The sequence below is a fragment of the Marmota flaviventris genome, chromosome 15 (assembly GCF_047511675.1).
Source record: "Marmota flaviventris isolate mMarFla1 chromosome 15, mMarFla1.hap1, whole genome shotgun sequence".
NCBI lineage: Eukaryota > Metazoa > Chordata > Mammalia > Rodentia > Sciuridae > Marmota > Marmota flaviventris.
The window spans coordinates 48,623,179-48,695,267 of record NC_092512.1 but is presented as its reverse complement, the minus strand read 5'-3'; the positions used below and the strand labels follow the sequence as shown (position 1 = coordinate 48,695,267).

Here is a 72,089-nt window from a genome sequence, read left to right as displayed (position 1 = left end):
AGCAAACCTATTTATAAATCAGGAGTATTGAAATGAAACCTGGAGCAAACCTGATTTTTCCAAAAAGGTATGGGATACAGGGAAGTCAATTGAACCTTTACCAAAAATGACATAATTTGCAAGTCTATAAACACTAATTATTTTGCATTGTAGGTGTTTGAGTGGTAAACTCCCCCCCAAAAAATATATCCATGTCATAATTCCTAGACTCTGTGAATGTTAACTTATTTGGGAAAAGGTTCTTGGCTGACATATGAAGTAAAGGGTTTTGAGATGAAGGGTCATTCTGGATTGTTAGGGTGGCCCTAAATTCAATGACAAGATTCTTACAAGAGACTCCTGGGGGAGATATGGCAGACAGAGTGGAAGAGGCAGTGTAACTGTGGGCCAAGCAGGAAGAGGCAAGTAAAGAAATCTCCCCCGGAGCCTCAGAAGAAGTGAGTTCCTACTGATAGATCAATTTCAGACACCTGAATTCCAGAAATATGAAGGAATAAATTTCTGTTGCATTATGCAAAGTTACAACAGTCTCAGTAAACTAATAAATATGGCTATCAATAACCTACAATTCATAGAGTTGCAAAATAGTTCCCACAAAACTAAATAACCAGAAGAGGTTTTCTCTAGGCAATGCATAGTTCAAATGAAGTACAATTTTCTCCTACATTCCTTATCCTGAAACAGTTTTCCCCATGCCTCCTTTACCTAACCAAACCCTATTTATTCTTCAAAGTTAAGTTCAAATACCACCATGTATCTATTAATTTCTATTATATATTTATTGATGCCTCCAACTAAAATGGACCTCTCTGCCAATAACTCCTGTTGGCTTATATAAATACCCTCAAAAGTATTTCCCAGGATGCCATCGTCTCCTAGCAAGGTACAATATACATAGGAGATCATTACATGTTTGAGAAAATGTAGTTGAGGTAGAGAGAACTTCAGTCTATAATGACTGAGGGGCCTACAATGAATATTCTTTCTCCATGACTGGTATCTCCAAGCTTAATGTTATAAAGGGGGTGTCATATCCAAGAAATCTGGCTCTTTAGTAGTGTATGTGGCACATTTTTTAGCACAGGGGCCGGTCCTTTAAGAAAATCAACATCTCGGGTTCACATCTAAGGCAGTGGTTTGGAGGAGTGAGTTAAGAATAACTTTTCATGTATTTTTCTGAGGAATCATTTAAAGTAGATTCTAATTAGCCTAAATTCACAATATTTTTTCCTGACATAAATGTCAGATGTTTTATATATTATCAGCTTGGGAAAAAAATCTTTGGAATCTTAATGCAAATTCCTTATAGTTTGTACATATACTCAACCCAACCAATTTCTAGGTGTTCATATCCAAGCAGCAGTCCCTCAGCAGATTCACTACCTTTTTGTTCCAAAGGAATCCATTGATTCTAATGGAAAAGCAGTGATTAACTTATATTGTTGCCATTTATTAAACTAGTGTTCACACTTATGTGAGCATTATCTACTGAGCTCCCTAAAAGTAATGAGAATATCTTCTCATCTCCCTACACTGTGGACACCAAGCATATTATAAGTGTATTAGTATCAGTATCTCTGCCCATCAACTGTATCACCTTCTCTATAATTCTGGGATTTCTGGGAACTGCTGAGGGGTGTCTTATAAGTTTCTTCAAATCATTTTAAACTGGGGTTCACCTCTCATTACTGCCGATCAGTGCTTTATTCCCATTAACTACCATGATCCTAGCAATACTGCATTCAGGCTGTCATCTTTGTTTGATGTTAGTCTGAGGCAAAGTTCACCTGCTACAATAAGACTGCTTCTGTTGTCACCATGGGTCCAGCCAACCTCTGGGATTACTTAGAAATTGGTTGCAAATGAAAAGCTAAAGTTCTTCATCTCCTGCAATGAAAAGCTAAAGTTCTTCATCTCCTCATTACATGTCATAAAAGAAGTCCCACAACAGGACTTTAAGGATCTAAAGAATTACATTTAGACCATTCTTTCCAACAAATACTTCCTCGTCCCCAAGTAACATTAGATAATAGCATCCATGTGGTACCAAGTATGTCCATTAATGCTCAGGTCTTCTTAATGGCATGTCTAAATTATCTTTCCATAGGATGATTTCTGTCTTTTTGGTACCTCTTGGAATTTCAATGCTATCTTTCCACCACAGCCCTCTTATTTCTCCAGATCGGGTTGTGTAGGCTTAAAACTCATGTGTAGATACAATTTCTTTCCTTTTCCCGGGAAATATTTTAGCTGTTGTATACAATGGTGTTGTAAATAGAAACCTGTGACAGAGATCTTGTCTGAACCTACCAACAATTGTTCCCAAATCTTAGTGTCTTCCCACCAGAGACAGCCACACCCATATACATTCTCACACAGAAAATTAAACTCTCCTCTTGGGGCATTTATGATAGTTAAGATTTTGTGATATCTGGCAAGTTATTCCCAAATATTTCTTTCAACTAAGTGAAAACAAACCTCTAAATTTGAATTACTATGCAAATTTGATACACTTCTATTTGATCTCAAATACTAAGTATAGAGAACTCTTATTTCCACTGAAGCACGCTTTTATTTTTAATCTCCTAAGAATCCTATTTGGACCAAAATTAAATGTTTTATCTCTATTTTAACCTGAAGAAAACAGGCTCAGTCCATATGTGTGGCAGCCTCTTCGGCTGTACTACTACTTCTACAAAGGCAGGTTGTTGCAGTGGAACCCAGGGCCTCACGAATGCAATGTAAGCATTCTTCTGCCACTGAGCCACATCCCCAGTCCTAAAGGTGTTATGCCAGATTCGTGGGACCCCAATAGACCTCCAGGAGCCCAATCCGATGCAATCACACAAGAGTCTTTATTGCAAGCTCGAGCCAGGACTAACAACCGTTCCCGATGCAGCCATCCCAGGGAGTGAGTCCAGTCCTTTGTCCAGTGAGATTTTATAGGTTTTGGGGGGATACTCTATGCATCATAACATCACACAGCAAATCATTCCACATCGTGGGAAAATCAAACAACAACTCTTAACATTGATTAGCACATTCACTGGCGGGAACAAGTTGGGTAGGGGTGATTGTTAGTACAAGAGGGGGGTTCGTTTGAACTGATTGGTTTAGGCCATGAGGGGTGTACGTGCTAAACTACATGGTTTCCCAGCATGTTATCAACCACCATAAACTACTTGGGGGTCATCTGGCATCCCAGATATTTTCCCTGTCTCATGCTGATTGGAGGTTGCTAGGGGTTTGCTATGGGTCCTCACCTAGCCTAACTGAGTCAGGGACACCTGGCGCCCCAGATCTCTCCTGTTATTTACAGACAAACAACTCAGCAGGGTGCGTATGTGCTTAGGAGTGTTCTGTGGGTTTTTCCAAAGACAAGGGTCACGCCCCCTTCCTTAGGACAGGCCTTGAGGTAGAAACTGCTGTTATTTATTTATTTTTTAAAAATGGAGTCACATCAGTTTCTCAAAGGCAGATAGTTAAATCTCTATTTCTGGATCCCTCTATAGGGCAAGCCACATAGGTGGTGTTCAAACAAAAGTTGCAGAATTGAACTAAAAGAAGATGCGTGATTTGTCTAAAATCACAGCCGGAAAACAGCACAGCTGGGACTGGAACACAGTTCTGGATCCAGGCTCCCTTCATGTATCTACAACAAGCATGTCTGTAATTTCACAGTCTATGCTTTTGTTAGGATGCTTATTTTTGTCAGACCAGGGACCATAATTTTCTCCCCTGACGTTTAGATCAAACATCAGCAGTCCTGCTGCTTCTAACACCATTCTCTCTTTTTCCTTAGCTGACAGTTTGTTTTTTTCAAAGACTTATAATTTCTTCAACTTAAATGAATACCATCCCTTATTAGATCCTCAATTTTTCACATTGCTTTTCATTTCTGTGTGTCTTTTTATGCATATGTATGAAATCAATGAGCTCACCAGCTTGTTTCCTTTCCTTTCCTATTCATCTCAAGCCTTGCAGCTAACTTCCACCACCTGAAGATCTTCAAGGTCAACTGAATGATACCAAGTGTTCCTGTACTCTGGTCTATCAAAATCCCTTCCATGTTGAGCGATTCCTGTCATTTCTCTATGCCTCACCCATAACCCATGTGGATTATCAATCCAATGGACAGAGAATATGTCTAATTCTGTGTCCACCCCAGAATCCAGTATTAAATTCAACAAGTACTCTCAGAAGGAGCTATAGCCACAATAGCATTCAGAATTTTAATTAACTTGAAGACAATTGCTAGTACAGTCCTATTAAAATTCTCTTCTCTTAGAACATGTTTAACTCATTTTCATCATTGTTGAAGTAATGGGCACCAATGAAAAGCTAATGCAATGGTTATGGCCTCAGGGAAAATTCTCTGAAGCAATTTTCAAGGTGATCTTATGCCCTGGGAACACATAATCTCTATTGTTGCTAAATCATTTCTATTCTGGAAGTAACTGCTATTAAGCAACCAATGCAATATTTCACACATAGTATCATGATTTAAAGACCATGTATTAGTGGGTAAATATGCAGGCTGATGTGCAGGGAATTCAACACAGAAATTATATTGTTAGTAATGAGAACGATGTCCTTCCCTCTCTGACACTGAAAATCTACATCTAAAAACCTAATTATGACTTACTGTCTTTTCTTTGTAGGAAATAATAATACAATCATTAAAGGCTCATAAGCCTTTGATTTTTCACCAAGAAAGGCATGTACAATGTCACAAATGTCACCAGACAGATTGTGTGCTGCAGCTAATGCTAATGGAGAACAAGAGGCAATGGGCGAGGTATCCTTGAATTACCTCTGAAAATGACACTGTTCTCTTTTGTGTAAGAACACTTCTCTATCTGAAAAGCAACTTTCCTTGTATATCAAGATTTTATATGTAGATCAATGCTATATTGTTTGGCTAGCATGTACAAGGCCCCCAGGTTCAATCCCCAGCACCCCCAAAAAAGAATTTATATAAATGGATCATTTCTGATGGTACTCCATGAATACTTCTTATTTGAATTTTCTGTACAATAAATCCTGATGTGCCAAATTAATTTTTAATGAATTTATAACAGTGGAATTAAGTCAGAGTTTATAAATTATTATTGTTAAATAATTTTGAGTCATCCATTTTATTTAAAAAGCTAAACTTTTTTTTTAACTCAATTCTGTAACATTTTCTTGAGTGCTTATGCTAGCCACTGGGATTAGCACACTCAGTGGGCCAAGTGTGGTGGCCTTTGGCTTCTTGGAGTTTAAAGTTGATCAAGGAAAACACATTAAATACATATTTATGAGACTGTTGAATGCTATAAATAGGGAAGGATTAATTTAAGCACATATGATTTAACTTTAACAGGAGGACCATCACCTCATGACCTAGACAATGTTCCACTGTGGCTGATAAGCTTTCCACTAAGCAGTGCCAGCACTACTTCCCAAATGAGCTGATTCATTAGTGCAAAGGGCAACTTAGTTAACTCTTTTAGTCAGATTCAGGAGTTCTGAAGGCAAGTGTTTAATTCCACTTTGTATAGCTTGGTTCCCCTCATATGGAAGAATCTCTTCTTTTTCTTCCCCTTACCCTGGTGGGTTGCCCACATTTCTAGCAAAATGCATGAACTAGAAAACTGGGTATGAGAAAATGAACAGCACAACATGTTCTCCTCAGTAGGTCCATTTGCATGTGACTAGGAAACCTATTATTATTCAGAAACAGCTTGAAAATATTAAATGTAAAAGAGAAGTTGAGATTTTAGTGAGTTTGTTTATTAAAATGTTCTTTAAACATATGGAGTAAAGGGAAAAGTGAAATTTCATGGAGTCTAGACAGAATTAACAACCTTAAAAGACATAATTTTCAGACCACCATGCTATCTAAGCAGTGAGATGGAGGTAGGGATATTTTCATTAAAACTTTAAAAACTGGGCAAGCACAGTATTTCCTCACACATAATAGATAATCAAAAATATTTGTTGAGCTGAATTACAGGATTCAGGTCCTTGCCCTGTCGAGTGTCTTCTTTCGGGAGCACAAGAACCAAATCTGCCTCCTAACAGGCTACACAAGACCTAATGGTGTTGGCAAGATGGCATCTTTCTCCATTTTCCTCTTGACAACCTCTTTCCAGTGGTTGTTTCAGTTTTAATTTCCTTTTGAGAAGAAAGTCAAAGCATGACAGGATAATTTCCAGACCATCTTCCCAGTCTTTGGTGAGATAAGCAAGCACACAGCAACCCTGACTCTGTATATCATGGCATGAAAAGCAATTCTTCCTGTGACATCCTGGATCCCTCTCAAAAGATGCAATGCAGATGGAGGAGAAGAGGAACTAGAAAATAAAGAAGGAATAGGGGGGGTGCTTATTCTGATTCACACTGCCTTCCTGGATCCAGCTGGGGTTGCATGTTGTGTTCAGTGAATCAGACAGTGCCATCTCCCCCAAGATTTGATCTTAAATCCTCAATAAACCCTGAAGCATCTTGACAAGTGGTTATAGTCCACTTACTTTCAATCTTCATGAATGGTTGCAGAAAATGGCCATGTGTAACTTTACCCAGAAATGAGATGTTCACATTGTAGAGAACTATGGAGATGATCCCAAAGAAAGAACTGCCAAGAGATGAAGAGATGGAGATTGCTACAAGGAAAGTAGGTATTCATCATATGACACTGTTTTACTAACACTTTCATTAGTGACCATAACAATTTGACATCATGTTATTCCTCCCAAAGAGAATTATTTCCAAAACCACTTACACGGCTGATAATAACCTCTTTAAAACTTCTCCAGGGACAAAATCAATCAAGCATGCAGTCATACTCTTCAATAGATTTTTTTTTTGCTCTGTGACCAACATGTGCATGCTTCATAATGAAACAACACCTGTGAGCACCTGACAAGTACCAGATACCTCGATGTTATCATTGTATTTCAAAGAAATTGGCCTTTGTGACTCTCACAACTTTGACAATACACCAGCATAATTAAATTTGACATAGCTGATACCAGTATAGCTTCTGATAAAATGTTAACTCGAAACCAGAATTGCATATACAAATGGGGAAACAATACAGAATATCTCACAGTTAAGGAGCATAAATAAGAAGCATATGGCTTTGAGCAGTGGTTTCCTTAAATAAAAATTTAAATATCAGGTATAGGGCTGGGGCAGAGGAATGAGGCCCTAAGTTCAGCCTTCAGCACCAGATATATATATAGATGTATAGATTAGGAAGACATCATCTATGGCTATAGACAAATAGATAACAGGTATAATTGCTAATATTTTGAAATATTAATATTTAAAAATATCTCACCACCTTTATTCTCTTAACAACCTTATCCTTTCTTCCTCAATTATCCACCACCTTATATGGTAACTGTGTATTATATGGAATTTCAGGTCTGGGATGGCAGATAAAATCACTGAGAAATAAAAGGAAAAGATTTTTTTTAACAACAATTTCTGTGATATTTCTGGACCCTGTTAAAAGTTTTCACGTGTATTTCTGGGATGTGAGAATCATATCACTTTGCCAGAGATTTGACAAATGTAATTTTTCAACCCACTGAATGAATTTGGTCCATCTCACAAGAAATGACAAAATTTAGGACTAGGTTTATAAATGTTTTAATCAATTTGAACTCTGCTTCTACAATGCTTGATAAAAATTCAAATATATGTTCGTATGAAGCAAAACCATAATGTTATTTTATCACCTACAAAATAACATTAAAATATTACAGAATAATAATACTATTGAAGTTAAAATCACCTCAAATGTCAGTCCTACTTAATCCTAAGTGACTTTCTTCTCTTCCTAGGATTACCCTTCCTGACAATTCCAGATCTTCTGCCTGGATACTTGTATATCATTTCTTGAGGCTCTTTCCAACAGTTTGAGCTGGAATTCAAGTGTTGCCCCTTAAGGTCTGGGATCCTCAATATCCAGCCTGCTACTTACCCTCACTTCCCTTGTAGCACATGTCTTAGAGTTCTTGGGGCGTTATCTGGTTCTTTTCTGGACAGCATGGGTACGAAGATTGAACCCAGGGACACTCTATAGTCACTAAGCTACATCCTCAGCCCTATTTACTCTTCACTTTGAGAAAGGATCTCTGTGGGAGGCCGCCCCTGAGCTATAGAGTATCTTCTCTCAGCCTTGAGCCAAGGAGGTTTTGGTTTGGTATTGCACTGTTTTGTGGTCCCTCCCACTTGATGGAGCCCGCAATGCCCATGGCCTCTACCTTCGCTGGGCCCAGAAATCTGCTTTCTCCTAGCTCTGGTCCTGGCTGTTACCCATTGGGGGTTGGACAGCCCACCCACTGCCTTATTTGGTGAAGAACATTCTATTGAAAATCCTTTATTAATCCCCCTATAAATTAAAGAAACGTGGGTTCTCCTACTCTCTCTTCTTCCCAGTGTGGAAGCTTGTTTCAAAGGTCAAAGAGCGGTGCCCCCACTTCTTCCCCCCAACCCTCTTTGGAAAACATTACTGTGTGGTGTGGTCTTTTCGCTGCCAGCCTACCTCACAAAGGGGGACTCTGTTTCCACTGCCTGCACGGAAAGTCTCACTAAGTTGCTGAGGCTGACCATGAACTTGTGATCCTCCTGCCTCAGCCTCCTGAGTTGGGGCACTGCAGGTGTGCACCTCAGCACCCAGCTAGGTTCTCATACTTTTAAGAGTAGTTTAGTGAGATGACGGTCAGGATTCTCCCACTCGACATGTCAACTGTGAAGAACAAAACAAAAGGAGGCATATGCTTTTGACACACATTCATGTCCAGAGTTAGATACCCTCCAGACCCAACCTAGAATAACCAGGACTCACTATTGTCTTCTTTTCCATGGAATGTCACAGAAAGATCACAGTTAGACTATATGCAACAGGTCACAGTTTGCCCTGCCTTTGATGTATGTGGAGTAACCACCAGCGAGAACTGTTTACTGCGTTGGATAGAAAAGCCACATGGTCACCTCTAGGTCCTGGGCTCTGGGCTCCTTTTGTATCAGGATTCCCCATCCACTCTTCTCCTGCATACATCTGTCCCCACAGCTAACTTGTAATAAGTATATTTTTACATTATGCAAATTTCTCAATCAGCCTGTCTTGTTTAGATTGTATACATCATTATATCTGAGATTCTCATATAACTACTGTGTGATCAATTAAGATTCCTATATTACTGTTTTTTTAAAAACAAATACCATGCTGAAAAGGTTGCCTCTAGTTATAGAATCTTCTTTTTTTTTTTTTTTTGGTGGAGGTTTCAACTAAACTTTATTTTTTTGATTTTTATGTATTCTAATTTGTTCAATATAATATCAGAATGCATTTCAATACATAGTTCACAATTTTTCATGTCTCTGGTTGTACACAAAATAGAGTCACACCATTCTTGTCTTCATACATGTACTTGGGGTCATTATGTCCATCTCATTCCACCATCTTAGTTATAGAATCTTTGAAACATGGATGTTTTAATGCACTAAGTAAACAAAGGCATAACTAAAACTGTCCAAAAAATGTCCTATTATACCTTCTCTAGGATATTAAGTGCCTCTTTGCTTTGTAAATGAATAACTTAAATCTGGCAGGAAACAAGAAGGTAGCTTGCCATCTCAATGCTCTTCAATATTCAAATAAGAACAAGAAAAAAATCCTTAAATATAATTATGAAATTTGAATTTTACCAGTTTTCTCAGGTTTTATGCATTAAGATGTTCTTAAAATATTTGGAACAAGTAAAGAAGTGGTTTTTCATGGAGCCCAGGTCAGAGTCATATAAAAAAAAAAAAAGGCAAGTAACATTTTAAAATGCCATCTGCCTGGCAAAGAAGAAAACCAAGTTCAGAAATATTTCTCTAAAGCCTTGGAAATTAGGCAATGGCATTTTCTCAACCATGGTAGGCATGCAGGAAGCATTTGTTGTTTGAAGAATGAATGCAGAAATCCATGTTAAGAGGCAAAAGAGCTAAATCAGTCAGCCAGACCCTTGCCACTGAGAGAGGTTTGCCTCTGTCTTCAATTCAATCCATCTGTGCAGTTCCAGTCCCAGAAGAATGACATTTTTTTCTTTCTCTCTCTCAGCATTCCGCCTGCTGTGGTCATTTCAGCTTCCAGTCCTCCCCAGAAAAGTGGCATAAAATGTCAGGACGTTCCTACTCACTTCCCTTTAAGTTTTGAGAGAACACCAGCTTGCAGTAAAGCCCATAACAGCCATGGTCACAACTCTCTGGGCAGGAAGCAGCAGCTACTTCAGATAAGATGCCTGGCTCCCTCCTGACCCACCCAGTGTGAAAAAAGGATAGGTAGGACCAGGAGGAGAGTTGGAAGGAGCAGAGAGTAGAGAAGGAAGGAATTGTTCATTCTATCTCCTTTGTTGCTGGGGTCACGTGTTCTTGGTTCAGAGAATCTGGATGTACCATTCCCCAAGACTTGATTCTTGTTCCCAACAGACACTGAAGTATCCTGGCAAATGAGACTGGATTCTTTTGCAGTCTGGATAGATGTCCACAGAAAATGCTAATGTGCAATTTTGCCTGGAGAAGAGGTGCTATTGGTAAGTTGTAGAGTTGATTTTCAAACATGGAAAAGGAAGGTGTTGTGAAAGGCTAGATAATGGTCCCTCGAGGCTATTTCTGTGGTGCTTGTATAAATAGCCACATCTTGTCCTTCTAGTTTTATTTTTCAAGAGAGTTGTTTTTAAAGATGCTTGATTTTCTCAATAATGCCCTCTTCAGAATTCCCCCTGGAAAACAGAAAGGCCCATGCCTTGCTCATCTCAATCATAGGAGACATTTATGTCTAATCACCATGGGTGTGCTTGCCTTGTAATGAGGATGGCACTTGTGAATGCCAGCTAAATTATAGATACCTTGATGTTATCATTACATATCCAAGAAATCAGCTTTCATAAGTCACACAAATTTGGTAATACAGTCACACATTTAAATTAATGATAGCAATTTTCACATTGAAAAATGTTCATCTGAATTCAGGGTTGGAATGTATAAATAAAGGAAGTAGCTACTATTCAGAATATCTCCAGGGTTGTGGATAGAAATAAGTAGCATATGGCTCTCTTCGTGGCTTTTCTCAATAAAATTATAATGTCAGGTGTGACTGCCAGTTATTATCAACTTTCTAACTGCCTCACCACATCCATTGTCTTAATACCCTCATTCCTACATCGTCATATTTAATCTCTTGCAATTATTATTAAAACAGAATGTGTGACTTGACTAATAATACCAAGGAGAAAAGAAACAATGTTTTACTTTTCTACTTGTTCAATGCCAAAATACCAAGAAATTCCAGTTTCAAGGTCTTAATTGGCTTTAATTCAGAATTCTAGAATCAGGCATCCCTCCCAACCAGAACAGGTTCAAAGAACTCTGAGGCTGCAGCATGATCAGACAATATCTATGGACAGATAAAAGAAGTGAGATAGAGACAATTTGACTGATTACAGCTTGGTGGTTGCCATATTTGATCATGATTTGAACTATTGGCTGCCTGCTATTGACTAAAGCTTGGCTGTTGTGATTAGCTGTTACAAAAATATTCTCCTTAATTAGATTTTCCATTAGTTTACACACTAAGTTTCAGTTCATTATGTAAGGACTCATACACAGGTGTCTTCAGGCCAAATTTAGTTTAATTTAGCACCATGAGCTCTGTGATGTTACAGTATTTTCTGTGTGTTGGGGTCAGAATATACGTACACATACTGGTCAGTCAATTCTTTGAGACAATGAAATTTTAATTTCTGCTGTATCAACTTAATGATTATTTCACCAAAAGTACTACATTAGATCACTGTCGTTTAAAATGTTTCAGTTAATTATGTACCGTGTAACTAAAACACTCACAAGCCTATATATTTTACTTATTGATAATGTGTACCAGATTTACTAAGGAACAGAAAATATATTTCTTTCTTTTATTTTCTTTTATTTTTTTTTCTTTGCTGTGAAGATGAAAGATGTGGTCCCTGCTGACCTAGTCACAGTCTGTCGGATCGCATATATACAAGGATAATAAAGTCTTTCCCTACCAGTCAGCTGTGGTCAACCCATGACACTGCTAGTCTGAAAACACAATCTGACTGTTCCCTTCACAGACCTAGTCACAGACTCTCCTTGTGGGTCAGAAGAGGTTTCCATCTCCTAGCATAGGCTATACCTGGGACTTGTCTCATCCCTTGAACTTGTGTTCAGGTTTGTGCATGTGTGAGAAAATTCAGGAATATTGAAAGGTAAAATGATAAGACTGTGAGACTGTAACCTAATCAGTGGATAAATTCACTTGCTGGATTAATAATTTGAAAGGACTACTATACAGGGTGGTGACTATAGACAGGTAGGTTATGTCTGGAGGAAGTAGTTTACTAGAGATGTGCCTTTGTCCATTACAAGGGGGCTATACTTTCTGGCTGTCATGAACCAAGCAACTTTCCTCTTTCACACCGTTCTTCCAGAGCTTTGGAGTCAGCTGACAATGGATTGAACCTCTGAAAGCATAAAGCCAAAATAAATGTTTTCTCCTCTAAGTCAGGTATATTGGTCACAGCAATGAAAAGTTGATTAATACACCTTGACATTAAACTTATGTAACAGTCTTCTCTTTTCTTCATGACCAGTACCACTTAGGGAAAGATACTTGAGGTATTCTGACAAGTGAGCTCAACAAGGGCCTTTTATAATCTAGAAGAAAGTGTCTGATAGCATTGATTCTCAAAGGAGGAGGAAACGTATTCTGAATTTTGGTCATCCTGGAAGACTAAATATCCCCTTAAAGTTTCCTACTCCTCAGTGAGCTGCATCCCACTTTCTCAAACCCAGGAATGGCTAAGGATTCTGTAACAAATGAATAATCTTTCTCCATCATGCACCTCACCTAGGGTAATATTTGTGTGGTGTTTTTTTTAAAATGTAGGGTCATAACTGAAAGTATCTAAATGAATCTTCCCAGAGCACAGCCAGTCTGCCCCTGGGTGACTTGCTGTCTTCTCCAACTAGGCCAAATATTCACTGTAAGTAACCTTTATATGGCAAGATTCTTGGGCAAAAATGTAAAAAAGACCAAAAAAATTTTTTAGAACTGATTGCTTGGCATCCTATACACAATGTGATATTTCAAACCCCCTCTTGATTCACTGCACATGTCAAACTGAATCTGCTTAATTTCTTTTCTTTATATAGAATATGAAACTATATGGAACTGTGTCCTTTTCTTTATCTCCTTTTCATTAGTTCTGTCTTTATTGTGTCTCCACTCCAAAGTCCCACTTCTGTTACTCCTGCTAAACCTTTCTGTTACTCTCGCATTTACTGAATATTCAAATGCTTGGAGATAGGATAGTGAAAAACTAGAATTTGATATTATTATCATTAGCAAATAGTAATCATCTCAAGAGTATTTGGGTTTTTTTAATATTAAATAATATTTTAAAATTTTATTTTTTAAATATTAAATATTAATATTAAATGTAAACTATAATCTACCCAAGATCACACCTTCTCTTGTGCATTTACTCCTATTAAAGTCAGAAAAAAATGACAGAATAAAAGAAAAACTGTGAGTATACTATAACATCTAAACTTCTGGTAGGTGAGCAAACTCACAGCAAAAATAACAACCCCTGTCTAAAACCTCAAGATCTATCTGATTCAGAGCAGAACTGATCAATAAGTATACATAAGTACATCTTCCTATTTTTATTTCTAGATGTCCTAGCATCATCAAAAATTTAATTTTAAACATTCAATATCATGGTAAATTGCTATCATCTAACACATTTTTATTAATGAGTACAATTGTACTTCAATTAATTTACATTCCATTTTTCTAATAATTTAGAAAAGTGATTATTGCCAAACAAACTTGGTTTCAAAAAAGAAAAACACAGCATTATCTTTAGAAAGATTAACAAGAGCCAAATTACTGAGTGTTCACTTCCTAGTTTTTATCTTGATGATAAATTCTAGTTAGCAGCAAACTTCTTACTAGACAATGTAATGAGACTCAAAGAGAAGAAAATGAAATCATTTACACCAAATGGCCTTTCAATAGTAAAACAAAGCTTATTTTATAAGCTCTTCATTTAAAATGTATCTGTAACAGGCCCAAGCTCTTGTTCATATTGCCAACTTGGCACTTTAAACAATAGGTTTGCCTCTGTGACACGATAATTAAAATTTTTTCTGCAGTCCAAATGACTTATTAGAGGTCTTCAGCAGAACTCGGAGACATGACATATTTTGCCATTGAAAAACATATTTATAGAGTTAAATGAGTATTCATTGTGTTCAGAGTAACTCTCTTGACCTCAGGCTTTGGAGAGATAAATGTTAACTTCATGATATTATGAAATAACTGCCATTTATTGAATACTTACTATATATATTTATGTGTTTGAGTACATATACATGTATATAATTTAATTTTTCCAACAGCCCTATTGTATAGGAAATAAAAATCATCCTAATTAACTGTGAGGGAACTAAGACTCACTCGGTTAATATCTGTTCTAGCTGAGAATAAGTCCCAGCTAGGTGAACTTTAGTGTTTAGGTTGCTTCATTTTCCTTCAGTGTTTCCTGATATCCTTGTTAAAGGCCCGGCAGTCTCTAGGATCTATAGATTTTAAAAGGTATGATGAAAGCCATTTCTTGAACAAAGCTTAAAATTTGTTTTGATAAATGTATCAAATTTATAATAGAGAATTATAATGATAGCTAAAAGCCTATGAGTTCTTCATGACAGATACTGTTCTAAATTCTGTGCACAAAATTGGCTCATTTAATTCTTACAGCAACCAAGTGAGTGGTAATTATGCCGTTCTAGAGATGAAGGTCAGACAGCTGTTAAGCAGCCAAGCTGGAACCCAAGTAGTCTGACTCCAAGCCCATCCTCTTACACACTATGGCCAGAAAGGGCTTTGCAGGGCAGAATGGGAAAAAGAAGATCTAATGGGTCAGAAAAGGGTTCTATGGCCAGCACAGGAGAGGATGATCATGGTAAGAATTAATTCCTATCCCTGATCCCTACAGTATTGGCTGGAACTTGGGGGACATCGGTGCATCACGGAATGATTCAGCGGAGAAAATAATGGTACTGGTTCTTTTCTTCCTAGAAGCCAGATGTTGCCTCAGGCATAAAGTTTTCTTATCTACCTCTAAGATTTGGTATATGCAGTGCAGTCTCAAGAAAGTTAGAAGGTTGGAGATGTGAGCAAAAAACCCAAAGTTCACACACCAGCTGGGGAAATAATAAAGGTTTCTATAAATGGAGTTTGAGAATAGTTTCTATCCAGAAGTACAGGGGCTACTTACTTGGATCCTTATGAGCATTAAAAGAACTGTGACTTGCAAAGAGCTTAGAATGAGACCTGACACACAATGAACTCTGTGTCAGCAATTGTTAAATAAAATAAATCAGTAACATATTTATTGAACAGTATCAATATCTCAAGTCCTTTATATCTTTCCCCTTCCCACACTCACTATCTTATGTAACCTTCATATTTCTTGGGTGCATCACTAAAGCAACTTCTCTCTGACTCTATAGGCTGGATTTGAGAGGAGTTACCATAAATAAATTATCATAAATTTAAAAAAGACTTGAAAAGCATTTCTAAATCGAAATAACAAGGCAATGAACAAATCCAAGTCATCAAGTGGATCTGACAAATAATAAGCATTCTACGAGAGGACAGTGAAAGCTCTGGGGACAGAGTTGTCATAAATCCATCGAGGACAGAGGAGAGAATTGAATAAGCCGTGGAGATGATGTAAGGGAGACGTTTAAGAAGACTGAAACCATGATAGAGAAGATGTGGGAGCTGAAGACACCAAGTCCAGGAATCACGGTGTCCCCAAGTTTTCTACCTCCTAAAACTGTTGTTTCTTACACGGTTAGTTCAGTTCAAAAAGTGTGTATTATTTGCCAATGACAGGACTACATTTATTTCCTAAAAGTTGCCATTTTCCACAGTCTTAAATTCAGCCTTCTCTAATTTCCTATTAAAATAATTCATTGGTTTATCAAAAATAAATCTTAATTTAATTTTTTTAAGAAAGTTCTATGGCTCTACTAGGAAAGGAGAAGCAAGGGGACTCCTGTACCAGAGGCTGTGATTCTGCCTGTCAGGGAGAACAGAGGGTTTTGGTTTTTTTTTTGGTTGTTGTTGATGTTGGGTTTTTGTAGTTGGACAGAAATGCCTTTATTTTATCTGTTTACTTTTATGTGGTGCTAAAGATTGAACCTAGTACCTCACATGTGCTAGGCAAGTGCTTTGCCATGAGAATCAGTCCCAGCTCCTCAATTCAATATTTTTTAAACACTTTTTTGTAGTTGTAAATGGACAGATTCCTTTATTTGCTTATTTTCATGTGGTGCTAAGGATCAAACCCAGTGCCTCATACATGCTAAGCAAGCCCTCTGCCACTGAGCTACAGCCCCAGCCCTAGCCCCAGCCCCCTCAATTCAATTTTTTTATTCTAATTTGTTATATATGACAGCAGAATGCATTACAATTCATATGACACTTATAGAGCACAATTTTTCATATCTCTGGTTGTATACAAAGTATATTCACACCATTTGTGTCTTCATACATGTACTTACGGTAATGATGTCCATCTCATTCCACCATCTATCTTTTTTACCCCCATGCTCCCTTCCTCCCCACTCCTTTACCCTATCTAGAGTCACTCTAATCCTCCCATGCTCCCCCTCCCAACCCCACTATGAATCAGTATCCTTATATAAGAGAAAACATTTGGCATTTGGGTTTTTGGGGATTGGCTAACTTCACTTAGCATTATATTCTCCAACTCCATCCATTTACCTGCAAATACCGTGATTTTATTCTCTTTTATTGCTGAGTAATATTCCATTGTGTTTATATGCCACATTTTCTTTATCCATTCATCTACTGAAGGGCATCTAGGCTGGTTCCACAGTTTAGCTATTGTGAATCGTGCTGCTATAAACATTGATGTGGCTGTGTCTTTGCAGTATGCTGTTTTTAAGTCCTTTGGGTATAGACTGAGGAGTGGGATAGCTGGGTCAAATGGTGGTTCCATTCCCAGATTTCCAAGGAATCTCCATACTGCTTTCCATTCAATTCAATTTTTATATGAATATTTCTTATTCTTTTGGTCTCTTAGAATTTCCATTCCATGTTTGCAGCTTTTAGGATAAGTAAATTATATAATTAGTAAAATTATATTCTGAGACACTCATACCTTTCACCACAGGCAATCAATGACCCTGGGGGAGTTTTCTTTTGGCTTCTTTGCAGATCCTAACTCATTCAGTGTAAATGTCACTTGCACACGAGTTGTCACTGGTTAATTTGGCTTCTCTTGTTCCTTCACAGTGTTTTAAATTGTCCTGTTTCTGCTATGGTCTGTTTTAAGTCTACAGAATTTTAACATTTTAAAATTCTGTGTGTCTCTCCAAAAAAATATGAACTGAGAAGAATGAAATTATGGCATTTGCAGTAAAAATGGATGGAGCTTGAGAACATTATGTTAAGCAAAATAAGCCAACTCAGAAAGTCAAGGATCATATGTTTTCTCTCATGTGGACACTAGAGAGGAAAAAGAAAAAAAAAAGATGTGTGTGTGTGGCGGGTATCTCATGAAAATGAAAAGGAGATCAGTATAGTAGAAAAAGACAAAGAGGATAGGAGGGGAAGGGGAAGTACTGGGGAATGATATTGACCAAATCATACTGTTATATCATGTGCCTATATGAATATGTATAATGAATCCTACTATTATGTATAATCATAGCTCAGCAATAAAAATACAGAAAACAATAGAAACTGGTCTTGTTCTCTCTCCACACCAGCAGTTTTCATGGACCAATGTTAGTTTCACTCCATCAGGCCAATGATGCAATAAAGGGCTGTGTATCTGTCCTCATCCTTGGGGAAGTGGCTCCACCTTGAACTTGGTAGGAAAAGAAATGCAGTTGGTCCTCCTTGCTCTTTGTTCTTCTTAGTCTTTCTCCCTTCTCACCTCCAAATAAAGAATGTCTCATCATGATTATGGTGGTCTTGGAGATCAGGAATGGGTCCTTGTTTCCCCCTTGTGGTAATTGGACCTGTTTGTTATCAGAGTCCTAGGCCACAGGCTGAGTTGGGCAGGGGAGGGAGTCCCCAAAAACAGTTCCAGACACTCGCTCTCTCACTCAAAAAAAAAAAAAATGGAAAAGTAATAGTGAAAAGCAGGAAAGGAATTTTAACCAACGTGTTCATATTGCAAGCATCTCCATCCTGTCCTTGGGGTACTGACATGAGCTTTAGGTTTAAATAGAGAAAGAATTGGAACAGGGTGTGCATGGTATGCATAATTAAGCAGTCTTGGTCAAACTGTGTTCTGGGTGATCATTATCTCAGTTCTGGTTTTGCAAGGCAGTTCCAGAGAAGTACCTATCACTTGAGGGGACAATCTTCATTGGCTGTTTCTTGGGTTAAACACCCAAGAAACTGTTGGGCACACGTAAAAGGAAAGTTTTATTTAAGAGAAGGACAGAGGTAGCAGACTTCTCTGGAGAAAAGAGAACTCAGAGGAGAGAAGAGGGTCCAAAGCTGAATATGTCTTGCTCTTTTATAGACCTCAGAACCCCCAACTTTCTCTTATATATGTGTCTAAGGGCAGGAAGTAACAGCACAGGGGGTAATGTTAGCAACTCCTAGGAAATATGATTCCAGAGGTGTTAGCAACCCTTTGTTTTCTCTTTAATAACTAGCCATCATCTTCTCAACCCCCATCATTGATTACCTACATTGACTGCCAGGCCTTCCACTCCCTGCCTCAGTGTATTGAGGAATATGACATTTCCTGTCCCCTGGGGCCAGATGGGGCTGCAGGCAGATTGCTTTTTGGCAAAGAAAGCATGTGGGGAGTTAATGCAGTGGGCTCACTTATAGAATTACTCTGTTAACCTCCTGTTCTCACCATCCTCATCTATTTGTCCCCTTATAATGACAACTTTAATTTTGCCTTATTACTACTCTTGACATTATTGTTTTTAATGTTTTTCTCCTTTTGAAACTAAATTTAAGGATTTATTTGTGAGATTTACTCTTTCAGGAAGTTCTGATGGGGTAAAAATGAGGTTGTGAGTGAGCATGGACCCATAGAATTACAATCAGATCTTCTCTGGGATGGAGGCCTAGTTACTGACTGAGTCAGATTTATAGTATCCTCCTCAACAAATCCATTTTTCTTTCCAGGCGTAACCTAGAAACTAAATGTCACATCCCCCTTGCGACGGATGGTGGCCAAGTAACTAAATTATTCACCCATGAAAATAAGCAGAAATGATGGATGCAATTTCTGCTTCACCTGTTTAACAAGGATTTTCCCTAGACTTGCTCCATTACACTTTGTAGTAATTAGACCTGTTTGTTATCAGAATCCTAGGCCAGAGGCTGAGCTGGGCGGGGGAGGGAGTCCCAAAAAACAGTTCCAGACACTCGCTCTCTCACTCAAAAAATGGAAAAGTAATAGTGAAAAACGGGAAAGGAATTTTAACCAACATGGTCATATTGCAAAGCAAAGTGAGATCAAGCATCTCGATCCTGTCCTTGGGGTACTGACATGAACTTGGGTTTAAACAGAGAAAGAATTGGAGCACAGTGTGCAAGGTATGCATAATTAAATAGTCTTGGTCAAATTGTGGTCTGGGTGATCATTATCTCAGTTCTGGTTCTGCAAGGCAGTTCCAGAGAAGTACCTATCACTTGAGGGGACAATCTTCATTTGTTGCCTAGGATGTTCATTAGACCTGTGACTGGGGAAAGAGGCAATTTGGTTCCCATGACATGATTACTCCTGCTTAGGGGGACAGTCTCTTCAGGGGGTGATCTGTCAGTAATGTTCCCTGTTCCTGGAAGGTATGGAACAATGATTGGAGTCTTCAAAGCACCATGCTCGATATCTGGAATGCTGGAAGTTAAATATCCCTACACGTCTTAAAAATACCTCTGTTATTCTCATTTTGGTGTCCCCAGTGTTGAAGGGGGATGAAATAGGTTAGGTACATTTAGAGTTAAGAAACCTTGTATTACTGGTTTTTAGATGAACAGTCCTTAAGTTAATTATTTAAGGACTCTCCTGTGTAGAGAGCTGAGCAGGAATCTGAAGACAGACACAAAATAAAGGCAGGGTGGCCAGGCTTCATCCTGCTTTTTGTTACCCATTGGGCATCTGCAGGCCCAAATGAAGAGTTAGTGCTTTAAGCAAAGACAGTTTCTAATTCTCTGTAATAGACCCAGACATGCCTTCCACTCAAGTCTCTGTCCTAAGACATGGAGACAATGATGGAAGCAACCTGTGTCCCCAAATGACCATATCAAACAGAGCTGTCCACAGATGGGAGACTGTTGTATGAGAGGAAAGTAAGTCTCATTCTGCTGAAGCTGCTGTGTATCACAGCTCAGATCTCTTTGATTCGGCAGGCTTGCCTTTATTCCAACTGTGACAGATTTATCCAAAATTCCAAAATTGACAGATTTATCAATTTTCTTCTCTTGTTTCCTAGCATGGATACATATGCCCTATGGTTGTGAAAAGGAAAAAAAAATCTCTGCTGGCTTCTGCTACAATCATTCCACACAAAATTTATTCAATCGATGTTTAATGAGCTCATATTGAGTATAGCATTCTGCACTAGGCATTATGTAAGAAATGATAGCAGTTTTCTTTGTTCAAAAAAAGAGAGAAAACATGCCCCACCAGAGGGATCATGGGAGACATCAAAAAGGATGCTGTGGTGGATGAAGTCCTTATGTCTGTGAAGAATCCCTTCAATGGGGATGAAGGAATGGAAATTCTAAGAATGCACTAGCAAGGAGACAGAGGTTAAGAAAACTCTTCAACTTGGCTACAGTGAGAAAATGGAAATAAAACCAAAAAACATACTTGGAGGCCATTTCTGGAGTAATAGCCAAAAAAACAGGCCTGGAGCAAAGTGTGGAGTACTTTGAAAGGCTGACTCTATTATTCAATGGATTGAAAACCTATTTCCAAGACTCGTCATTCTGCCAGGCTTAGGTAAATGCTCTTTTCGTCTTTTTATTTGAAATGACTCTTGCAGCCTATATTTGACCATGAAAGTATTAATTTAGTGAATTTCCTTGAGGATAAATTGCCGCAGTCTGGCTGGGCACAAATCACGAGCCACTCAAGCAGGAACAAACTTCTCCTGCGAACGCCACCCACCAACCGGAAATCCCTCCTCCATCACTTCCCCAACCAAGGAATCCCAAGTAGTGGCCAAGGCACAGCAGGGGTCTAATATACAATTGAATACACAGCTTAACATAACCATCATCATCTCAATGGCTCCCTGGTGTCACCCCTCAACCACTCCATTCTGGCAAAAATGCCATGCATCATTCCGACTGGGCTGTGGCTCTCAGCAATAAATATTATGGTAAAACAAGATAATTTTCAAGGCTAGTGTAGACCTAACTCAGAATGCCAACTTTCCTCATGTCAGTGAGGATGCAGCTCAGTGGTAGGGACTTTGCCAGCAATGCAAAAAAAACAAACAAACAAAAAAAAACTATTTAATATTTCCTATTTCCTATTTGTTTGTTTGGAAACATCTGTATTTGTTATGTGTTTTTTTCTCTACTGTTCAACACTATTACATTAATAATATTATAATATTATTGTAACACATTGCTCTTTGTCACTCTAAGAAAGTAGTGTTGATGTGTTAGGATTTCAAACACACCTAGTTAAAAATTTACAATAAAACTCTTCTCTGCACAAGTTACTGTACAATCATTAAAAGACATAAAAACACATATAGTGAGCTTCAAATGATTTTTTTAACAGTATTATGAGAGAATGATGCCCCATTACAAAATTTTATCCAAAAATTTTTCTTATTTCTGATAATAAAATTGCTTGTAAATTCTTTAACTTATACAAATGAATTGCCCTCTTTTAAAAATGGAATGGTCTGGGGATGTAGTTCAGAGGTAGGGTACTTGCTAAGCATGCATGAAGCCTTGGGTTCAATTCCCTATACCACAAAAAATAGAAGTAAGAGTAGAAATCAAGTCTAAAGACTTTTTAATAATTACAAATGATAGGTAAAGAAGAAAGATTGATTACAAGCTGTCCATAAGTCCGGTGTAGCCAGAGGCATACCATCTTCCCCTTCACCATACTCACACCTGGAAACCTGATTATTATTTTGGAAATACGAATAAGAGATGTGAAGAAATCCTGATACTAAAAACCACCAATACTTTTCTGAAGGAAAAGTCAGTACTGTAAGGGTCCGGCGAAACACCGGAGAAAGAGACCACCAAGTGACCACTCATGCAATTGGCAGAAGGGGATTTATTGAGGATCCGATTCAGCGCGCTGAGGCTCCAGGCTCACCCAGGAAGGGAAAGCAGCCCAGAGCCCCGAGCAGGGGCTGAGCACTGCTTAAGTACACTTTTTTGGGGAGGGCGGGGATTTTACATACATCACAGTCTCCTTTAACAAATCATCATACACTGCGGGAAAATCAAACAACAATTCCTAAACATGATTAGTTCATTCATTGGAGGGAACAGGTCGGGCGGGGGTGATAGGTCAGTTCTAAACGGGGTACACATTCAAACTGATTGGTCCAGGCCCTGCAATGCCTACGTGCAAGATCATACAGAGCCCTGAGTTATTAAACAACCAAGCAGTCAGGGGGAATATTCACTGGGCGGTTCCAAGCATTGTCTTAACAGCTACAGGAATTTCAGGTTAACAATACCTAATCCTTTACATTTTAACTCAGGCCTTGCAGCCTAGAAACTTTACAATGCCCGGTCTTTTACACTTTAACTTTTACACTTTAACTTCAATTTCTTTTACCCTTACAGTACTACTATTTTTATTGTCAATCTTCTTAGCTTATTTTAATTGTATTTATTTTCCCAAAACTAATTTCTAGTCCAGCCATACAATATTAGTATCTAAGCTATGCTATCACTAGTACTTTTGCTCCTATTATATTGTCTTGGGAATCCTAATTTTCCTCTCATGGTGGTGGGGGGGCGGAGAAAAGAAATCATTACATTAACTTATCCTGTTCAAGTTTTGTGTTTTCCTTTATTTACATAGATGCATTAGTAAGTTGCCAAAATAATCACAAAATACCTAAAATAATCAATTTGTAAGGAGGAAAGGTTGATTTTTGCTCATAGGTTTGGAGGTTTCAGTCCCACGGTCTCTTGATCTTGTTGCTATGGGCCTGTAGCAGCACAGGCTTCCAAAAGCCAAAAGAGGGTCAATGAAACATGAAGTTAAGAATGGATTAATTTTCTCCTTAACAAACAGTCAAGAAAAACTGGATTGGATTCACAAAGGACAATGTGAAATGTGTGTCCCTTTCCATAAGCATATGAAATTTCTGACAAATAACTATAGGTTAATCCTAAAATGCAAAACAAAATAATTTTCCCCGACCCATTCAATTTTAATATAAAATAAATACAATAAATAATAAAACATATCTAAGAGAGAAAGAGTTAGGAACTGGAAATATTTCCACTAATGAGGCCAATTTGACCACATCTGCTGTTTCTTAGCACCTTTAGGCTTTCCTTCCTTTCTTCTGTTTCCACTGTGAATGACTCCATCAAGATCTTAATAATGAAATATTAATACTTTCATCAGTAATGGTGTATTCTTCATTTTGTCTCATTCTTGTCTTCTATAAAACATTTGCAAAAGCCCCAAGTTTCTTACTTTCTTTTTACTGAGATTTATCTCAAATCTGAGAGCAGTATGGCTCTTACAGCTTTTCTTTGTGACTGCTACCCTTATACTCTACCCTAGGCTACGTATAGACATTTGCTGCCCCATGTCTAGTCCAAGAGCCTGGTCCATACTCAGTGCTAAATAAATGTTAGTAGCTCTGTCATTGCCACCACCATCACCATCACCATCAACATCAACATTATATGTGAAGTCCCAGTTCCAAGACTGAATTTCTGACCCTTCCTTCCTGGCTGGTTATCTCTGGTCAGCAGTCCTGTCTAATTTGTGGTATGGACACTGTCTGCTGAGAGATGAAAAAATTACCTTAAAATTCCCTATTTTAGATTTCCCTGCCCTTCATTCATCTCTATGCTTTTCAGAATATCAAATATCTTTATTTTCTCCTTCAATAGAATTGAGCAAGGAGATACCATAAATATTCTCTTGTTTATCTCCTACATTTTAAATGTGAAAAAAAAGAAAAAATGAGAATTAGTAAGTGAAATAACGAAAATAACTCACTCTTCCTGCTCTGAGCTCAAGACACTCTTCTCTGTAGTGATGGTTCTCATCCTGGGATAATTCTGACATCTAGGCAATGTCTGGAAACATTGCTTATTGTCACAGCTTAGGAGTGGAGATATGCTACTGGCACTTGCTGGCTTAGCAGCCAGCATCCTTGGCCTCAATCACATTTAACTCTAAAACAGTAAAAGGCATTACATCACCTAGAAGGAAAATGAAGTTTCAAAATTAACCAAAGGACACTTAACTAGTAAATACAAGAGCCATCAACTCCAGGTCTACTGGTCTACCAGACTTTGAGACATTGTCTTACATTATTTTGTATATTTATTATATATTGTTACCTTTTGGATCTGAACTTTTCCTCAAAAGCTCATGTGTTGAAGAATTGGTTCCCAATGCAGAAATGTTCAGGGGCTGGGCATTGGGAAAGTGATTGGATCTTGAGGGTTCTGACCTCATCAATGGCTTAATCGATTGATGGATTCATTTATGATGGTATTATTGGGATCTGAAACTTAAGGTCATGAAGCCCAGCTGAAGGAAGCTGGTCACGGGAGGTACACCTCTGAGAACTATATCTTGTAACCAGCCCTTCCCTTTTCTTTTCCATCTCTTCCCTTCCCTTCCCTACCCCCTGCCCTCTGCTTTCTGGCTACCATGAAATAAGCAGTTCTGTTCCACCATACCCTCTCCACCATGATGCTCTCCTTCACCCCAGGTGCATAGCAATGGAGCCAGCCAATCATGGACTGAAACCTCTGAGCCAAAATAAATCTTTTCTCTTTTAGATTTGTTTTTCTCAGGTAATTTGTCACTGCAATGAAAAGCTGATTAACATATTGCATTTTTTTTCCATTTTGCTGAAATTGAGCCCTTTAGAGTCTGACTGAACTTCGCAAATATAAACTTATCTCTCCAGAGGAAGAAAACTATGACTGTCCTCACTTTGAGAAGACAAAATGTCTTCAGTAACTGGTATTGAAACCTGGCCCAGTCTCCAGAGACTCAGTACTGAAAAGATTCACTAACTCAGCCACAGGCAACACCAAGGATTGGAATAAGTTTCCACATTTTTTTTTCATTTGAATAAGAACTACCTGAGGACAAATAGGTGTTTCCTGGACTTGCATGTACTTTTTTTTCCCACAAGATATTTCCTTAGTTAGTCCCCTACTATTTTGGTAGGGGACTTCTACAAAAAAGGAAAATCTTTTTATGTGCTCTTGGATATTAGGCAGGTTGCACTAAGTCCACAGAGCCCTAACAAGAGTTAAGGGGAGAAAAAATAAAAGGAAAACAAAAATGGGAAACATTATTTTGTCACCCACCTATAAGTAACAGAGAAACAAAACAAAGTCCTTTGCTTCCTATTATGGAATTTTTATCAGGAAAGTACTACAGACAATTTCACTGCTGATACTCTGATATTTACATTGCACACATTCAGTGACCAGCACTCATGTTCTCTGTCCAATAAAGGGTCTCCTGCTTTTTAATGATTCAAAGTGGACTTCTATAGTCTTTTTTCATACAAGCACACACACACACACACACACCCTTAAATCTGAAAACTGTAACAGTGTTTTAGTGGAATCATGTTGCCTCTCAGTGGTTAGTGATCTGGCTCTGATCCTTAGAATTACTTGAGTTACATAAGTCTAAGAATAGTCAAGGAGTCCATGGTCTTGCCAAAATAATACCATAATTACTATAAATAATACTTTAAGAAATCATAGTTCCATTATTCCTCTATCTTTTCCCAGCATTCTTTCTGTTATCTTTTTATTTCTAATTTGTTTACCTGATTAATTCTTCTAAAAGCTTATAAATTCTAGGAACAATTGCCTATTTTCTTTTTCACCCCAGGTAGGATAGTACTTGGCACAAGTTAACAAAGTGCTTATTAAATATTGGTCAGGTTATCTAAATAATTAATTGCACAAGTGGATAAATCAAATGACAATATGACCACTGGATTTTTCAGTGAGTCTTTGTCTACCATAAACAAGGAGTTTCTGTGACAGTGGAAAACTTTCTCTGGAAGTGAAAGTGAAGCAGCTACTAACTACGGCTCAGGTATCATGAATAAAGGATCAGCTTTCTAAAGCTGTATGTACTGTACACACTACAGTGTACTGTACACACTAGTTAGTTGCAGTGTTACACTACTAAGGAAGTACATATTTGCCATCCCAAAACCTCAACAGGAACTAGAAGAGCCAGAATTGCTCAAGTACAATGAGTTCTGTGTCTTCTGTCTCCCAAAGGTTAAATACCCATACACTGGCAGCAATGAGCTGGATGGTCACCACCACCCCTTCCAACTTCCAACATCCAGTCACCACTAGGGAAATGATAAGAGGATTCTAAAGATACAATTGTGAAATAATCTTAATATTAGTGTGATAATTCCATTCAGTCCAAAGTCTCTGCATGATAACTGGCAAGTTGGTATCCTCCTACTCTCAGTTTTCCTGTCGGAAAAAGGGAGGTTAAGTGAACTTATAGCACTTAACAAAGAATCAGACACACAAGACAATGTTAATTACCGAGACTAATAATGAAGTCCTCAATGCTAAAGACACACACACACACACACACACACACACACACACACAGAGATGATCATTCCAACAAGCCAAGGGCAACAAGAGATATGAATTCAAATTGAGACAGAACAGAAAGAAAATTGCCAGCTCCAGCACAGGACTGGGAGGTCTCCTAAAGATCTTGACTCATTCGGACTTGGAGGATAATTAGGAACTTAGGTTTAATCAAGTACAGGGAGAGATGGCACTGCAGCCATAGGGAATGGCATATGAATAGAGGTCGGATCCTCAGGGCATAGGGAATAAACAATAGGCAGTTTGTGCTGCTGTGGAACAAGTCTAGATGAAAGGCAGGAGGGGCAGGCAAGGGTCACTAAGACAGATTTTATGCTGTGCTGAGACCATTCAGCTGTGTTAAGCAAGGAGTCACTTGAGGATACTTATGTTCAAAAAGAGAGTTCTAGCAGCTGGGTGGAAAGGGGTGACACTGTGGAACTTATATGAACCCAGGGATCCTGGAAAATGGCAAGGTTTGGGAATTCTTTGTTTTCTGGAAAGGGAAGAAAGAAGAAGGAAGTCTCCACAGGACTTAATAAGACTTACAGATGTCCCTGACCCTAATTTCCCTATAACAAGGCCAGACATAGGCCCTTGAAAGTTCCATTCTTTGCCTCATCAAAAATTAGACATTTGGGTTTTTTTTGTTCACATTGATCAATCAGAACAGAATATTTATTTATCAATATCAATAATTTCTCTCCATAGTCAATCTACTTTAATCTTCACTGAAGTCCTAAGAAACATTAATTACTGTCATCCTTATTTTACTAGTAGGTGACCCAGGCTGGCATAGAATATCCTCTGTTCTACTGTATAATCCGGCTGCTCCCATTCATCTCCTTTTCCACACTCAACTCTCTCTAGCCTTGTTTATTCCTTCTCCTAAAAGAAACTTATGATGTTTGCAGATCCCATGGTTAGAGCATTCTCCTTACTACAACAGTCCCTTCCTCCCTGTCCCTTGCCCACCACCATCACCTCCACCGTGGCAATAATCACTGTGAATAGTCTCTTCTTCTGGAGCCTGCACTTCTGTTGTATTTGACAATGCATTGGACAGGAGCAAGCCTGGAGACAACACGGGGATCCTTACAATAATCCAGGCCAGAAATGATGAACTTCTGAAGCAGGACACTGAGGTAATAGGGAATGGCAAGAAGTGTTTGAGCATTAGAGAGGAGAGGAGGAAGTATCTGTTTCTAGCCAAACACCCACTTCGAGTGTGTGTGTGAGACCTCTCTGAGCTCTGTGAGCCACTCTACTACCAAATGAACCCAAGAAGGAGGTTGCAATAACCTCTGGTTTGTAGCTGGTACATCAGAAATATGGGTAACCTAAGAACACACTACTTGCAATTTGAGTGGGGATAGTGATGTGGGCCTGAGCCCTTAACCTGGAAGATAACACTAATTCCTGGTAGCCTCAGAATTGAATTGGTTGTCTGTGGAAATTTTAAGAATTGCTCGGTGTGGAAGAAATCCCCACAGGTTTTGGTGACCATAAGTGCTATGAGAGAGTAGAAGAGGAAAATAATTTCTCTCCATATACAAGCTCTTTTAATCTTCACGAAGTGAGCCCTAAGAAACCTGTAATTACTATCTTCCTTATTTGACTAATAGGTGACCTAAAACTCAAGGAAGGTAAACCCTTTTTTAGTGAAGAAGCAAAGCTGGAATTCTGACTTTCTGTGTGGCCCCAGAGCTCACACTCTTAATTTCCACATGCTACCATCTTCCCTCAATGGCAGAAATGGCTGTGAGCCACTCATCATAGGAGGGACTGCTACTTTCTATATAAAGGAAGATCTGAATAATTATATGTCATAGAGAGATCGGTGATTAAAATGAGCAACGGAACTTTCTTGTTCAAGCAAATGCCAGAAAGACAAAAATGGTTTGGGAATGTGAATACAGCATCTATAATTCAATAGAAGTGCTGACTGCGTAAGATGAGATCACGGGGCCCTGACGCTCTGTGCTGACAATCACTAAGTATAATAATTGCCTTCTCCAAAGAACCGCAGGCAACAACACAAAGAAAACTGGAAAGCCACATTTTTGCACAAATGTTTGTTTTTCAAAAACACTGTGTGTATTTCCTTGGAAGATTTTTGTGCGTATGTGCCTAGAAAATGCAGAGATTTATAACAGCAGGCGCTGGCCACTCTGGATCTGATCCTCTACAAATGTGTTGCTTCCCAGGAAGAGCCACACAACACCATGAGATGGGACTTTGGAAGAGACCAGCACTTTAATTGCACTTGAGAAATGCTTTATTATTTTAGCTAAGACACATTCCAGAGTGATGGCCATTTTTATTTGATGGCCTTCAATGTACAAAAAGCTTGATCAGCATGAGCCTTAGGCCTCACCAGCACCCTGAGGAGAACAGAGGCACTAAGAACAAAAATGATCCTAAGATCACACCAGACTGAACCGGCTTCCTTCTGAAGACCTTGGACAAAGCACCAGTCTCACTCAATGTGTTTTCTAATCTCTGAACAGGAACTAATAATGGCTCTATGTCTTGGAGTTTTGAGGATCAAAGTGATGGGTAAAAAGGACCAAGTTCAGTGACTTCAACTAAACCTTGCTCAACTGATGTTCCATAGTTAGAATTTTGCTTGTTTGCTTTGATGTCAGTTTTTGAGCTGAATTTCAAGTAGAAATTCAAAATAGAAATACTTCAGTTCTAGAAAGTACGATCACGCCAAATTAGAAATGCTTCAGACAGTGTCATAGGAACATAAACTGAGGATGGTGCTGATGAGAATAACTTCTAACCAGTGGCATCTTCTCTCAGGAAGTGGGATTTGAGGGGCCCCAATGCAAGACCTGGAACCCAAAAAGCTTCGTGAGGTTGCCAGGCAGTGAGGCCGGGCAGGAGACCTACAGTCATAGGCTGCAAGAGAGTGTGGGTTAAGCAAGGGTCTGAAGCCCAGCACACTAACTGCCCTGCTTCATAGTCTCAGAATGGGTGCTAAGGGCACCTCTGTCACCTCATCTTTGGTCATTTGTATTGTTCAGGTCTTTGCAAGCAAAACATGTAGATTTCTCTCTTGTATGTATGCTTTTTCAAATTTGGACACTGCAACTTCTGACTTCAAGATCCCTGAAAGAGCTCTTCTTCTTGGGTTGCCTCTATAGTCTTTTTCTTGGAAAATTATCTTTCCTCCTTGATTGAATGAACAAAGGAACAAACAAAATAGTAAAATCCTCTGATTCACATCCATCCCCTCACTTGTGCCAGGTGTGTTCATGCCACTTGCTCTATTTCCAGCTTGATAGCTATGTGGTTACATTCTATATTGTTTCAACAGAGCCTGGGTAACTGGTTCAAGATTCAAATTTTTAATATTAAATATTTTATATTTACAACACAAAGTGTATGTAAATATAGTATGTATGTAAATATATTTAAATCAAATAATGACTTACTGGAAAAAGGTGATCTTTCATTTGCTAACCATTTATCTGCCGTTCCATAGTTGCAGGTGAGTTTTCATTTTACAGAAAGAACTGTGAAGCAGAAAGTTTGATTTTTTTCATTCTGTGATCTTGGGTAGTTTAAACAATTCTGCCAACGTCCTGCGTGGGCGGTGTAAATGGAGTTCCTCTTGGTGGAATGGAATGGCTGCAGAATAAAAGCTAAAAAAGTTTGAGCAGCGAAAAAAACATGGGGCACAGAAAGTAATTTTAAAAACGGGGGTGGGTTGGGCTAGCAGATCTTAGGGATGGAGCTTCTACACTAAAAGGGCAAAATAGAGCCCATGCTTGCTTTATTTATATTGGGGAACACCAAAAGTTTTCCATGGAATGTTCTTTGCCAAATAAGGTAGGAGGTGGGCTGTCCAGTTCCCAATGGGAGACGCCCAACTCCAAGGGGTCTTCCTAGTAGAGCTGAGATAGAGGTCTTATACCCTGGGCCATCTAATGCACGCAGGGGAGCAGTGGATAATTCCCAAGGATAAACCTAAATCTCCGTGGCTCCATACCAAGAGAAGACCCTCAAGTAACTCACAGGTGGCTCCTCACAAAACAACCTTTCTTATCACAGTTTGTTTGATTGTGAAATAATATTTGATGATCATATAGAGTTGTAGGATGAATTAAAATAAAATGAAATTGGGTTATGTGTTGAATGGTGTGTCCCCCAAAAGATATATTGAAGTCCAAACCCCCAGTATCTTTTGAGTATGACTATTTGGAAGTAGAGTCACTGGAAATGGAATTATTTTCAATGAAATTGTACTGGAGTAGGGTGGGCCCTTAATCCAGTGTGACCGGTGTCTTTATAAAAAGAGACAGGTGCTGAGAGGCTAAAGCACTACAGCTATAAGCCAGGGACTTCAAGGATGGGTGCAGCAAACCAGCAGAACAAACAAGAACTCAGAGGGATCGTGGCCCTGCTGACTCCTTGATTTCAGACTTCAAGCCATGACAAGTGGGGAGCAATAAATTTCGGTTGTGTGTGAGTTGACTGGGTCTGGGCAACTCATACAAGTAGCATAAAATAACAAATTTTAAAGACATCTTGCCCTCTGAGTGAAGGTGCATGCATTCACAAACATTGGGCAAATATCAGCAAATAGAGCTCACGTCAGGCACTGTGAGATACTTTTCAGTCAAATCATTCCATTGTATTATAACAGCAACTAAATAAGGTAGGAACCATTATTTTTAGGAGCCATTATGTATATCTTTTTTTAACTTGTTCTAATTAGTTATATTTGTATCGTATTACTGACAAAAACTGGGACACACAACAGCTTATGTGCCTCACTCAAGGTCACATTTACAGTAAGTAGAGGATGTTGGGGAGACAGCACAATGCTTCTTGGCCTTCAGAACTTTCAAATCAAGTAGGTAACAGCTCAAATATACACACATGCATGTCGTCATCCACTGATTGTAATGTTGATTTCTCCCTGAAATATTAACCAAAATTATTCAACAGAGGATTAAGAGATTGAGAAAATGTGTAGTCAGACAATGCAAGCCTCAGCAGACCTAAGAAATAGAAGTACAAGCTTACTAAGAGGTTTCCTTATCCAATCATCATATACGAGAAAAATTCATTTTCATAATCTCCAGAGTTCCATCAACGTTCTGACTTGCCGCGATTTTCTAAGTTAACATCATTCTGTTTCTTGAAATCTTCCCATCTTCCACCCACGTTTTGACATGTCTGGGCTCCTACCTTCTCAGGAAGGGTGGATTCTGCAGAGAATTGCTTCCCTGCTTTGTCTGCATCCACCATGACAGTGAATGGCCCTGAGCTGTAGGAAAACTCTTTTTCTCTTCAATGATAAAGTGCAATGAGGTGCCCTTCACAACTTTTTTCCAACGTAATGGCTTGCATGTTTTATTTTATTTTCTAGTTTTTGTTAAAAATTCAACATGTCTATTGGCCAAATGATATTGCTACATTGTATGCATGTATGAATATGTAACAACGATTCTCATCATTATGTATAACTATAATGCACCAATAAAAAATATGGAAAAATTCAAGTTATCTAAGGTTCCTTTGGTTTTGATTTTGCTTTTGTTTTCCTGGAAGTTATCATTGTGCTTGGCCATGACAAGCCAGGCATTGAACCCATTCCTCCCAACTCCTCAATCCACTCCTTCAGATAGAGGAAAAGGAGAGAAAGAAAAGAAAAGAAAAGAAAAAGATGAATATCTGCTTTACCAGCCATCTTTTGAAACTCTTCTACCATGGCTTTTCTTTTCCTTGTCCTTTTTAGCTAATTACAATGTTTCTTTGAAGTTTCTAAACCATGGAACAGGAGGACTTATACATGATTCTCAGTTTAGGGTTTTTTTTGGTTTTTTGGTTTTGTTTTGTTTTTTCAGTCCTGGGGATTGAACTCAGGGCACACTACCACTAACTACATTTCCAACTCTTTTAATTTTCTGTTTTGAGACAGGGTTTTGCTAGGTTTCCCAGACTTTCCTTGAACTTGTAATCCTCCTGCCTCCGCCTCTCCAGTCACTGGGATTCCAGGTATGCACCACTGGGCCTCTGGCCTCATTTATTCTTTCATTTTCATGATGACAAGAGTAATGACTACTTCAAAGAAACTCCAATCTTTTTCTTTCACAATAACCAAAAATGTGATTTAAGATCTCTTCATTATTAAAACAACCACTTATACTCAGATTTTCTTAATGATAGATATACAGATATGCACTCTGGTGTCAGGGGTCTGCCAGTGAAGCAACTCTCAGGTTGAACAATGACTGATTCAGCCTTTGTGGATGAGAGATTGGATTCCAAGGTGTGCCAAAGACATCTTGGATGGTGAACCCGTTCTTAGCTTACATATATGAAGTACTTCCATGTACTAGAGCCACCCAGCTAAGTGTTTTGCAAAAGTTATCTCAATCCTTACACAACTCCATGAGGTTAAGGTAATTTTCTTATCCATGTCAAAAAGGAGGAAGCTGAGGCTTTACAGGATTAAGGAGCTTGTTCGAGGTGGAGTTAGGATTCAAACAGGCAATTCAAAGCCAGAACATTTTGCTCTGAACTCATGTAGTATTGCTCTGGTCTTTTCCTAGAACTCTGTCTAGGAATCAGAATATCTGTTACTGCATTTTGAGACCCTCTTAGTGGCCAGAGTAACAAATGCAGCCACATTTACACTAAATTCTTCTCTTCCTTAATTTCTAGTGTCAGAACCTCAGGAGGGAAGAGTTCACCAGATATATTCCAGCCAGGACATATTTCTCCCAGGAAGTAGAGAATTATTTACTATTTTTTTTTATGTAAACTGTTTTTCTACTGCCATCTTGATGGATACCTTAAATGTTCCTTGGCATGGCGAACAGCCAGCTCTTCACAGTCCAGCACAGTATCATCCTCTAGCAGTATCTCATCTCTGCCTACTGCCTGCCTCTCCCGTCCACTCCCAATCTCTACCTCCAGAAAAGCCATATTCTCTAATATCCTCTTGCCAATACAAGTATATTTCTTTTTTAATATTTATTTTTAGTTATAAGTGTACACAATATTTTTATTTTATTTTTATGTGGTGTTGAGGATCAAACCCAGTGCCTCATGCATACTAGGTGAGCGCTCTACCTCTGAGCCACAACCCCAGCCCCTAAGAATCTTTCTTCTTCCTTGAAATTCCCTTCCTTCTTTCTGCGACCTGGCAAGCCCCAAGTGTGATGTCACCTCTTCTCTACAGCCTTCCATGGCTCTCTTCTGCACCAGGCATTTCCACAGCCATCACAGTTATCGTTCTTGTTTTACTAAAAGTATCTTTTCAGTTGTGAATTGCCGCAAAGCTTATCATTAAATACTGGCAATACTGGAATCCCCACAGCAGAAAAACCACGATTATAACTGCTATTCCCTCAATTGCAGTTTCCTTCTGCAAACATGTGCCTATTTTTTTAATATTTATTTTTTAGGTGTAGATGGACACAACAAAATGCCTTTATTGTTTTTGTGGTGCTGAAGATCAAACCCGGGTCCCGCACGTGCTAGGCGAGTGCTCTACTGCTGAGCCACAATCCCAGCCCCACCTGCCTATTTTTTATGCTTGTGACTTTGAAGGTCTTAGATCCACAACTCGTGCTTTTCCCCGCCTTATCCCAAGTTCACCCAACCTTTTAAAATCCATTTATTTTTCAACTTCAAGTTCATTATCAACCTCTTATGACTAGACAGGTCATTTGTAATTTAATAATTAGAACCCAGAAAACAACTTTCTTGTCCAAAAAAGAAATCTGTCCTGAGTTGTGTGGGTTTGAGTGGAGCTAAAATATATATATATATATATTTGCTAGTTGTTAGCTCTTAGTTGTTAGCTATGAGAACAGATCCTTAAAGGAGAAAATTTATTAATATCTTCATATAAGTACTTAGAATACCTGCTATGTACAAAACTGGTGAGATACTGAGAAACAAGAACTTCAGATAATTTAGAATCCAGAAGAAAAGAAAGGTTTCATAAACATTTACTCAATTCCAGTTGTACAAGTGCAATATTAAAATATAGGTGCTTTTACAAAACAGCAGGGACCTTGATATGGAGGTACACACCTATAATCCACACTGCTCAGGAGGCTGAGGCAGGAGGATTGCAAGTTTGAGGCCAGCCTGGGCCAACTTAGTGAAACCCTGTCACAAAATAAAACAAAATAAAAAGGCTGAGGATGTAGCTCAGTAGTAGAGCACTTGCCAAGTATGTACAAGGCCCTGGATTCAATCCCAATATCACTTTAAAAAGAAAGAAAGAAGAGAGACACAAAACCAGCAGTGACTAAATATTCCCAAGTGTCTCTCCAAAAATAACACTTAATTTGGAACAGGGAAGGTAAGCAATAGTTAGAAGAAGAGTAGGGTGAGTGTTCTGGGATAAGAGAGCAAACAGCTGCTCAAAGATACTAACTGTATGTACCCAGATGCATATTTAGTTTGACACATAAAAAGGCTATAAAATATAAAGAGTTATTTCCAAAGACCCAGAGCATAACTCTTTTTTGTTTTTATTTAAGAAAAATGTTCACCACATTTATTCACTCATTGATTGATTATCATTCAAATTAAGTAGTTGTTCTGGGTAGTAAGAGTAAAAGGAACAGGAGGGGGTGACTGCAGAGGGTGACAGACTAAGACCAGGAATTCTCCTTGACTCAGTGCAATGAGCAATGAGGTCAGTAAGAATCAATAAGAAGCTCCACAAATTTTTACCACATGCACATCAGATAGAGCACTAATCTCTAGGATATATAAAGAACTCAAAAAATTTAACGTGCGCACACACACACACACACACACACATAACCCAATCAAAAAATGGGCTAAGGAAATGACACTTCACAGAAGAAGATGTACAATCAATCAACAAATTTATGAAAAAAAATGTTCAACATCTCTAGTAATCAGAGAAATGCAAATCAAAACTACTCTAAGATTTCATCTCATTCCAGTCCAAATGGCAACTATCAAAAAAATCAAGCAACAATAAGTGCTGGCAAGGATGTCGGGAAAACGGTGCTCTGATTCATTGCTGATGGGATTGCAAAATGGTACAACCACTTTGGAAAGCAATATGGAAATTCCTTAGAAAACTTGGAATGGAACCACCATTTGACCCAGCCATCCCACTCCTCGGTCCATATCCGAAGGATTTAAAATAAGCACGCTACAGTGATGCAGCCACCTCAATGTTTATAGCAGCTCTATTCACAAAGGCTAAACTGTGGAAACAGCCTAGATGCCCTTCAATAGATGAATGGATAAAGAAACACAGTGGAATACTACTCAGCCTTAAAGAAGAATGAAATTATGGCATTTATGGGTAAATGGATGGAATTGGAGAATATCATGTTGAGCAAAGTAAGCTAATCCCAAAAAGCCAAAGGCCAAATGTTTTCTCTAATTAGTGGATGCTGATCCACAATGGGCATGGGGCAAGGGAAGAAGAGAGAAACTTTGAATAGAGCAGAGGGGAGGGAGTGGGAGGGAGATGGGAGAATGATATGGACATTATTACCCCTATGTATGGGTATGATTGTATGAATGGTGTAACTCTGCATCATGTCCACCAGAGAAATGAAGAGTTATGCTCCATTTGTGTGTAAAAAAATTAATTAATAGAAAAAATCTTTTAAAAAAGAGAGAAGCTCCATTTCTCAGGATATACGTGGTCTAGCCATACATGGAGGGCTGCATAGTGGAGCCAGATGGTAGGCAGGCATGGAGCTGGGGTGCATACAGAAGCCCTAAGCAGAGAGGATGCAAGAGCAGATGCACAGAGCAAAGTCCCCTGTGCACTGTAAGAACCGCAGTCAGGGAGGAAGGTGAGAGAGGGGAAGGCACTCCTCCTAGGTCCTTTAAAAACTCCCAGCATGCCTATGTACAGAGCCAACCCACTCCTCCAACATAACTACGCTGGTTTATTTGCCTTCCCGACCCACCACCTCCCTGCTTGTCAGTTCCTGCCAATATCTGCTTCCTCTGGCTTTGCACGTTGGCTCTTTCTTCTTATCTGTTTGAACTGAAGCCCAGCTTTGTTTGCTCCTGACCCAGCACATCCTGGAGATGTTCTTTCTAATAACTGCCCCCCAGGTCCATGTATGGCAGGTGAGGTGAGGAAATCCACAGCCCCCAATGCTGTGCAGCTTCCAGGAATGATGCTGTTCAGAACCGCAGGGCTGACCCTAGGGAAGAAGTGCAGATGGGCTGCTCTCTGATTATGAAGGCTCTTGTAGTCAGATGTAAGGGGTTTTAACGTGGAGATTCTTGGCTATGGGCAGCTGTCACAGTAGGGCAGGCTATGATCAGATGACACTTCAAAGGAGCGGTGAGAAAGGGATTTGAGGGTGAAGAGGCTCAAGCCAAGAAGACTTGTTAGGAGCCACTTCCCAGGTGAGATCAAGGAAGCCTAGCCAAAGGAGAGGCAATAAAACAGAAGATAAAAGACGTTTGTGTGGAATTTGACATGCCTTAGTGAACATCTAAACACAGAACACAATGGAGAAAATACAATTGAAGCTGGCTTGGAGAGTTCTAGCTTGGAGAACACTGGGAAGAGTTGATGCCATTAAAATCGCAGGGAGAAGAGCAAATTCAATATGGGAAGAGATGGACAGCCATAGAGCAGAACATCTTCACGCCATAGAGCAGAACATCTTCACACCAATGAATCACCAACAGCACTCTCAGCAGCCCTCAAGGCCAATCTGATGCTGCCTGCAGGATCCTACAAGGTGTCCACATAAACTGGGGAGTGAAAAGGGTGTTTCTAAGGAATAATTTAAAAATACCTATCCACATCACTGGACGAAAGATATCTTCATTACAACCATTTCTCTACTAGCAAATTACTTGGGAATAAAAGTCTTATTTTAAAAGCCTTAGCCAAGACAATTTCTGTCTCAGCCTCATAGGTTTTGGAGGCCAGAACTTGGAAAGATCAGCACGCTGGGAGGTGGGAATTTAGAAATTGGGTGGAGAAGAGGAGGGACTATCAAAAAGAGGGTGGGTGGAAATAATGCAGAAGTTATTGGCACAATCTAGAGCACATTCTATGTGATCCTCTTGCAGATCTGGCAGCCGCAAGGATCACCAAGAGAACCCTGCCCAAACTAAGTAGGTCATGTCACTAGGGATGAGAGGCAAAATCATGGGAGGAAATCTCCCTAAGAGAGGCACAAAACCTGCATCCATAGATAGGGGGAGAAAGGCAGGAGCCTCAGACTGCTTCAGGTGAAAGACAAGAGTGAAGTGGCTATGAGTCAGTATCTCCACAGCTGGAAGCACTCAGGCTGTGGTTCCCCTGGGGAGGGGGACACTGGGGAAAGGACCTGAGCGCAGCCACTGCTTGCTTCATCCCTTCCTCCTCTTGTCGTTCTAGTCTCTTCTAAGAGATCAGAACATCTGTTGGAACGTCTCAGAAGGAGTGTGGGATGTGGGTGGTGCTGCCTAGGTGAGGCACCATACAAACTGAGAGATTACCACCGAAGCTGGTCCACACCTACAGAGGCAAATGGGCACCATCCCACGAGGACACCTTCACAACCAGGGCACCAGCATGATATCATGGAAAGCAATTTCCACTTGCATAAGCTCACAGTTAAAAATCACAAGCTGCCCGGGACGATGAGCAGCCACGCAGAAAGCTGAAAGACACAACAAAGAACAGAGCTTACTTCTCAAGAACTGCTGATCATGGAGCAATCCGAGATAACAAAGGCTTACTAACGAAGATGGCAGTTATAGAGCACTTCCACACAAAGTGCTATGCCCACTGCTTCACATGGGTGATTTATACTTTACTCGACGGAACCCGATGAGTAGGTACTACTAGCTTTATGAATGAGGAGACTGAGGCTTAGAGAGGTTATGCAAACATACCCAAGAGCACCCTGCTGGTAACCAGTGGTATCAGGATGCAAAATGGGGCCAGAGCTCCCCGTTTATGTAACCCCTTGCATTAAACTTCATCCCCAATAGAATCTCTGAAGACAAGATCTTCTGAAAAGGAACAAACAAAACAGATAAAGAAATATATGAACAAAAGGCTCATAAGAAGATTGAACGACAGATTGAACAGAATCGAAAGAAGTTGCAAAATCAGAAGATAAATTTGGGGAAATTACCCCAAAATATGGCATGGAGTGATAAAAAAAAAGAAAAGTGAAATATCTGAAAGATATCTGAAGGAGCCCCAACATTTATTTAACAGATGTTGCAGAAAGAGTGAATGTAGATGATACAGAAAAAATATTAAAGAACAAATTTAAAAATTTCATAATTAAATGTTAAAATACACATTAAGGTATGCATTTGATCTTAATCATGTTTAATCATCCTGGCACTTACTAACTTTGATTTATTGCAAATTGTTAACTTTTATGAGACTAATTTCCTCTGCCATGAAGAGAGAATTCATGATAACTTATTTCCTTTGAAGACTAAATGATATTTGTATTTAGAAAACATTTATCCCAGATTCTAATACACAGAAGCACTCATTAGTTGCTTATTCATTAAATCAGAATTTATTTAAATATTTTCATATTATAACCTTAGTTATCTGATATGTCTTTTCTCCAATGTTATCAATTCTTCTCAGTTTTCTGAATAAAGAGGCTCATTGGAATGTATTTTCTTCATTACTAGGAGAAATACCATCTCCACTTATCTCAACATAGAAAACCATTATCTTAACATAGTAACCATTTGGGCTGGGGCCGTAGATCAGTGGTGAAATGCCTGCCTCGCACATGTGAGGTACTGGTATCGATCCTCAGCACCACATAAAAATAAATAAATAAAGTTGTTGGTTTTTTAAGTCCAACATATCAATTAAAAAAAGAAAACAGTAACACTTTAGTAAAGGTTGGGCCTGAAAATAAAAGAAAAATGGAAGTATATGCTATATGGTAACTATCAATATATAAATTTTAAATGGAAAATATATTTTATAACAATCTAAAAGATATATATATATATATATATATATATATATATATATATATATGTATCTCATTCAGGTTTTTTAAATATATGAAGATTTTATGAAAATACAAATTGTTGATCTTGCAGATCTGGCAGCCACAAGGATCACTATATCTTTTCCCCAATGTTTCAACCTCAAGCTTCAGCTTAAACTATCACTTGTCTGCCAAAATATTAACATATGAATGTCTTATGGCACCATCTAGTGTCAAATGGTTATTAATACAACCTGCTTTGCTAGAAATAAGCATCTATATCATAGTATAAAGCTTTCATAAAACATTGGTAAGAATGAGCAGTGAATGCCTGCAATACAAAGTTGGAAGTCCTTCTCTCTGATAACATCTTGTTCTGTACATATTTGAAAGTAATTATTTTTGCCAGGTGCGGTGGTGCACACCTGTAACCCCAGCCATTCAGGAGGTTGAAGCAGGAAAATGGCAAGTTCAAAACGAGCCTCATCATCTTAGCGAGGCCCCCAGCAACTTAGTGAGAACTTGTCTCAAAATAAAAAATAAGAAGGGCTGGGAATGTAGCTCAGTGGTAGAGCACCTCTGGGTTCAGTTCCTGGTATGAAACAGGGGAGAAAAAAAAAAGTAATTATTGGTGAGTCCATGTGTTTTGTTTTGTTTTTTACATTTCCATTTTCCTGGACAGGTAAAAACCCACCTTCATTCATGTCTGTCATACTGTGTGCATACTGCCTGGAATAAGACCAGTTCTAAGTAAATCTGAAAGGATGAGAGAAGAAATATTAACCTTTTGATAGAGTTATGCTATCATTCAAAGGAAATGTTTGATACACAAAATGATTGCACTATAAGATACATGTCTACCTTTACAAAAAATAACAAAAATGTCTAGTAGTCAATCATTTCTTCCATAAGTTGCTTTAATTGAGGCATCCTGCATTTGAGTTCAATGGCCTCATTATGCAGCTATTAAGAGTCCTTATTGACAGAAAATGTCTTATACTTGCATGGCACTTGAGAGAAAGGAACTGAAGTTCAAAATGTGCAATGTTAACATTTGCCCTATGAGAAGTATATGCAGGCTCAATTTCCTTGGTCAGTATCTTTGGGTATAGCAAGCCCAATTCCAATGAGAAATAACCTACTGTATTTGCTAGTTTCTTTGCTTATTGGTTTTTCAGGGATGGGACATGATTTCTAATTGTAAAATGAACCATCTCAAATATTTCAACAAAATAAAATAAAAAATTGGTCATTTCTCCACTTCTGTGAAGTCTCCAGTGAGTGGTGATGGGGTTTTTATGTTTCCTATTCCTTTGATAAGAAAGTGCCTATAAGACACCAACATCTTCCCTGCAAGCATAACAGCTGTCAGACAGAACCACAGCATTTCGGTGAAAACAGTTGTAGGTGCTACAGAGACAAGATAAGTTCAATTTTCTTCCTTTTATCAGCATTTCATCTAATACAAGTGTTGGTGCAAATGATGATCTGTTCCTGCTGCTGCCTCAGATTGAAGTTGTAAGCTAACCCTTCCCAGGATCCCTCAGGCCTACAGCAGAGGAGCCTTGACCCTGCAACCCTCACTAGACTCTGATGCTGGCAGCAGGGGGATGTGAGGGGTATTACCAAGAATACCTCATCCAATTAAGCCATTTTGTGTAACTTTTCAATAAATTATAGAACAAGTGTTTTAGCTATGGGTTTTTCGTTTTATTCTTGGCAGGAAAAAAAAAAGGTGGACACAAATAAAGCTCGTCAAAATAACAAACACCTATCGTCACACACATATATCCTCTGGTTTAGTTTCTACCCTCTAACTTATCTTTGAGATCATTTATAATTAGAAAATAAAGAAATCCAAATTAAATCAAGATATTATTTCACTCCGTAGGTGGATTCTGTTTAAACTACCCATACCTAAAACACTGGCAAGAATGAAGAAAGTATAACTTCACACAAACTTTCAAGGGAGTAAAGTTTATGCTCCTTGATCTGGCAATTCCATTCTCAGGATTAATCCCAAGAACAAATGTGGAAAGAAAGATGTTATAAGAACTTTTATTATACCACTTACTTACAATAACAAAGTTTTAATAATGTTCAAAAACAGGATGGCTTATTAAGTTAAGATATATCGATGTGATGAAGCACCAAGTAGTCATAAAAATATACTTATGAGATGAATACTTAAAGAGATAAAAGTTCACTGTAAAAATGAAGGAGAAACAGGGTGTACATGTTTACATATGTATGGTCATGTGAGTGGCAGACAGCTCTGAGTGTTATTATCCAGAGTAACTTGATTTTCTCTTTGGGATTTACAGATTTGTACAAAAAGTGTGCACATCTGTTATAATCTGAGAATGAAGAGACAATAAAAGTCATGTATAAAAAATTGAAAAGTCATGAGTTGGATAGTCATGAGACTGATTGAAGAGACAGAGACGTCCATTGTCCTTCTGAGATAATCGGGACTCTGTAGCAGCAAGTCAGCCACCATAGCAGGGGCCAGCCAAGTGTCAGCCCTGTTGAGGATCCCGGTGATGAGATGACTGAGTTCATTTCAGATTCTGTTTTCATTAACAATTTATACAAGTGCTGTCCTGTAGCAGGACTCTATTAGGCAAGGTACTCGCAGGAAGTTTGTGCTGAGGTGAACGGTGAGCACGGTCCCCCTGGGATCACGCCAAGACTTTACAACAGAGTCCTAAGCAAGCTGCAGCACACACAGTGTTTCTGGAACTTGAAGGCTACCATGTGGCCACATGGGCAGTGGGTAGTACATGGAGGGAAAAGGTGAGGAAATCAAAAAGGAGGTTTTAATGTCTTGAAGAGTAGAAAAATGGCATGAAAGGACTTTAGTTGACATCTGAAATATTCTGTCAATCTTTATTTTTTCCCAAGGATTTTAAATGTGTTGATGCCACAATATCATGATACGCGCTTTTAAAAATGTTTGTGCATGAGTGTGTGCACGTGTGCATGTGTGAGTGTGTTGGTGGGAGGGGGAAGAGAGAGATGGAGACAGGGAGAGAGAGGTGTGGAACATGAAGTAAAAAGAAACTAAAGGCAAGCAACTGAAGCACTGATAATTTCAAAAAATAAAAATAAAAAAGACCTGAAATAGGGCTAGGACAATAGGAATGGAGAGAAGAACATAGATTAGAGAGGCATCATGGAGTTGATAGGGCAGGGCTCAATGATACACTGAAGACAGAAAGTGACTAAGGGGACATTTGAAGGTAAATGCTCATGCTGTGATGATGTGATCAGCACGGTTTACAGGGATGGAAAACTCGCTGAAGACCACTAATCTGCTCCTCCTGAACCAGAGGCAATGTGCCACAGCTGTCCGTCCAGCTCCCTCTGTAGGAAGAACTGGCCTGGGTAATCTGAAACAGGGACATTTTTAAAATACTGAGTTTAAATATAAGTATAGTTTTCAAAGAACCAAATTTTGAGCTTGCCTCCCAAGAGGTTTTTATTTTTTTATAATTAAAGTTTATTGTTGCTGCTGCTGCTATAGTTTGACTAAGTGACATGTGAGGCAATATCCTCCACTCTTTCCTGAACCTCATCTTGCATTCATGGTGGGGGCCTCGGATGGGCCAGAAGAAAGAGCCTATGGGTGGGAGTGATGGTGACTTCTGATCCTCCAGAGGAGCCACACGTGACCTGGACCGCTCTGTCCCACCTGCTCCTCAGGAAAAAGGTAAAGCATCTGCGTGTCCTGATCACTGATTCCCGTAGGCTGCATCTGGCTTCCCGTGTTCCTCTTGCACATTTAAGATGGAAATATTCACCGAAGCAAATTTTAGAGTTGGCATAACTTCTGAAAGTATAATATTTACCATTACTTAGAAAAGCTACTATGATCCATCGAGGATTTAAAATAGAACTGGGTAAGCATAACTATTTCATTCTTAAAGATTAAGGTTAATTTTAGAAAAATTTTGTAAATAACAGTAACTTTTATATAGGGGAAGACTGAAAAATAGCTAAGGATTTGACTAACAATGTGAACATTCTACTCTCAGAACTACTTAGGCTACCACCCTGGTCTGATTGTCTTTATAAGATGTGTAACTGGGCTGGGGTTGTGGCTTCACGGTGGCACGCTCACCTGGCACGTGCGAGGTACTGGGTTCAATACTCAGAACCACATAAAAATAAAACAAATACAATAAAGGTATTGTGTCCAACTATAACTAAAATTTTTTTTTAAATATGTGTAACTATATTCCTTCTCTCTGCAACAAGAGGTGGTCTTTCCTATTAAAAAAAAAAAAGCAAATCTTTTCTAAAGTTATGAACCATTGGCTCATTAGACTTTGTACAGGAAATGATGCCATTTTTTGGTTTCCTCTTCTGAATAAATTACAGGCTGGGGTATAGGCCACAAGTATGTGCCAAAACACCCTGTGGGTAAATCTGTTAGGAATAACCAGATATTTCATAATTTGATTGTCCTGTTTCTACTTTGCTCTGTGGACAGACTCAGCTGAAGGTATGTTCCTGAGATCAAAGCAAAACTTGGGATTTTAACTTTTTTATTTGTTCTTTCTAGATATACATGACAGTAGGGTGTATTTTCATATATTATACATACATAGAATAAGTATAACTTGTCCCAATTAAGATCCCATTATTGTGGTTGTATATGATGTGGAGCTACATTGGTTGTGTATTCATATATAAAAATAGGAAAGTTATGTCCAATTCATTCTACTGTCTTTTCTATTCCAATTCCCCGCTCCTTTTCTTTCACTTCCCTTTATGTAGTCCAGTAACCTTCTAATCTTCCTCTCCCTTGTTGTGGGTTAGCATCCACATATTAGAAAGAACATTCTGCCTTTGGGTTTTTTTGAGACAGACTTATTTCATGTAGCATGATACTCTCCAGTTCCATCCATTTGCTGGAAAATGCCATAATTTCATTCTTTTTTAAAGCTGAGTAATATTTCATTATGTATGTATAGCATATTTGCTTTGTCCATTCATCTGTTGTAGGCTATCTATGTTGGTTCCACAGCTTGGCTATTGTGAATTGAGCTGCTCTGCTGATTTTAAGTCCTTTGGATATAAAACTGGGTCAAATGGTAGTTCTATTCCAAGTTTTCTAAGTAATCTCCATACTGCTTTCCAGAATGGTTGAACAAATTTGCACCCCACCAGCAATGAATAAGTGAACCTTTTTTCCTACATCCTTGCCAACATTCATTGTTACTTTTATTCTTGATAATTGCCATAGAGACTAGGGTGAGATGGAATCTCAATGTAGTTTTGATTTGAATTTCTCCAGTTGCTTGAGATGTTGAACATTTTTTTTATATTTTTCGACCATTCATATTTCTTATTCTGTGAAGTGACTGTTCAATTCCTTAGCCTATTTTATTGATTTGTTATCTGTTTTTTCTTTGGTGTTAAGTTTTTTTAGTTCTTTGTATATCCTGGAGATTAATGCTCTGAGGTGCTGGTGGTAAAGATTTTCTCCCATTCTGAAGGCTCTCGAGAACTGAGGACTTTTAACATCAATAACTTATCTGAGTTTGCAGATCATTAAAAATAGTCTTTTGATAGCTTTTATGAATGGTCTCTAAACTTTCTTAACTAGTCTTTATCAGTAAATATGTTCCTGTATTTTAAAATTATACACATATGCCACTATATTAACAAATAACTTAGGAAAATAATACTAAATTAGAAATTTCATAAGGGAAGATGAACACTTCTTTTTAAGTAACTTTTATTTAAACTTTTAAACTGATTATTATTATTATATTATTATTATTATTTTAAATAATTATTTTAAATAATTTTAAATTATATTTATTAGTGATAAAATATTTAACAATAAATTTTATTTCAGGGCCTGGATTTGTAGCTCAGTGGTACAGCATTTCCCTCATACGTGTGAGGCATTGGGTTCAATTCCCAGCACCACATATAAATAAGCAAATAAATAAAGTTCCATCAACAACTAAAAAAAAATTTTTAAAAATTTGATTTCATTAAAATATATATTTAATGACTAATATGATTATTTATATTATTATTAAAAACCTTGCTTAATACTTTGCAACATTGTGGTTAGATGCTTCTAAATGAGATTCATTCCTCCTCTGTTTTTAATGATTGTCAAAGCTTTAAAAGATCCCTCACATACGTGTGTATATTTCAATGGCACATCCTAGCCCAGCACTCTACCACAGAATTTCATCTCCAGCCCTTTTTTTGAAATGTTATTTTGAGACAAGGTCTGCCTATGTTGCTGAGGCTGGCCTCTCTACCTTGGGATCCTCCAGCCTCAGCCTCCGAAGTAGCTTGGAATATAGGCGTGAGCCACCTCACCTGGCAAGTGGGTAGGAACTCTGAAGAGCCAGGCCTGGTCTAACTTTACTCTTTTCTCCTTTTTTCTATCCAGCAGCCACTGATACTTTTTAGGAAGAAGGCCCCATGTTCACCATCACTGATATGTGAATATGAAAACACTTGTTCCAGAACACTAACCTTTCATGGAAGACAAATCTCACTGGGGCAACACACTTCTTTCCACTAAGAACACTGTTTTCTGCAGCTGGCTTTTGTACACAGAGCACTTGGCATCTGGCATTTGTGCACAGTCACATTTCCAAGCTGTGACTGTCCTCCCTAGCTTTCCTGCCTGGGAGCAGACAGAGCAGTCTCCTCGGTCACTGTGTCTCCTGTTTCTTCTGGAAATGCAGATGGAGACCGCCCATCCCTGGGACAGTTGCCAGTGCCAGGTCCCCTGTCCTGGCTGGAGCCTGGATTAGTGAAACCCTCAAACCCAAGCTGTGACTCACAGCCACTCTGGAAGGAGGCTTTGTTTTGGATTAGTGCCTGATGGGGAAGAAGAGTCCCTTGGTTGCTGTCATGAGTGGAGTGTCTGCTGAGAAGTGGCCATGTCCTGTTTTCTCCTTTTCTTGTGAACACGGGTCTCTCCACAAAGGGCCATGAAGCACTCTCTCCCACCCCATCCTCCCTCTTCTCACTCTGCTGCTTGTCCCTAACAGACACAGGGTACGGGAAGATGGCATTGATGACGGCAGGGGATGTTCTTCACACTGAAGTGATGCTAACACAAGCTGTCCAGCACTGAGGCTCATCGCCAGCCCTGGCATCCAGTGAAGCAGGGCTCTTCTGAAGTGGCTCTAAACTAGGATCAGAGCTGCCACACCAGGCTGGTACCAGGAACACCGCCTGGGGCATGAATCCAGCTTTAGATGGTTTATAAGAACAAGCAGAACTCTTGCCTCCCTCCCCATCCAGAGGAGAATGATCCAACTGCGCCCGTCGGCTAATCTCCTGGAGGCACAAAGCAGCCTCAACACCCTTCCCGCTGTAGACTCTACCCCACTTTTTAAATGCTGGAGAGGGCAGGAGATGTGCAGGTCAAATATCCAACATCACAGTCCTTCCCCCCATCCCATCCTTCCCACTACCATGGGAAGCAAAAGAAACTGGCTTTTCTCTGGTCTGGCTGAAGCAAAGGGGCCCAATGAACAGTTCCTTGCTCTTTTGATGAAACAGAAATTTTTTCTTGGCCAAGGAGAGGAGATTCTCTCTGGAGCTAGATTTCTTATTTTATCAAGAAAATGTGTTAATAATTGCTAAGAAATTCCATTTAAAATAATATTTTTTCCTGAGTACTGGGGATTGAACTCAGGGGCACTCACCACTGAGCCACATCCCCAGCCCTATTTTGTATTTTATTTTATTTTTTTTTATATATTTATTTTTTTAGTTTTCGGCGGACACAACATCTTTGTTTGTATGTATTTTACTTAGAGACAGCGTCTCACTGAGTTGCTTAGTGCCTCGCAGTTGTTGAGGCTGGCTTTGAACTTGAGATTCTCCTGTCTCAGCCTCCCAAGCCTCTGAGATTACAGGCATGTGCCACTGCGCTAAGATAGTGACTGTTTTAAAATGTATTTTTATGAACCTTCGCTGCCATAAGCTAGGTTTGTTTTCCCCGCCCCCCTTGGTCCTGGGGATTACACCCACGTCCTCATACATGCTACACACATACACACATGCTCTACCACTGAGTTCTGCCCCAGCCCTTAGGTGTGTTTTTAATAGACAAATGAACCTACTATCTGATGCCTGCAGATGGGTAAGTGACGTATTTTAAAACCAAAGTTGTCATTTTTGTCAGATGATCTCCAATTTATAAATAATACAAAAGTATTGGTACTCTACGTGTTGATTTATTCCATTTCCCTAGGAATAGTAATACACTGGTTTATTTACAAGAAAGGACAATCTGTGAAATTCTGATTATTTGGGGGGTTTTTTGCAATGGAAGTATTTTGACACAGACACTTTAAGATTTTTCAAATATAAATTATCCATGATATTTACTGGGAAGTTTGGGTGACCTTGTTTGCCTTTCTCTGGGGCACTGCAGCAGGCTCCAATTTCTGGAGAAAATCCTGGCGGCCTCCAAAAATGTGCCCTCGCCCTACCTCCGCATGGAGAGGACGCAGCTTCTGTTCAGCATGGCTGTCAGCCAGCTAAAGCAGATGACTGTGCCCAGAGCTAGCATTGCTGGGCAGCCACCTTCAAGGTACTGGTCACCAGCACAGCCTGAACCACCACTGTGTGCTGCAAACCAAAACATGGCAAGAAACACTATTTTTGGAATATTGCATGAAAGGCTCGCTCTCCGTTACAACAAATTGACGTTAATTTGCTTTAATGTTATAGATACTTCAAGGCATGTACTACTTATTCCTCTAAATGATCTGCTAGAAACTGTTTTTTCCCCCCTAGTAGTAGTAGTACTCAAATATCCAGCTTATTCTTAGCAAGTTACCATCAACAACATACATTTTTTTAACCTTTTAATTTTCATTTTGAATGTCTAGATAATAATCTTGCCTTCTAGGTGTTTCCTATCCCTTCTATTTTTATTTTATTTTTTTCCTGAGCTCTTCCATTCCATCAAATTGATTTTTATCTGTACTTATATAAAGCACCTACAACCTCTAAAATGGGAAAATATGTGAATAAAGGAATAAAAACTAAATTATCTGGTCCTTTGAAATAATTATTTCTAAGAGACAAATGAAATTCTCTCTTTTTCTGAAGTGAAACTGCAAGCTTATTTAACTTTACAGAATTGGAAGAATTATGCAGAACATGGTTCCAAACAAATCTATTAGTTAATACTCAAAGCACCATTTCATGAAATACTGAAAGTGGATTCCCAAAGCCCAGCCCAGGGGCAACAAGAAAGACAATGATTTAGGAAAACATTGTTCAGGGAGGATACCACTATTCTCTCCCCCATGGGTGCTAATTGCCACCTGTAATAATTTGCATACAGATTCCTAAAAGATATGTCCAAGCAGATCCTGTGACCTTATTTGGTATAAGGGTTTTTCCCAAATATAATTAAGATAAGGATAAAGAGATGATATCATCCTGAAATCCAATGAAGAGTGTATCCTTAGAAAAGATTGAACAGGAGAAGACAGGGACACACAGAGGAAAGGTCAAGCAAAAAATGAGGCAGAAATCAGGGGTGGGATGGAGGCCACAAATAAAAGAATGGCAAGAATTGCCAGCGACCACCAGAAGGAAAGACAGAGGGAACGGTTCTCCCTAAGAGCCTCCTGAAGGAACCCGACATAGTGATACCACCATGAGAGTTTAATTCTGTTGTTTGTAGCCACCCAGTTTAAGGAAATTTGTTACAGCAGCTCTGGAAACTAATACACTATCTTAGGTCTCAAGAAATTCATACTTTCACAGATTCATGTTTTAAATTTTGGAACCTTTCTTTGTGAATTTAAATTTTGCTTAAAATGTCTTTTTAAAAGTAAAGTTTCTATGACATAGTTTTTAAAAAACAAAATCCCAAACACAAAGAGTAACTATTGGCCATATTAAATTGAAGGCATTTATACTTTAGCCTAAACATTTTAACTTTCCAGAATTTTACATACTTCAAAGACTGTTCAGCATCCCATAGTTATGTGGTTAATGAACAATGGTAATGATGTATGCTAGTATGAAAAGATGACTAAATATAATTAATGTGAACTTTATTTCTGTTATTTAGATAATGTCAAACATGGAATTCCTCAAAGTACAGTCATCAACATTCTTCGTGCATTGTGAAAATTAGATCTTTTGGACATTTTTAAAATGTTCCAAACAAAGATGATAATGAGCTACCACAGAATCCAGGAGACAGGAAAAAGGTGAGAAGAAAAATACTAAGATAAGAGAACTCATGCATGACAAATAATATTACAAGACAAAAACCTAAATGTATATGAGACTGTGATAAAAGTCTAGTTAATATTATTGTTCAGGAGAAACTTATATTTTGTACTAGAAAAAAAATAGTAGTGGTTCATTAAAGTAATGAGAGAAGAAACTTTAAAAATAAATGTGAGATTGAATGTGTTATAAAATAACCTGGGTGTTCTTTTCACTCTATTTATATTAATCTGTTGATGTCAACAAATAAGATCCAAATATATAGAAAATGGATTGATTGCAATACCTAATGCTACCAGAGGATGGCAGAATAAGGTCAAAACATGAACAAGTGCTAGTTTATGTTTCTCCCTCAGGATTTCTCAGTACCAAGTGATATGTCCAGTAACTGGCATTGTCAAAATATTTTTATTCAAAAACAAAACTTAGAAATGTGATATGTTTTGTTGGCTGGCTGACTTTTCTTGTTAGTGTGTTTTGTTTGGGGTACCGAGAAAAGAATAGAGAGACTATCACCCCAGGTAATAAACTATCCCTGTCACATCAAATCAGCCTAACAAGAAACTAAGCCTGTAAAAGAACTACAAACTTATCAGAGAAACTATTAAAAACAAACCGAGTTGCTTTATAAGAACTTCACAAAAGTTGGAGAGAAGAGAACTAATTATTCAACCATAGTCCTCCATTCAAAAACCTTCAAGGTCAGGGGCACCATTAATGAGGATTCAGCAAGTTCTCAACAGGAAACAGAAGAATTATTTTCCTACTAATGAAAATTCCCAGCATAGATTTTGCCAGGCATCTCTGCACTGCCCTTATTATCACACACCTTCTCCCATTTCACTCACCCAAACACAACACATGGTCAAGCCATTTAAGAAGATCTTCAATGGGAACTTAATGGCCAAGCAGGGGACACCATGAGGTAAAGGGAATATGGAAAACAGTCCTCAAGAAATTGTCAAACACTGTGTGCCTGCTGTGTGTGGGCTACCAGGTTCTGAGCTTTCAAAGGTAAGACCTGGTCTCTGCCCTGAAGAACTTAAAAGAGTCAGAAGCCACTGTCCACCTCTGAATCCTTCCATCCTGCAGGCTCTCTGAGAATTTACATTACCATGTAAACAGGCACTCTCAGGATCCTGGCTTAGTGCCAAGTCTATGAGGAAGCTCTGACATTTTATTTTCTCCCTCTACCTGAGTTTCTCAGTATTAGCTTTTCATCTTTGGGACTAAAATACCTGATGTAAACAATCTAAACAAGGAAAGGTTTATCTTAGCTCAGAATTTCAGAGGTTTCAGTCCGTGGTCCGACAGCTCTGTTGCTATGGCTGTGAGGTGCAAGTGGTGCAAGTGGCAGAGGAGAGCTGCTGAGCTCATGGCAGTGACCTATTTCCCCCAACTATGTCCCACCTGCCTGTAGTTTTCACTACCTCCCATCATTCAATCAGCTATAAATGGATTAATCCACTGATGAGGTCAGAGTCCTCATGATCCATTCACTTCCCCAAAGCCCCACCTCTAGACATTGCTGCACTGGTCACCGAGTCTTCAACACATAAACCGGGTCCATTCCAGATCCAAACCACAACATTGACCCTTCTTTTCTTGACTGCTTGTCTGGATTTCTCCTGGTCCCATCTATTCCAGACAGCCTCCCTGGGTTTCTAGCTCCCTGCCATTGCAGGTATCTGAGGCTTGACCCATCTTCCCAGCCCAGGCCTACCTCTCCTAGACATGCCTCTGTTGCCCAAGCAATAACCAAGTCCTACCTCTGGACTTGAGGAAGGCTGCAGGTGGAATTGGTAAGAGTTAAGACTGTTGTTGATGGAAAAGCACCTCAAGGCCACCTACACAGGCAAAAGATAGAAAAGTCAATTCTCCAAGGGAACTACCAATATCTACACCATAACTTTGCAAAATATTGTACACCATTTGTTCTTTGTGGCAGTATTAAAAAAAATTATCTGAGGCATCATAACCTACTTTTTGCATTCTTATTTCTTGGGAATGATCCAACATAGAGGTTAAAGAACAAGGTCCAAGTTTCTGATTCAAGATCTATTATTTACCTATTGGTGATCTTGAATAAGTTACTTCACATCTCTGAGCTTCATGTATCAAACCAAGTTAAGAATAACACTTACCTCGTAGATATGTTATAAAGAGCAAATAAAATAAATTATGTTAAAGATCTTTGCATGGTTTTTGGCACAGAATAAATGGTCAATAAATGTTAGGATAAAATAGTTTCATGTTAAAAAAACTTTTTTTCATTTTTTAAAACTGTTTTCTAAGTATTTAAGAATCAGAAACTAATATGGTTATGAATTTTTATTGATATTTTTATTCTGAAAATCTTAAGTAGCAAATATATAAAATATCCAATTAATAAGAACCAGTTTTCATATCTGATTAGTCATTCACCAATTCCTGTAGAGCTGCTAATTCAAGCTTCTCTTTTCAATCATTTCCCTTCTTCCACTTGCAGTTTTAATTGGATTTCCTTTTTACTACAGACTTGGAGCAAATACATCAATTAAAAATTTTTTAAGGCAGGAATATGTGTGAAATGAAAAGTAAACCTTTCCCTCCTACCCATAACTTCCTATTCCTTTCTCAGAACAATCGCTATCTTTATCAGGCTCTTCCCAATTTTTCAAACCTCTGAACACATTTGTGTCACACCAAGGTCATACTGAAATAGCCATCAACACCTTGCTTCTTCATTTAACACAATAACATATCATACAAAATGACAGTAAGTCTGCCATATCATTTTCAATAGCTGCATAAATGATAGCCCTTTGCTAAGATGTAACACACTTCAAGCTGCCCTTTTGAAAGGCATTTACTTATAGTTTCTGTTTGTATAAATAGCAATATTTTATATACTTTTGCAAGAATGCAATATATGTAGGACAAATTTCTATAAATGCCACTAATAGATCAAAAAAAAATCAATGCTGTGTGTGCGTGTGAGTATCTGTGTGTTTGTGTGCACACACACACACGCATGCTAGGAATTGATCTCAGGGCCTCACACATGTTAGGCAAGAGATCTACCAATAAGCTACATCCCCAGTCCTTTTTTTATTTTATTTTGGGACAGGGTCTCCCTAAGGTGCCCACACTGGCCTTGAATTTGTAATCTTCCTGCATCAGACTCCAGAGCAGCTGGGATTACAAGCACTCACCACCACACTCAGCTTTCCTGCATAATTTATCTTTTTGCGGAAGTATATTTTCAGGAAATAAATATAGGAAGGATTATAGACCAAAAAAAAAAAAAAAACACCTAAAGCTAAGGATCAATGTTATCAATGTTATCTTAGCATTCTGTTAACTTAGCATTCTGTAACCATATGCTCCCATGTCCTTGGAGCTTTAAGGTGCCCTAATCATGATGAAATGGTCCCTCCTGAGCTACTGCTATTAATGGAGCTCATGAATCTGGTTTAACATTGGACAAAATGGTTTTAGAAGTCATCTGCTTACAAAAGTGCGGTAGCGGGGATTCTGCTATCTTTATGCTTCTCTTGGTCCACATGTGTTTTGATTTGTGAGAATAACGTGACTTAGAAGATTGTGCAGATCCTGAACTCTGAGACTGGGGAGATGTCCTCTGAGTGAGGTTCCTGGAAATGGCTCTCTGAAGATTGTTCATGGAAGCCCCTGCAGCCATAGTGATCACCCAGGGATGGTCCAGCGCCTGGCCAGCCGACATTCGATGACTAGCCTCCAAAATCAGTAGTTTGTCTATAAAGTCCTTTGCCAAGTGGGAAATATTTGGCCAAGGCTGGGAAGAAAAATAAATGAGCAAAAGATAATAAATAAAAACCCACACAACGATATTCATATTCTTGAACAGATCAATGTCTATCAAATCCAAAACACTTTTTCAAATAAACAATTTGAATACTATGTTACTGTAATATATTAATGAACCTAAAAAGTCACTTTTGGGAGAGACCCTCAATAAGTTTTCTTTAGCAAAAAAAAAAAAAACAAGCAAACACAGAAATTCTCCTCTAAACTCTCTGACCAACAAATGAGAATTTCTTCAGAAATCTGTGCAGCATGCTACCATTCACAGCCCACATTCCCACATCACGTTGACAAGAACTGGACCAGGCAAAGCTGTGATTTTGATAAGCCCCATCAATAAGTTAAGAGTTTATCACACTGCGATCATCTCCCAGAGTCCCTGTGACTCCGAGAATGAGCTAGAATGGAATGCCAAATGGATTGAGGAATTATCCATTTTTCTCTCCCTTTGAAAACTTACTCTAAACTCAGGATGCCTCTGTCTCCACTGCCTGGAGAGAGAAGAACAGTCAGGGCAATTCAGCAAAGGATCCTGCCGTGGTGAATTTCCTCAAACACACAGGGCCCTCTTTGTTCCCAATCAGTTGACTACAAATGGAATTCAGCATGGAGTAAAGGTACAGCACAGTGTGGGCTGCACAACCAGCTGCCTGAGGGTTCAGACTCCTTCTGTCAATATGTCAATATGTCAAATTACATACACCTGAAGTCCAGTAGGAGCAGTTACAGCAACATTTGTAAGATGGGGACAAATGAGCTATTGTTTTCATACTTAAATTTGTTTTCATACTTAAATTTGTTTTCTGCATTACTTACCAACATATAGGGCTGAGGCTGTAGCTGGATGGTGACACATTGCCTAGTATGAGACCTTGGGTCTGATCCCAGTAAACACAAACACAAGCACATACACACACACACACACACACACACACACATACATACACACACACAATAATGATAATAAATTTTTAAAAACTAACTACCAACTACATAGCAAATACCTGGGGGGGGGGGGGGGGGACTAAGTTCTGTATCAACCAGCCTCTACAAAGAGAGAAACATTTTAAAAATTGCCCATTTTCTGTATCTAAAACACAATTTCTAGTGGGTGCATTTTTTTTAATATATCCAATCTATTGCCATTATCCTTGTGTAAGGAAAAATCAACCTCGATAGGTAGACATCACACACTCTAATTTCTTAGCATTCTGTTAAGGTTTTTTTTTGGTTTAGTTTATTTAGATAAATGAGATATGAGAAATATTTGCTCCAAAAATAGGAGCCATGAAATAAATGAACATATTTTTCAAATATCAAAATGTGGGGGAAATAAAAAGCACACGTTACTCGTCTAGACAAAGCACATCCGGGGCTGACACAGGGACTCGCCCTCTGATTCTGGCTAGACATCTGTTTGGCCCTGGATCCAGACACATTTATCTGGGCTCAAGATTATTTAAATGAAAGTTAAATTAGATGTCTCCAATGGAACATTTTAGGACAAGGAAAACTGAATCTTTCTGGAAAGAATATAAAACATTATCAAGGTATATGGAGAGCTCTTTAAAATGACCCTAAATGAATGAACATTAAAAACAGCAATTTCAAAAAATAAGGTAACTGGTGTGCTGGAAAAGAAGTTCTTCAGCCAAAGCTTATTATTCAAATACAAGTTATAAATTACACAATTCCTGAGCCATAAAGAACAATCAGACGGTATCTATGAGTCAGTTTCACATTGCATGAGAAAAGGGCAGGTACAGGAAGAAAACAAGCTTCTATTTTATTTTTTATCTTCTTATGCCAAATTTTATTTTTGCCTATGTTTAATAAGGCAAAAAATAAACTAATATCTATGCATGCACATAGTCTACAAATGAATAACAACTGAGTGAGAATGCTCAAAATTTTTTCAACTAATAATGATATATGATCAAATACAATTAGGAGACCACACAGTGAATTAAATTCCCACTCTGGACCAGGAGTCACCTGATGACATCATTCAATGCCTTCATCTATGTTTACATCAACATTCACTTTAACATTCAATGAAGCTTTCCTCATAATTTCTCTTCCCAGGCTCAGCCATCCCCACTGCCTCCAAAATTCACCTTAGTCTGACTGTTTTCAGCAATCTCAGGTTGGGTTAGGGCTGGCTTGGGTTCAGCCTGTTAATCCACTTTATTGAGGAAAAAACAAGAGACTGAGGTCAGTGGGCCTGAACTAGACAGTCTGCCCAGCCACACACAGCTCTGCAACCTCAGATGACAGCTTCCTCCCAAAAATTGGGATCCTAATATCATTTTCACAAGAGCACTACTAGGATCAAATTGAGTATATAAAAATATTCAATATTATATTGATTTTTATTATTGTTTTATGAGTTACTACTAAATCTTCACAACTTAATTCATTCCTTAGCTCTTGTGGATATATTTGCTGATATGTAGAGAAATGAAATATGAATATTATCCAATACTTGCCAGACTAGTTCCACATATTATTACCATGGGAAATGGGTGCCCTCAAAAAAATAATATTGACTGGGGGTGAAGGCCAGCGGGTAGAGTACTCACCTGGCATGTCAGGCCCTGGGCATTCCCCCCAAAAAATGTTCTGGGATAATTAACTATGTGAAAATAAAGATAGAACTTTCTTTCATGCAAAGATGGTTTAATTAATTTATTTGCAAGTAATAAATAATATTTGTAAGTGATTCAGGAGCTTTTATCCATCTTCTTCTTTTTCTCATCTGATTCTGGTTCTTTGCCAATTAGTAGGTTGAAGTCTATGCAAAAGATTGATAAGCATATAAAAACTGATTTTAGAAATGAATAATATTCCTGTGACTAGTCAAAGCTTTCATATTTCTTAGCTCCTTTTCAGAAATGCCCACAGAGAATCATTAAAAGTATCTTTCTAAGATCAAGCATGACAAACACAGATACGCACACCACAATCTCTTAAGTTCTTAATACAAAACTTTGAATTTTAGGGTTGCAATTAATGTTACAATTTTCTAAATATAAAGTTTATTGATGAATATGGTACTTATTTTATTGATGGAGTTAAATATTTTCCAAAAAATCTACAAATATCTATTTAAAAAAAAAACAGATGGGGGTGTTATGGTTGTGGCTTAGTAGTAAAGCACTTGCCTAGCATATGCAAGGCTCTGGGTTTGATTCCAGCACCAAAATAATAATAATAAGAAGAAGAAGAAGAAGAAGAAGTTATAATTCAAATCCTTGCATGAAAACCTTTCAATGTAGCATCTGTCCCCTAAAAAAATAATAATTTTAGTAAAAATTTCTATTGGTGACAACCCTCTAACTTGCATTCTCCTTCCTTCTTTAACATTAGTGTTTGGTCTTCATAGTATTTAACTCAAGGCTTCGAAATCAAATTTTATGCAATGTGCCCAAAAGGACAGATTAACTCCCCAGGACTGCACTGGCAATAAACTCAGGGAAAAGTATTCTTTCTCAAACAGCAGGAGGTTCCATAGATTATTTTATGTCACCGATATTCAATGTTTTTCTTTATTCCCCATCTATAAAGCAGACTTTAAATTGTGCTTTACCTTTGCCAAAGCTGAAACTGCTCCGAGACACAGTTTAGACTAATTATATCAGATTTAAAATGTTCCCTTTTCCCGGGCATTTGCAAACTCTGGAAAAAGTGAATTCACATTTACAGGTTATAGGTGACATATAATTTAAACATGGAGAGGTAATTAACCCCATCTCGGGCTCAAAAAGAGGTCATTTTCATGAGTATAGAGGCTCTACCATGAGGGCAGAGATCCCACTTCTTTACCAACCAGGAAAATGCTGAAATTGAAGAGGATTGAGTAGAGTTAAAGGTTTTTGAGCACCTATCATTTTTTGAAGCATCAGAAGTTGAAAAGAGGAGTGTTCCATTTTTTCTCCGAGGAAAGAACCTAAGAAGAGTAATCAAAACAAACAGGTTACCTCTTAACTCCAAATCAGCAGTTGATTTATTCTTCTATACCCAACATACGTTTTACAAATAATTCCTATAATATGGCTCTCAGAAGCCATGATATAAATAATATAAACACAGTATCAAATCCAGATACTCCCAGGTCTCTAGCACTTTTATACAGGTAAAACTTTTCCCCTCAGCTCCTGATTTCATTGTTGATATCAAGGTGAAGAGTGCAGCAAAATCAAAGAAGCAGATGACATGGCTTCTCTTCCACTCTGCTTATCACCCTCCCAGTCCAGAGGTAACATCAGCACAGACAACACAATGCAAACCAACTCCAGGCCCAAAGAATACTCATTGTCTGGGGTTGGGTTTCAGGGAAGATTTGTATGTGTTCCCTTGAAGGTAACAGAGCAGAAATGAAGGAAGTGACAGAGTGCAAATTAAGCACATTTCCTGAAATTTTATAACTACTAAAATGAAATTGGGGTTGTGTCTGGTGAAAATGAACATAATCTATCAAATTGTTACTTCTAAGGGAGTCTATCAATAAACTTTCCTCTAGGGATCATGGCTGAGCCTAAGCAAGTGGGGATAATTTTTTATCAATGTCCATGTGGGTTTTTAAATAAATATAAAACACAAACACACACACACACACACAGATACACACACACGTTTTTAGTGCAGGTGTTTATCCTTGATACCTGGTTCATACAGTTGTAAGATTCATTTTACTATTAAATTATTTCCCACCCAAAAAAATTCACTGTGATATAGGGGAGTACACTTAGACAACTCATTGGCAAGAATGCTTACAATGTATCATTAGTATTAAAATTCTAACACCAAACCTTGCTTACTATTCCATTTAAAAGATAAAAAAGTTACACTTGGTAAATAAGTTTTGTACTGTTAAAAAAATATAACTCATAACTTACTTGAGTTATATGCGAACTTTCAACCCCAGTTTCCCATGTTAATAGTAACAATAACAGAAATAGCTAACACATAAATAGCACCGACTCTGCTTGGAACACATGTGGAACTATTCTAAGTACTTACATCTATTCGTTCATTTAATCTTTGCCACAACCCTACGGCTTTACAAACAGTAATGGAAGCTCTCATCCTATTTAATGTGGAAACAGAAATACAGAGAAGTTAAAAAGCATGATCAAAATTGCACAGTTAGTAAATGGCAGAGCTGGTAGTGGAATCTAGCCAGTATTGTTCCAGATTGTGTTCCTAACCATTCTATTGCACTGCATTGTGAAATATTTACATCAGCAATCATGTATGTACATACACGCGTATGAGTACACATACAAGCTCAGAAATTCTTACATTTAATAGACAATTTATTCTCTTTTATGTGCTTTCCCATATGTTGTTCTGTTTGGAATATGTTTATCTCCTCCCTTTAAGAAACTTCTCACCTTTCCTCCAAGATAGCACAAATGTCACCTTCTTAATGGAATCTGACCCAAGTCTCCGAAACAGTGATTGTCCCCCTTCCATTGCTCCCACAGTACTATAGGGTAGACCTTAAGTATCCCCCAAAGGGCAGTGCCTTAAGGGTTTGGTGGCCAGGATAGCAGAACCTGTAAGAGGTGAAGCCTAGTTGGGCCTGGAGACTTCATGAAAAAGAACATATTTCATACTAAAATCCAAAACAGTTAAAATATTAATATTAGAGCTAATTTTTACTTATATGTGAATGGGGCTAATGCATAGATTGACTGGGTTTCTAATAAAATATTTGGTATTTAGAAGGCTTGGGATATAGCTTAGTGGTTAGATCACTTGTCTAGCATGCTCAAGGACCTGGGTTCAATTCACAGAACCAAGAAAAAAGAAATTGGATGTTTATATTAAACATATCACTCTTCTTCACCATAGGGGCTATATACAACATGGATCCCAGGAAGCTCTCAGCCTATTTAATTCACTTTGTCCACCTGAATTCCAGAGAAGAAACTCAGATACACATAATACATCATTCCTGAAATTTCTGTTATAGAGTTAAAGATGTTTTCTTTTAAAGGCAAATTTTCTTAGAGATCTGTAAACCAAAAGTTCAAAATTGGTTTTATAGGCTAAAATTAAGGTGTTTCGAGAGCTGCATTCCTTATAGAGTCTCTGGGAAAAAAATTGTTCCTGGCCTTTTCTAGTTTCTTATTACTGCCCTCATTCCTTCATTCATGTCCCCTTCCTCCATCTTCAAAGTATGTCACTCCCACCTCTTTCCATAGCTATCTCTCCTCTAACTTTCACCTACTATATGGACCCAAATAATCCAGGATGATCTCCCCATCTCTAGACTCTTAACTTAGTCGCTTCTGCAAATTCCCTTTTGTCATATAAGACAACATTCCCAGGTTCAGTATATTAAGATGTGGACATGATTAGTGTGACCTTTATTCTAACATCTAAGCTTTCAGATGAGGTGGTCACCCTAATTTTTAAATAAATTTGTGCATTAGGAATTAATAAGCTTGTCAATAAGTGCTAAGTAGACAATAATATAATGACAGACAAAGAAAAAAACCATGATGATATACTTTTTAGGGTCTATCACCATGACTCTGAGGTGTTTGGGACTGAATGTTTCTGCACCCAAAAAAATTGTATGTTGAAACTCTGATCCCCAAGGTGGCTGTGTTCAAAGATGTGGCCTCTAAGGGAGTAATTAAGGTTGAAAAGAAGTAACTAAGGTTAGGGGCTGGAGAATAATAGCTCAGTTGGTAGAGTGCTTGCCTCAAATGCCCAAGGCCCTGGATTCAGCACCACCAAAAAGAGAGAGAGAGAGAGAGAGAGAGAGAGAGAGAGAGAGAGAGAGAGAGAGAGAGAGAAGTAACGAAGTTAAATTAAAGGTAAAGCCCTGGTCTGATAGTACCTTTATAAGAAGGAACACCAGAAGGCTCTTTCTGAGCACCCAAGGACTAGGCTGAACACCCAAGGACTAGGCCATGGGAGCATACAGCAAGATAGAAGCCATCTACAACCTAGGAGAAGAGGCGTCAGACTGAAACTACTTTGCCAGCCCTTTGATCTTGGACTTCCCAGTCTTCAAAACCATGAGAAGTAAATGTCTATTGTTTATGTCACTCAGACTGTGATTTCTGTTATGGTCTCCTAGGCTGACGGATGAGCGCCTGGTCACCATGAGGAAGACAGTCAAGGGAATATATAAACAATAACTTATTGTAAGTGCTACACTCTCACAGCTGTCAGTACTCTGGGGCTACAGACAGGCATCTCCTAGAGGAACAGAGGAGCCTTGGGGTTTCTACTGTGGAGAAGGTGTTCGTGCTCCATCTGGACTCCAGGCCCCTCTTTTTTGTATGTAGGCACATAGCCCTCCTTTAAAGGGCTTAACTCCTAAAATCCAGCACACTTGACTCTTTTATTTGCCTGTACCCCAGAAAGCTGGAGAATTTACCACCAGCAAAACCCCACTTGAGCAGCAGAGAGGTAAGCATGTGCAAATCTACCTCTCTGACTCTGGACAACACTGATATGTAACTTCTCTGCTGAATGAGGTGGACCCTCTGTGGCCTGGGCCCCTGCACTTCCCTGTCCTGCTACCCCCACCACCTGCTCTGCCCCCCTGGGAGTCTGTCCCTAGCAAATCACTTGCACATGAATCCTCTTCTCAGGATTGCTTCTGGGAAAACAAAACTTAGAAATCCTCTGAATTAAACCTGACAAAAAGACTTTTAACAGAGTATGGTCATTATTTTTTCACACTAAAAAAATGTGTTGAGATATCTGGTCCAAATATGGCCCCTCAATGGAGGACACCATCCAGTAGCCACACTCCATGTGATTTCCTCTCACTTGGAATGAGGTGGAAGTGATCCTGTGCCATTTCCACATCCAGCCTTAAAGATAACTGCCAACTTCCACTCTCTCTTTTGGAATACTCCATTTTCTGGCTGCCCTGCTGGAGAAACAGCATGCAGACAATGACACCCTGAAAGGTCAAGAGAGGATAATGAACCAGGTTTCCAGCCACCCTGACCAAGATGTCAGATATTTCCAGTCCAGTCCCCAGATGACTACAGTCCCACCCCGTAGCATGGGGAGCAAAATTGCCCTAAGATGAGCCCCATCAATCCACAAAATCATGTGCCATGATAAAATTGGTATTGCTTTCAGCCCCTATGTTTTGGTTATCTATTATTGCACAACAAACTGTTGCAAAGATAGATAACCAAAACAGAAATATATGTTACTTGTACACAAAACAAATACAGGGATATAAAATATTTAAAACAGAAAAAAGAAAACAAAATGATCCATAATTCCCAAACCAGCTCTTTTTTTCCATTTGGCATATATTGTGAACATTTTCCAATGCCCTTAAAATTTTTAAACAGGCATAAATCAGGAGCTAGAATACTGTATCATATCGATATTCCATAATTTATTCACACATTCTCTTAGGATAATATTTGTAAATACAACTCATATGAACATCTGAAAACTTCGCTGCATTTGGGATTACTTCCTCAGAGTCTTAGAAGGGGAGCCACCAATCAAAATATGTACATTTTTTTTAATATACTTCTAGATACAATCAACTTTCCAGGAAAACTGTGACAATTCTCCCTCTACCAGCAATAAATGAGAGAGCTTAGTAGCATTTAGCAGCAATGATTAGAATTAATTGAGAATTTTTCAATCTGAAAGACAAAAAGAAGGATATTTTTGTTTTCAATTGCATTTCTTTGGTCATTAGTGAGTGTGGACATTTTAAAATTTTTAATAATCAACAGTATTGCATTGTATCAGTATTTTTCTTTATGAAAAATTCAAAGTAAAATAAGTTGGGTCACTTGTCCTACATAAAATGAATTTAGTATTTTGTTTAGCTCCCCACACACAATCCTTGGCAACTTTCTTTTCCTGGCCAGAGCAACTAAAAGTGAACACATTCATGAGCACTGAGAGTTCTGAGTCTAAACAATGGATAAATGCTTTACCCAAACTGGAAGCTTACACATTTCCCAGAGTAAACACTATATCACAAAAAGAGATTGGATCATCTAGATTTGAGGCAGAAAATCCGTTTACCAAACAGCTAAGCCCCATGCAGAGATTCTAAGGTACACATTACTCTATTTGCCAGATCAGGCCCCCAGTACTGAAGGAAGGGAAAAAACCTTAACTAACTCACTTATCTGAAATACTAGCAGTTCAAGGGCTAATTATAAAGCTCACAATCAAGGCCCTTGGTTCCTTGAGACCAAGAGCTCTCAATCAGGGACAATTTTGCCCAATGAGGAACACTTTCAATGACACTTTGGATGTCACAACTGGGGAAGTTGAGTTACTGGTAACTAGTGAGTAGAGGCCAGAGATGGTGCACAGGACAGCCCCCATTCCCCCCTCATCCCACCCCCCAGACTCCCACTCCCACCAATACAGAATCATCCATCCTTAAATGTCTAAGAAACTTTATTCTAGGCCTACACAACAGGCATAAAGAATGTTCTCTTACCTCTCCTGTATAATTATATTTGCCTTTCAGAATCTTCCTGTAAAGTCTCGTATGGCTTTCATCATCAAAAGGCAGGGATCCGCTAAGTAAAATGTATGTGATTACACCCAGAGCCCACATATCCACGGCACCGGTATAAGGTTTCCTTAACAAAATCTCGGGGGCCATGTACTCTGGGGTCCCGCAGAGCGTCCTCATGGTCCAATCACCACTTTTGTTCCCAGAGTGTGCTAAACCAAAATCTGTGATTAAAATTTTCGACTCCGCACCTGGATGATAGTATAAGAGATTTTCAGGCTTTAGGTCCCTGTGAGTTATTCGCAAAGCATGCAAATACCTAATGCCATCAGCAACCATGCAGAGGATTCTGACAGCATCCCGCTCTGTAAATGATCCCTGAGCAACCAGTCGATCAAAGAGCTCCCCTCCTGTAGCCAGCTCCATCACCAGGTAAACTCGATCCTGGGCCTCGAAGATCTCCTCAAGCTGGACAATGTAAGGATGGCTAACTCGCCTCAGGACACTGAGCTCAGCCTCACACGCTTCCCGCCCTTCGTTCACTCTGGTTTCCATCACCTTAATGGCAAAAGGCTTCTTGGTGGTCTTCCGCTCCACCCTGACAACCTTGCTGAAGCTGCCTGTACCAATGATGGCCTTGATGTCATATCTGTTGGGGAAGAAGATCCAAAGCCATTGTCCTCTGAAGTGATGAGTCTCAAAATTATTGAAGTCCAGGCTTTATGTCATCTTTCAATCCTCATACCCCCCCCACCAGATTTCCTTGTTTATTACTGCTCACATTCATTTATTAATTTATTGTGATACTGGGGATTGAACCCAGAGCCTTGTGCATGCGAGGCAAGCATTCTACCAACTGAGCTATATCCCCAGCCCTCATATTTATTTTTGAAAGCTACTTCAAATCCTTTGTTGAAATGGAGGCAAATGAAAAAAGGGTCTTTAGTTGGTAGAAAGACAGTCTTAATAATAATAGCTACCATTTATTATGTGCCAGGAATTTTTGTTTTAAATTTCAGCCCTATGGAAACCCTAGTAGGTGACATGATAATAAACCCCCTTTCTCAGATAAGGAAATTAAAGCTTAAAAAAAAAAAGACTTCCCTAGGCCTCACAGATGGTAGCTGAAATTGATGGGATTCAAATTTAACCCCTTTAAATGTTCTTCACTTCAATTTCCTAAAAGAATTTTAGGGCCTCCCTCTACTCTTTTCTTTCCTTCCTCCAACACTTGTTTCTATCATTCTTCCCCAGTAATAGCCAAATCAGGTGGAGAGAATAAAAAAGAAGCTTACTCTTGTTTCTAAGTTCTGAATAGAGGGAGAATACCGTCATAGGGGCAAACAGTATGTTCCTTTGGGTTACCTGACTTTGGGCTCTTGTCCCAGGCATACCTCGTCCACAGTAGATCTTAATACAGAAAAGTAAACTTGGCTGAGCTATCTGTAACAGCAGGTTTCAGAGGTCTGGTGGGAGTCGTGTTAAGGCCACCCTGAAGCCTCAGCTTTCCACAGTCTCCACCCCGTTCTTCTACATTTGCAATTTCTAAGCAGCAAAGAGAATTTTAACACAGGATATATGTCAATCATGTGTCAACTAGTATCTCACAAAAAGGCCAGGAAGTTAGCTCAGATTTTATATGCTAAGGATCTTACATTTTAATATATAAACTTCTACTTAAATTTAAGAATCCTATCCAATTTAGCCTTCTACCTTTATTGAAGAAATGTTGAAAAAGTGCTAGACTTAAAAGCTCCCCCCCCCAACTTTTTTTTTTCCAGCAGAAGCAATATTTAACCCAATTCCTCATTATACAGATGAGGAAATCTGAAAAACAAGTTAGTCAATTTTTTTTTGCTTAAATGAGGACTAGAACCCAGATTTTCTTACTTGCACCATAATTTAGTATTCTCTCTTTTGAAAATCTCTCCCAAGGAAGGATGCTAGAGAATGGAATGTATCCAGGGAGAAGGCAATTCTTTAAATCACATACTCAATACCAAAGTTTCAAATGCAAATATCAATGTATTTTAAATGGCCTTATTTCTTTTTCTGAGCTTATTCTTATAATTTTTATTTTTGCTATTTATTTGTTCCTTATATTCCTGGGCTTACTGAGTAAAAATGACATTTGGCTGTACCAGCTTACAGAAAGCAGCTTTTGTTCTACACAGTGCATTTAATTTTCTGGCCAATTACCTTATCAAAACAGATAGCAATTTAGTAATCTTAAATAGATTTTCTCCCTCTTCCTTGTCCAACTCTGCTTTTTTATTCACATACTTTCTCAGTGTGATTTCGAAGATAATCACAGGCATTTCAAATCCTATTGCTTTTCAGATCAAGTTTTACATTACCTCTAACGTGGATGAAAGCACTTTGCAAATACTAATTTATCGCTATACCCTCAAAACTGCAAGCAAACTCATTTGCTCACAGAATTCATTGTTAGTTATCAAACAAAATACCATTTTTCAGGAACTATAATCTTTTGCTCAAATAAAAAGAGCTTTGTTCAATACTGTTAAATACAAAATATTTAGGGGGAAAAATGCTAGTGATTTGGCAGAGAGGCAAACAGGAGGCTTCAAGCCAAGATTTAAAGCAGTGGAAATAACATTCTTACTTTGATTAACGACCTGTGCCATGTTCCGTAACAAATTCCTGCAACCTCAGTTTTGCCTGGTAGTCCCTGCCGGACATAGATCTTGACCACTTCTGACTATGACCTTGTGTAGTACATAGCACAGAAGGGCAACAATAAATGTCCAATGAGAGACTCATTCCCAGAATATATATTTTTCCTGAATCATTACATACATTTTGAAAACTTTAAGTGGTGATGAAATCAAGCAGAGGAAAATGCTTTTATGAGGTCTTTCCATTTCCTCCACTTTCACTCATCCATTCCCACCTCTCACAAAGCAGCCTCAAAGTCACTTTTATAGACAGTGCAATTTCACATCATTCCAGATTGTGTAAATTGAAAATATTACCTTAACTTCAGCTGCTACAGCAGGGAATTTTTGAAAATGGGTAAAAAAAATTAAGTAGGGGAGCTAGGGATACATCTCAGTAATAGAGGGCTTTCCTGGCATGTACAAGGACCTGAGTTCAATCCCCAGCACCTCAACAAAACAAAACATGGAAATAATAATACTGTAATATCACTGCCTGTATGATGAAGCAATGATAATGAGCTCCCAAAAGAAAGTAAATATAGTCAGATTTACATTCTATCATCTCTTTTCTGCTAGAGTGATAAATGGAATCAAAATGGGAAGGAAAGAGAACTGTGTTCCCAATTCTGCCACTAACTTGGACAAGTCGCTTAACCTTCTGGGATTCAACTCTTCATCAGTTAAAGACGGGCTCTGAGTTAGTCTCGGAATCCTTTAAAATGTTACTCCTCCTTTACGCTCAAAGGGGTGGAAATTACTGTGGTAATAAAGAACAGATCCAGTAGAATAGACTCCCTGACTGTAGGTGACCAGAGGTACCACTTAACCAATTCAGTGTTGGCAAGAGCCTGTGTCCATTCAGATCAAAGTTCAGTCACATCAGCCAGTTTGGCTCTTCTCTTAGCTTAGTAGCTATTGGACTGATCCTTCACTCATCATTGTAAAGCTCTCCAGGAAGCTGGGAATGGCTCTGCATGGATTCACTTTGATGAATTGAGCATATAATTCTAGGTCTACAAGTGTGGACGAAGCACACTGGGTCACCCATCACTGTGTCCTCCAAACACTGCAGAGCAAAAGGGAATTCCGTGGCTCCCTTGGTTGACATGTCCAACATGACACTCTGAGGAAATTAGTTCTCAGGCTAATCCACCTGCAATCTGCTCATTTCCTACATAGGGCTAGCTAGGTCTTAATTATTATTTCATGAAGACAAAAATAAGGATTGGCTCAGTGATAGAGTACTCCCCCCAGCATGTGGGAGGTCCTGAGCTCAACACCTAATACCTCAAGAACTAAAAAAGAAATAAAATAACTATCGCACTACTATCTAAATGAGGCCTTGTGCTATGCATTGCACAGCACGATTTACACATATTAGTTTAGTTATCCTCACAACAATGCAATAGATATTATCATTCCCATCTTACAGAGGCAGAAATTGAGAAAGAAGAAAGGCAAAGGAACATTCCAAATGGCACATGACACAAGAGGTGCTAGTGGATTGGGAGTCTGACTCAAAGGCCCATTCTATTCCATTAGTTACAATCTCACTTTATAGGATTTAAGAAGATACTTGGAAATCAAGTCTGCTGGCCCAGCCCTAGCATATGAGTGGCAGTGCTACTCCCCTTACAGAGCTTGGGAGGCTTGCTCCTTCCAGCTCCAAGGGCAGGAATTCCCTCCCTCTTCTTGCTGCTGCTCTGGTTCTCCTTTTCCTCATCTCTGTACTCCTTGCTCAGAGATGTCAAGAAGAACTTGTATTGGACACTTACTAAAAACAGCAGGGAAACCTCTATTCCAGACTATCTCAATAGTAATCAAGACTGCAGTAGCAGAGAGAGTGAACTCAACTCAACTCTATTTTTTAAAAAGCAAGAAAAGTTTCAGGAGCGCCACTGCAGAAGTACTGGAGGTCGCTGTGGGCATGACAGCCATCAGTGCTTGCTGATTGATTCCTGCTGAAGTCTTCTCCCACCCTCCCACAGAGACTGGGAGATAGTGGCCCTAAATCTTCCTTGAGGATTACAATTCAAAAGGATGATTTGGATGCCCTTGAAAAAGATGTTCCTTTCTCAAAGGAGAAAGAATTTAGGGAGATCTGAGGTCTATAATCTGGAATAAACCTGTCTAAAGTTTAGGCAAGCTGACCTGAAAGTTAAGGCAGTCTGGTCAATAGTTTATCTTTCTCAACCCAATCCTAGGACAGTCCCTCCTGGTGCTTCACCTGGCGCTTTACCTGGCGAGGACCCGGGAGTCGAACTTGGCTCGGAAGCGGGCCACCTGCATGCTCTGAGCTGCCTGAGCCGCCACCTCCTGCCCACCTCCCACGCTGCCTTGGCTTTGACCCTCTGGCTTGACCTGGGCCAGCGCGGGAAGCTCTGGGACCACCTTCTTGCTGGCGCCGCAACCCATCTGGGGCGCTCCGGGGGAGGTGGGGGCTGAGCAAGTAGCTGAGCCTCTCTCATTTATCCTCAGGACAGCTGGAAGGGGGAGGAACCCGTGACCTGCTCCCAGGGGACTTTGAAAGAGACCCCGGGGAGGTCCCAGTTAAGAGGATAAGCCTCCAAGTGCCCCCGCTGATGGTCACAGTGCCTTGATCAACATTGACCAACTATTTATATGTAAAATTTAACAAGGTTAAAAACAAGGTGGACTAGAAGGCAGGAGCCTGGGCTTAACCCTTTGGGCCTCCCTTTTCTAAAGGTCTCCAAATTGGGAAGAAAGTGAACATATAAAATCATACAGTTCCATGGAGTATGTAGTCCTTCTGAAGAACTCTTACGTTTCTGTAGCTGAGCTCATATTCAGATGCCATGAACATTATCACTGCCAGGCGTGTTGGTGCACACTTGCAGTCCCAGCAAGTAGGAAGACTGCAGGTTCAAGGCCAGCTTCAGCACCTTAACTTTTGAAACTCTGTCTCAAAAAATAATTAATAAATAAATAAGCTGGAGATGTCACTCAGTAGTAGAGTGCTCCTAAGATTCAATCCCCAATATCTCCCACCTTCAAAAACAAAAAACCCTAATACATCAATTAGACAGTGGAGGCTGGTCTGTGTCTGGCACTACACTAGCCCTCTTACAACTGTAAGAGACATGACCTTGATCCTCTGGGTAATCCTTCTGAGGCAGAAGAACAGTAGATATCTAGAACCCAGATGAATATCCTAAGCAAATGCAAAAATAAAATGTTTTTTAAATTACATATTTAAAATATATTATATAATAAATGTATATAATATATTTAAAATATATTATAATCATATTTTCACACATTTCATTCATTCATTTATCTATATACATGTACTATGTGAGAGTGCATATATGCAATATATACAATATGTTTATTCATATTTGTCTCATAAGTATTATTTTATACATTGATTTTATCACTATATTGAATACATATTAATAAATTATATATGGTATATACAATTTCATACGTGTATGTGTGTGTGTGAATTATGTCGGAAGTGGAATTCAGTTGAGGTCAAACAAGTCAAGTTCACCTTCCTGGCAAGTTGCAGAACCCAAGATCAAGGTCAAATCTCCCAACTTCTGATCCTCTGCTCTTTAAATTGTGTCATTTCTTTTCTAGTTAAATTAATTTTTAGTTTGGTTTAATAAGACATGTCTATCATGGGTCAATTAGTCACAAGTTCCTGAAAGAACTGTATTTTGAAGGAAAATTCAACATATGGCTCAGGTACAGCTGAGAGAAAATAAGTCCATCCTTCAAAGGAACCAAATAAAGGACTTTTCTTAGTAAATAGCCCTCAGAATATTCCAGCTGCCAGGAGACAGGTTGATTCAAAGCTAGCTCAGTGGAAGAGTGCTTGCCTGCTTGCACAAGGCCCTGGGTTCAAGCCTTGTTGCTGCAACAGAAATAAGAAGAGGAAGAAGAAGAGAAAGAAGATGAATAACTGGTGCTTTTGGTCTCAAGCTTTTGAACTAATTTGCAGAATAGGCTATACAAGCTGAATGGAAAAGAGAAGGAAAAGGAAAGAAGGAATATCAAGGTGCCATTTAAAGAATGGTATCTGTGCCTCAGGGACCCCGGGAATAAGGATTGTTTGGTAGGTATGGTCTAACAAAGAGGATGGTCTAACAAATATCCCCTATTAATTCTAAACCTAATTCCATGGGGCAGACATTCCTTCTGTGTGTGGGGTTTCTCCCAGTAGTGTGCTACTTCATCATCGGCTACAAATCCTCTCATGTCCGACCCACATAGCTAGGAAACTTTGTGAAGGATCTCCCCCTAATCCTGACATGGTTCTTGAAAATTGGCTAATACAGTCACTGATTTTAAGCCCTTTTAAAAAATGAAAACATTGATGGAACCACTAATTGTTCTCTTTTGTGAAGCACCATTAACTGGAAGTGTTATTGATAAAATAATTCTGGCCTAGAGACAAAACTGTACTTCCTATAAGATAGTCAAGGGTGACACTCACATATGGGACACGTGCTCCATTCAGTGACAGGTTCCTTCCATGCTATACCCCATTTCTAAAAGCAGAGTTAGAAAGCATGTAGAGTTAAGTCCTAGGCAATGTCTTGAACAATGGAGATTGTGAACCCTAAAAACTTCCTAGAACAACTCTCTGGCTTGTATTTCACGCATTGATTTAATTAAGTAACTTAATTTGTGAAAGATATGCTCCACAAGTTATAAACCAGCCCTTAAAGAGTATTCCACTAAAAGGACATAAGAAATTGTGCTAAATTAAAACCTCATTAAAGGCAGTCTATCAGGGAAAACTCATTTTTCTCTTACATCAACAATATTGGTGGAAAACATGGAAAATATATAAATAATTCATATTCTACTCTCAGTCTTTTAGTGTACTTCAGTGAAATAAAGAGAGAAAACAAGTAATTAGGCGGTATCCCAGGGAGTGATATATTCAAAAGATCTACAATGCAATACCCTCCTACTTCCTAAAACTAAAAAAGATTTAACCGAAAGACAGTTTTAACAGGCAACATGAGAAATTCACTTCATTTAGAATTAGTTCTTCTTTGAATAGCTGTGATTTTGTTGTTGTTTTTCAAATTTTAGCTCTCTTTAGAGCCCCCCTGCTGGGATTAATTTTCTCTAAAGTGATCTCCTTCCTTAAACATCAGTTTAAAGGTGTTCAGTTTACTGACTTCTTTTCCCCAAGGTGTGGGATTTGTGTTTGTAATGACAACTGGCATGGGGCTCTTGTAAGCCCATTTCACATACCCCATGATGTGTGGAACTCACAATGCAAAGCACTCTCAGAGCCTTCCCATGAATAAATAATAATAAGCCTCCAAATAGGAGGTCTTTGTGTGAAACCCAGAGATAGGAGCTGTCTTGCTACACTTGCCTGCCTCTTACTCACTATCACAGCATTTCACAAATATAGGACCCTAATAATTCAGACAAGTCAGTCATGCTTTTTCAGTTCCTGAAAATATTTTCCCTTTACTACGCTAGTGAATAACTCATGCTAATTTGCATATATTTACATTTAGCACTAAAGAAAGAGAATTTGGGGTTGGGACGGCAGCTGAGAAGGAAGAGGGGGAAATGAAGAAGGAAAGGAAAGAAAAAAGAAAATCAGCTTTGAGCAGTTTCAAGTTCTGCAAGTTATTTGTCTTATAACTACAAAAAACATAAATATTAGTAAAGAGTAATAAATTACAGGTTAAAAAATCCCTGCTATTAAGTAAAAACACAAATTTTACTTTATATAGAACTGACTTAAAGACACCACCAGTCATGGTGGTAAATGAAGTTTCCCAGTTTTAGGGCATAAATTTAGAAAGATAAAGTGAGAGAGCATTTTACTATATTTTAGTTGATTCGCTTCAAGGATCTTTGCCTTTTCAAGTTGGCAATGTGCATCTAAAACCTTTAAAAATATGATAGTTAGAAATATGTTTAGTCACATAGAAAAATATTCACAATATGTTGCA

General features: G+C 38.7%; 1 protein-coding gene across 1 annotated transcript; it reads right to left on the bottom strand.

Annotated features, from left to right (window-relative positions):
• Positions 1 to 53,587: 53,587 nt before the first annotated feature.
• Positions 53,588 to 68,550, bottom strand: Pskh2 (protein serine kinase H2). Its single transcript, XM_027946751.1, has 3 exons — positions 68,375 to 68,550; positions 63,437 to 64,103; positions 53,588 to 53,941 (listed from the first exon to the last, which is right to left on the bottom strand). Exons 1-3 carry the CDS (start codon positions 68,548 to 68,550, stop codon positions 53,588 to 53,590), a joined length of 1,197 nt encoding a protein of 398 aa, XP_027802552.1.
• Positions 68,551 to 72,089: the final 3,539 nt, after the last annotated feature.

Bases quoted from the DNA above. Each gene is read 5' to 3' on its own strand.
- Pskh2 (XM_027946751.1), bottom strand. From the start codon at position 68,550: ATGGGTTGCGGCGCCAGCAAGAAGGTGGTCCCAGAGCTTCCCGCGCTG. The intron at 64,104-68,374 runs GTAAAGCGCCAG...CTTCCCCAACAG, and splicing joins GACTCCCGGGTCCTCGCCAG to ATATGACATCAAGGCCATCA. The intron at 53,942-63,436 runs GTAAGAGAACAT...TTTTCTTCCCAG, and splicing joins AATATAATTATACAGGAGAG to CCTTGGCCAAATATTTCCCA.